The sequence below is a fragment of the Lathyrus oleraceus genome, chromosome 7 (genome assembly GCF_024323335.1).
Source record: "Lathyrus oleraceus cultivar Zhongwan6 chromosome 7, CAAS_Psat_ZW6_1.0, whole genome shotgun sequence".
Taxonomy (NCBI): domain Eukaryota; kingdom Viridiplantae; phylum Streptophyta; class Magnoliopsida; order Fabales; family Fabaceae; genus Lathyrus; species Lathyrus oleraceus.
This window is the reverse complement of record NC_066585.1, coordinates 314,722,448-314,794,536: the sequence shown is the minus strand read 5'-3', so window position 1 is coordinate 314,794,536 and position 72,089 is coordinate 314,722,448. Positions and strand designations below refer to the sequence as shown.

The 72,089-nt window shown below is 39.2% G+C and overlaps 2 long non-coding RNA genes across 3 annotated transcripts; one reads left to right on the top strand and one right to left on the bottom strand.

The window, feature by feature from the left end:
* Nucleotides 1–37,533: 37,533 nt before the first annotated feature.
* LOC127106641 (uncharacterized) lies at nt 37,534–39,270 on the bottom strand. 2 transcript variants are annotated; one of them, XR_007795435.1, is made up of 3 exons: nt 38,744–39,212; nt 38,312–38,601; nt 37,534–37,896 (listed from the first exon to the last, which is right to left on the bottom strand). It is a non-coding gene; the product is annotated as an uncharacterized LOC127106641 (long non-coding RNA). The 2 variants fall into 2 exon arrangements; XR_007795434.1 differs by having other exon boundaries at nt 38,312–39,270.
* A 421-nt stretch (nt 39,271–39,691) lies between these two features.
* Nucleotides 39,692–41,413, top strand: LOC127105603 (uncharacterized). The gene is made up of 3 exons (XR_007795053.1): nt 39,692–39,843; nt 39,930–40,592; nt 40,689–41,413. It is a non-coding gene; the product is annotated as an uncharacterized LOC127105603 (long non-coding RNA).
* The last annotated feature ends 30,676 nt before the right edge of the window (nt 41,414–72,089 follow it).

Sequence of the window (72,089 nt, the reverse complement as noted above, 5' to 3'; positions counted from 1 at the left end):
GTTGTTGAGGTTGAAAAAAAGTATGTATCACCAATCCCTTTCCCACAAGGAGTACTGAAAAATAAGAAGATTGACGAGGAAGAGAATTCTGTTTTTCAAATAGAGTTGGTTTCTGAAGTTGTTGATGAAGCTTATTCTGATTTGTTTTCAGCTGATTTTCCAACTTTATCTGATTTTGATAATATTTACTCATGTGATGATTGTACTAACACTAACCTTTGTGCTGTTTGTGCTGAGATTGATGTTGCCTTACAGGGTGACAGTGTAAATGAAGTTGTTTATGTAGCTGAAGCTCTTGACATTCTGGCTGCCCCAAACATACCATCCATTGAACAACCACATTCTGTAGAGCCTAAACCACTTCCTGGGGATTCATATTATTCATCAAAGCTTCAACTTTAGCAGAAACATAAGAAGGGAATTGGATGGACCTTGACTGACACTCGTGATATTAGCCATTCCATATGTATTCATAGGATCTCACTTAAAGATAAAATAAAAATAGTGAGGCAGCCCCGTAATCCTTTGATTCTTGATATTATGAAAAAGGAGATCACTTTCACGCGCCCATTCAACACTTTTACTTATCATAGATTCTTCTTTGATCCTGGAATACAAGGCGAATTCACTAATCAAAATTCCAAGGTCAATGGACACTACCCAAAGCTACTACATGAGAACCCAACTTTGGAAGAAGAGACTGTAGAAGAACTCTCTTTGGGAAAGGCTGCTTATGCAATCACTTATCCGCCTTGACTCCTCGGGTGTGTTCTTTCCTTTCTCCCACTCTTATTTTATATTTATGGTATTTCATTGAGGACAATGTATGTTTTAAGTGTGGGGGAGGGAACTATTTATTTGTTTTGTTTTGTTTATTTTGTTTTTTCAGTTTTTCTCTGTTTTTGGTTTTTAGTTGCTAAATTAAAAAAAATGCATGTTTTTTCCTTTGGTTTTTGAGTTACAATTATGAGTATTTTTCTTAGTTCTCTTGACTAAAGTCTTGTGGTGTGATGTGAAAAATTTGTTGTGCATTTTTAGTATGATAGGAATGACTAAACTCTAAATTGTACATCATTTGTGGTAGATCAATTAACCTCGTGAGATTTTGAGCCTTATATGGATAACATACAAAAATCCATCTCTTTCTTTCTTGTGTGGTTCACTCATGTCTGTTAGTCTCTAGAACTTGAATTGACTCTTGTTGATGTTGTTGTTTACTTGTGCACACTGATATGATAAAGGCAGTTTTGTTTTTTGTTTTTTAGCCAGTTAGCCAAAAAGTCAACCCTGAAATAATATCATCCCTTGTTTTTTAAATTCTGGTATCAAATATGAGATGTCGAAGGTAATGTCACGACACTAATATCTGAGTAAAACAAAACAGGATAAAGATAAAGAATAGTAATGCAAGAGACACAAGCAATTGTTAACCCAGTTCGGTGCAACTCACCTACGTCTGGGGGCTACCAAGCCAGGAAGGAAATCCACTAAATAGAATCAGTTCAAAGACTCTCGGCACACTTCACAAGTTACAGTCTTTTTCACCTAATCTCTACCCGTATGATTTCTACCTAAGCACTCTTAGATATGAGAACCCACTCACTCCCCCTCAATCACACCTGTGATTTTAAACAACAATTACTTATGAAAAGAAGACACTCTTCAATAACACACACTTGATCTTACTTAGCAGTTTCAATCAAGTAGACACACACTTGATCTTGCTTAACAACTTCAATCAAGTAGACACACACTTGATCTTACTTAACAACTTCGATCAAGTAGACACACACTCTTGCTTACAAGCTTAGAGTGACAAAGTACAACTCACAAATCAGACCAATTCAATCATCTATGGATGAATTGAATGGCTTACAAGTCACACGACTACACAAGACACAAACCCTTATTCTCTCTCAATATTTCGCTCAATATTGGTTGTGTATCAAATCAGGTTTTCCATGTCCTATTATAGAAGCATTCAGCTGGGCTTGGACATCTTGAAAACCCTAAAACTATTTTCCAATTAAATCTTCTCATGACAGTTGGTTAGATCTCTTTGGAAAATAAGTAAATCAGATTGTAATTAATGATTGAATACGCCTGCAAATCAGATCTTCAATCATACATAGATTGTCATTAAATGTGCAATCACACAACACATAACATTCACCTTGAATGTTTTGTGTACAGGATGTCATGACATCGGGTCTGACATCCTGGAAGAATCCTGCATAATTCCATTTAAAATTTCCAGCAGGTACATAATATCAGATGTCATGACATCGGGTATGACATTCTGAAACAATCCTGCATAATTATGTTTTTAAACTCCAGCAGGTACAAGATATCTTATGTTAAGACATCACATGCAACATCTTGTGAACACTCTTTGTTTTACCAAAATTGCTGCCAACACTTAGAACCAACAAAATCCCCCTTTGGCAAATGTGGGCTAAAACATATATCTGTCCATTTTGTTCACAAGAAAAACTATCAGCAGTTAAACAGCATAACAACAGTTTAAGCAGCAGCAGAAGCAAACACAGAATTACTAGCTATAATAGCAACTAGTAAAACACACAAATGCACAAGGGTACTTCTTCTCCCCCTAAGTCTGTTTAATATAGACAACAGCACCAGTAACATTCAGAATCACACTCTGACATCTCCTTCAACATCTGTAACATTCAGAATCACATTCTGACATCTCTTTCAACATGTTAACATTTAGAATTTCCTTCTGAAATCTCCTTCAACATGTTAACATTCAGAACCTCCTTCTGACATCTCCTTCAACATCACATGTACAACACAGAGCATGCACAGAACATCAGACATCTCCTCCAATATCTCAGAACAGAACACCATTTTGTCTTACATCAGACATCTCCTCCAACATCTGTAAACAGAACATCATTCTGTCTTACATCAGACATCTCCTCTAACATCTCAGAACAGAACATCATAGAACATCATTCTATTCAACATCATCAGCTGTCATCTGTTTAGCCTAGCTAGCTACATTAGCACTACAGATCTCCACAACCACACATTTAACTGCAGCTCTCCACATAATCACTTCTCCCCCTTTTTAGTCAAAATAGACCAAAGGTGACCAATTAGACAAAATAAATGTCAATCAGCCTAGCAGAGAATGTCACAAGAGATGTTATAACATACAAAATGTTAAAACATAAATGCTAGGAGATAGAAACCATAATTATACACAGCTGCAATAGCTGAGATAATCAGAAATCCAGTGAACTCATAAAGAGCCCAAATATTACATCATGGCATCAGACAGGACTGCCAAACATCAAATCATCCAAGCATCTCTCACTTGAGGTATGGGCATCTGTCTCCTTGGCTTCCAATTCAACAGCTCCTTCTGTTCCTCTTCCTAGGAACTTATTGATTACAGTTGGGGAGAACCAAACACACCTTCCTCTCACAAACACCTTGCAAAAATTCTTTATTGTTCTTGTCAAAAATATCCTCAGGGATATTCACCAGAAACTCCTTCAAAACACCGGGGTAATGCACTAATAGTTTTCAATAAACTTGCAGACTTGATCAACTCCATAACCTCCTTCACTTCCATAGCATCTTTCCCTGGTTCCTTCTCCACAGCAACTCTCTTCTGTATAACAAATTTCCACTTGGCTGCACCATCTTCCAGATGAAAGGAAATGTTGTCCAAATGCACAGCTGCAACCTTAACAGAAGATTTTCTAACAGATTGCCTTTTAGCAGTAGAGATGTCTAGGACATCGTCTTCGACATCATCTTTGGAGTCAGAACTTTCTCTGACCTTTCTTTTCTTGACTTCCACTTTACTCCATGATTTAGAAGGACCTACAGCAGCAGCCTTCTTACCTGTTCTGGCTGTCATTAAATCAGCCACAGACTTGCCTTTCCTAGTCTTCATTTTCTTTGCAACACTTGGTTTCAAATGATGAACCAAGGTGTCATCTTCCTCGTCTGAGCTTTCTTCTTCCAAATCAATTACCTTCTCAGTAGTGTCATCTTCCTTATCTGAGCTTTTTCCACTCCACATTAATTGCTATAAATTCTCATGGATACAAATCCCTAATTTCCCTCTAAAACATTCAAATTGATTAGCATCCAAAGCCTTTGTAAATATGTCAGCTAATTGCATTTCAGTTGTAACATGCTCCAGTGCTATGATTTTCTCTTCCACAAGTTCTCTAATAAAGTGATGACGAATATCAATGTGCTTTGTCCTGTTGTGCTGAAGAGGAGTTTTAGAAATATTTATACCACTCAGGTTGTCACAGTACACTATCATGACATCTTGTGTGACATTGTATTCTGTCAACATTTGTTTCATCAAAACCAGTTGAGAACAACTTCCAGTTGCTATGTATTCAGCTTGATATCTAGCACAAACACCATTTTCATCTTTCAAATGTGTAGGAGCAGGTGTCCTTTTATGATCTGCATTCTCCATGCCAACCTTCTTAACCTTGTTCTTGGCATATTTGCTTTGAGATAGAAAAATAGACTCTTCTATCTGCTTGACTTATAGCCCAAGTCCAACAAGGTTCATCTCAACCTTAGACTGCATTTGTCTAACAAAATGTTCTACCATTTGATCTGACCTCCCACCAAACCCAATATTATCCACATCTATTTGAGCCACCATGAGCTTTTCTCTTTCATTATTCACAGATAAGATCTTGTCAATACCTCCCCTCTTGTAACCATTGTTAGTGAGGAATATTATGAGTCTCTCATACCAAGCCTTAGGAGCTTGCTTCAAACCATAGAGGGTTTTCTTCAATTTGTACACATGCCTTTTAGGTTGTTCAACATATACTTCCTCTTTCAAGTAGCCATTTGAGATTACTTCCCTTGATCTAGTTGTGACCCTTTTACTTGGATCTCTTCGAATGAGATCTTTGGGATGATCCTTCTGAACTCTGATGGATGGTCCCTTGTTGACTTTGTCAGGTTCAGCTTAAGGAGGTTCATTCACCTTGTCTGAGAAATCAGCTGGGGGATCATTCAGAGATGTCTTAACATTGTCTGAGACATCAGTCTGTTGGTCATCAACCACACCATTAATAGATTTGATTATGGAATTAAGGACTCTATATGCTCTGTTGTAGCCCAGAAATAATCTTTTGGGATCCATCTTCCTTATTTGTTCACTTCTAATTTTGATAACTTGACTTTCCTTTTCTCCTTGAAGTTTTAGACAAAGATCTTTGAAGACTTCAAACACATCAGATTTGTTTCTTATAAAGTTTATCCAGGTGTATCTGGAGAAGTCATCCACCACTACATATGCAAACTTCTTCGCACCAGGGTTTTCCACCTGCACGGGTCCCATCAACTCCATATGGAGGAGTTCCAAACCTTTGGAAGTGGTGTCATGTCTTAGTTTCTGGTGTGACATCCTTGTCTAACATTTCCCACGGACTTTTCTTTCATCAATCTTCAAGTTGGGAATTCCTCTAACAGCTTCAACAGATATAATCATCTTCATACCTTTAAGATGCAGATGGCTCAATCTTTGATGCCATGTCTTCATTCCTTCTTCTTTGACTAAGGTACCCTTTGAAGAATAACCAATTTGAGAACTCCATATGTAACAGTTGCCTTTGGTCCTGACTCCTTTCAAGATCACTTCACTTTCTTTGTTAGTAATCAGACATTCAGTTTTAGTGAAGTTAACATTTAGACCTTGGTCACACAGTTGACTGATGCTTATTAGATTTGCAGTCAAGCCCTTAACAAGTAGGACCTTGTCAAGATCAGGAACTCCAGGGCAATCAAGCTTACCAATCCCCTTGATTTCACCCTTTGCTCCATCACCAAAGGTTACATAGCTCGTGGCATGAGGATGAAGGCCAGTTAGCAGGTCTTTGTTTCCGGTCATGTGTCTGGAGCACCCACTATCAAAATACCAATCTTCTTTGGCTGAAACTCTGAAGGAAGTGTGTGCTATTAGACTTGTAACATTAGTTTTAGGAACCCATTGCTTCTTGTTAACATGCCTGTGATGTTTGGGTCTTGATTGATAGTGAGTCTGATGATGAACAGGGCTAGGATAACCATACAGCTTATAGCAGAAGGGCTTTAGGTGGCCAAACTTTCCACTGTAATGACATCTCCATCTTTGGTATTTCCCTTTCTGTTGTCTTCCCTTTTGATGTTGTGACATATGATGTGACATCTCAGGTTCGCTTTTAATATGGCTGCACTTAGGTTTGGATTTAGGTTTGCCACCAGTGTAACTGCACTCAAGCTTAGATTCATTATACCCAATGCCAGATTTGTCTCCTGTTATTTGTCTAGTTTGGAGAATCTTGTCTAAGGAATCAGATCCATTGTTTAACATTCTTACATACTTGGTCATCTCTACTAGTTTAGAATTCAAGAACATAGCTTCAGTTTTTAACTTGGAGATGGTTTCCACATGTTCTGCCTTCTCATTCTCCAGCTGTACTATCACTTTCTTCTGGCTTTCAACTTGTTGACTTTCATCTAGCTTGGCATTCAGAAACACGGCTTCTGTTTTTAATTTGGAGATGATTTCCAAGTGTTCTACCTTCTCATTCTCAAGTTGAGTTATTACCTTCTTCTGGCTTTCAACCTGTTTACACACCTCAGCACTTTTTGTTGGTGTAAGCCCTAGAGGCCAATACTTTTGGTACTTGTATCAAATTATTTATTAATAATAAAAGGCATTTTCTTTATTATGTTTGTTTAATAAAGTCCCTGGAATAGATAGTTTGTTTAATGTATCAAGTATGACTTAATCATGAGATCGCATTAAACATAAGGACACTATTCTTAAAGTATCTGTAGTCAAGCTTTATTGTGAAATGGGATAACATTAAAGCATGAAGACTATTATGTATATAGACTGATGGTCACATCTCATGGATCATGGATAAGGAGTTATCAAGTCTTAAACATAGGTATGAATATTAAGAGTAATATTTATACCGGATTGACCCGCTATGAGAATACTATATAGAAAGTTATGCAAAGTGTCATAAGGTATTCTCATGGTGATAATGGTGTATACCACTCTTCGACCTGAAACCACTATGGACCCTAGATGTAGAGTCAAGTGCTTTATTGCTGATCCAACATTGTCCGTAACTGGATAACCATAAAGACAGTTGATGGGTACTCCACGAAGCATGCTAAGGGACATGAGTAACCTAGATGGAATTTGCCCATCCTGCGTAACAGGATAAATGTCTATGGGCCCAATATTGAACTGGACAAGGATGACACGGTCTATGCCTTGTGTTCAATATAGACATAAGGGCAAAAGGGTAATTATACACATAATTATTATCACAGAAGGATTTGTCAGATCACATGACATTTTCGTGTCTTGGGTAGCAGTGATGTGTTGCTAGATACCGCTCACTGTTTATTATGTTAAATGCGTGATTTAATATAATTGCCAACATCGCGAAAACCTACAGGGTCACACACAAAGGACGGATTGATGAGAGATAGAGTAACTAAGGAACACCGTAAGGTACGGTGCACTTAAGTGGAATACGAAATATGGTAAGGTACCACACGCTTAAGTGATTTTGGGCATATTATAAGATATGGGCCAAAATACACTTAAGTGGGCTTTTTAGCTTGAAGCCCACACAAGTGGTTCTATAAATAGAACCCTTGTGCAGAAGCATTCAACAGACTTGCAATTTCGTTTCTCTCTCTCTCTCTCTCACTCAAAGCCTTCATTCGTAGCCGCTAGCACTGAGATTGAAGGAATCCGTTCGTGTGGACTGAGTAGAGGCGTTGTCATCGTTCAATGTTCGTGATCGCCACAAGAGGTAACGATGCTATCACTGATCATGCCCATTCGTAAGGATCATTAAAGGAGAAAATTTTAAATTCCGCTGCGTTTTGGATCGCCATTCTCCTTCAGTGGTATCAGAGCCACTTACGAAACCTTGAATCTGATAACTGTTTTTTTTTCTATATTAATACGATTAAAGACAGAATGAATCAAAGATTAAATTGAGATCGATCAAGTTATATATATGATATAAGTAATCCTGATGCAAAATACATTATATATGATATAGTGTTCCTGTTTCATTCATTCAAACACTTAATGGTTGTTTTCCTTTGAGCGATCAATGGTCGTTTGCGTCTTGATCCGACATTAGTATGGTGAAGCAATGACGTATTGATCAATCATAATGAATCAACAATCGAGATGTGTTTGACGGTCTGAAATTGGTACATCAGGGTTAGTGATGGCACAAGGGTTGTGTTGTCAGAGAGTTATGCGATTGGGGTTGTGACTGCACAAGAGTTGTGCTTACTAAACACTTTTTTGAACAGTGTTAACCGGTTAACGCATATGGTTAACCGGTTAACGCGAAACGGAATACAGCTTTCTAACAGTTTTTCAACAGTGTTAACCAATTAACGTATTTGGTTAACCGGTTAACGCAAAACAGAATACAAATGAAGAACAGATTTTCAAACAGTGTTAACCGATTAACGCATATGGTTAACCGGTTAACGCAAGGCAAAATTCACCTGTTTGGCTAACTCTGCGTAATGTGATCGGTCGTCGAGATTTAATTTTGTTTTAATTAAAGGAATTAAAATTAACAATAATGATAATGTGTTTATTATTGTCTTGTGGTGATCGGTCATGGCCTTAGTTTTCCTTTATTTTGTTTTGGGTTTTTTAAATACGACCTGCGTGTCGTGCCTCTCTTTTAATCTCTTAATGTAACTTCTTTTCTCATCTCACTCCCTCGTAAGTAAAACGAGTTTCTTTATGTAATGTAATGTTATGAAGAAAGCAAAGAAGTCAGTGCCAAAGGAGGACAACCTTGAAGATCTTGCTTGGAGAAGCTTAGATCGTTATTAGGTTAGCTTAGGTTCTCTCATTGGCTTGGGAGAACAGTTGCGCTAGGGGCCATAACTGTTTCATTATATATGTATGTTGATGCATGTGAATGTATGTTGATGCATGTGAATGTATGTTGATGCATGTGAGAGACGATTTATATGATAAATAAGCCGGTGAGATCAGAACAATTGCAATTCCCTCAAAATTAAAATATTAAGTTTATGCTTTCCTAGTTTTAGCACTCATCAAGACTAGTATCGGATAATGTAGGTTTCGCCTACGCGAGGTGCATGTTCTATATTAGTAAGGTGCGATGGGATAATTGTAATATCCAACTGCTAAAACAATGGGTCAAACTTGACTAAACAAATTATAATAAGATTATATATGTTTAGAAGCAAGAGTTGGATATTATCCATGTGATGGATTGGAATAAGGAGTTATTCACCCAACTAAAATATTCGAGAGTTGTATTAGATACAATTGGAAGGAGTTCCTACCTAAATAACCTAGTTTTGTGTAATCCGCCTACGCGGACTTAGAACGAAGTGAAATATGGATCTCTACCCACTAGAAAATCTTCCAACGGGATTTTCCGAATCAAATGATGAGGGTCATTTGTTTTGAGTAAAATAGTGGGAGCATATTTAATTAAAGGCCTAATTAAATATGTCAATGATACTTATATTTTCATTAATTCTTATGTAGATTACCATGACAATAAACACCTCTAACAACATCTTGCAATCAATCCTTGACAAAGAAAAATTGTCTGGGACAAATTTTTTGGATTGGCACCGAAACCTGAGGATTGTCCTCAAAAATGATAAAAAGTTGTATGTCTTGGAGAAACCTGTTCCTGAAGAGGAACCTCCTAGTTCTGCACCTAAGGCAGAAAGAGATGCTTATAAGAAGTATGTCGATGATGCCAATGAAACTGCTTGTCTCATTCTAGCTACCATGAACTCAGAATTGCAAAAGCAACATGAGAACATGGCAGCGTTCGATATGATCGAACACCTGAAGTTGCTCTATCAAGAGCAAGCAAGGCATGAGAGGTTTGAAGTTTCAAAATCCCTTTTTCAAGGCAAGTTAGCTGAGGGAGCCCCTGTAGATCCCCATGTGCTCAAGATGATTGGGTATGTGGAAAACCTTGAGAGATTGGGTTTTCCCCTCGGAAAGGAACTTGCGACTGATTTGATCTTGCAATCGTTGCCAGATAGATTCAGTAAATTTGTCCTGAATTTCAATATGAATGATATGGACAAATCTCTTCCTGAACTGCTAGCCATGTTAAGAACTGCTGAGCAGAATCTGAAGTCAAAAGGGAGGTCCATTCTGATGATCGGAAATGGAAAGAGACAGAACAAAAGGCCCACCAAGCAGGGTGATAAAGGGAAAGGCAAGGAAGTTGCCAAACCCAAACCCACCATTGCTGCTTTAAAGCCTAGTGGAGGCATACCAAAAGAAGGCACCTGCTTCCATTGCGGTAAGACCGGACACTGGAAAAGAAACTGCCCAAAGTACCTGGAAGATAAGAAGAATGGAGTACAGACTTCAACTTCGGGTATTTTTGTTATTGAAATTAATTTATCTACTTCTGCATCATGGGTATTAGATACTGGATACGGTTCTCACATTTGTACTAATGTGCAGGGACTAAAAAGGAGTAGAGATTTGGCAAAAGGTGAAGTCGACCTACGAGTTGGCAATGGAGCAAAGGTTGCTGCTTTAGCCGTAGGAACTTATGTATTGACTTTACCTAGTGGTTTAATAATTCAGTTAGAGAACTGCTATTATGTACCTGCAATTAGCAGGAATATTATTTTCGTTTCTTGTTTGGACAAGTTTGGTTTTTCATTTATAATAAAGAACAATTGTTGCTCAATTTATTTGAATGATATATTCTATGCTACTGCATAAATGAACAATGGACTATATGTCCTTGATCTTGAAATGCCTATTTATAACATTAATACTAAAAGGATGAAAACTAATGAGTTAAATCCAACATACCTTTGGCATTGTCGATTAGGCCACATAAATGAGAAACGCATTTCCAAACTCCATAAAGATGGACTCTTGGACTCTTTTGATTATGAATCATATGAGACATGCGGATCTTGTTTAATTGGAAAGATGACAAAGTCTCCATTCACAGGAAAAGGTGAAAGAGCTAATGATCTTTTGGCCCTCATACATACTGATGTATGTGGACCATTGAACATACCAGCCAGAGGAGGTTTTCAGTACTTCATCACATTCACTGATGATTTCAGTAGATATGGTTATGTGTATTTAATGAAACACAAATCAGAGTCCTTTGAAAAGTTCAAGGAATTCAAGAATGAAGTACAAAACCAACTAGGTAAGAATATTAAAACTCTTTTATCAGATCGAGGTGGTGAGTATTTAAGCCTAGAGTTTAATGACCATCTGAAAGAGTGTGGGATCCTATCCCAACTTACTCCTCCTGGAACACCCTAATGGAATGGTGTACCTGAGAGAAGAAATCGAACCCTGTTAGACATGGTCCAATCCATGATGAGTCACGCCGATCTTCCACACTCCTTTTGGGGACATGCACTATTGACAGCAGCTTACACACTTAACCGTGTTCCATCCAAAAAGTTTGAGAAGACACCATATGAGATATGGAGTGGTAAGAAACCACATATGTCTTACATGAAGGTTTGGGGTTGCGAAGTTTATGTGAAACGACAAATTTCAACTATGCTTGAACCCAAATCTGACAAATGCTTATTTGTGGGGTATCCTAAAGAAACAATAGGGTATTACTTCTACAATCCTTCAGAGGGCAACGTGTTTGTCGCTCGAACTGGAGTTTTCCTAGAAAAGGATTTTATTTCCAAAGGAATCAGTGGGAGGAAAGTAGAGCTTGAAGAAATTCAAGAATCACAAAGCATCGATACACCTATGGAGGAATTAGAGCAGGAAACACAAGTAGTTGTGGAAGAGCAACCTGCTCAAGTAGAACAAGACCAGCGTAGGTCAAGCAGGATACGTCACCTACCTGAGAGATATGGATATCTCATAACAGATCAAGGTGATGTATTACTCATGGATCAAGATGAGCCTGTGACCTACCAAGAGGCCATAACTGGTCCCGAGTCTGAGAAGTGGCTAGAAGCCATGAAATCTGAAATGGATTCCATGTACACAAACCAAGTTTGGACCTTGGTAGAGCCTCCTGTAGGAGTTAACCCTATAGGATGCAAGTGGGTCTTCAAAAAGAAAACTGACATGGATGGTAAGGTACATACCTATAAGGCAAGACTGGTTGCAAAAGGATATAAACAAATTCATGGGGTTGACTATGATGAAACCTTTTCACCAGTTGCAATGCTTAAATCTGTTCGGATTTTACTTGTTATTGCTGCATATCATGATTATGAAATATGGCAAATGGATGTCAAAACTGCTTTCCTTAATGGGAATCTTCTTGAGGATGTGTACATGACACAACCTGAAGGATTTGACATACCAAAAGAAGCCCAAAAGATATGTAAGTTACAAAGGTCAATCTATGGATTGAAGCAAGCTTCCAGAAGCTGGAATCTTCGTTTTGATGAAACAGTAAAACAATATGGATTCATCAAGAACGAAGATGAGCCTTGTGTCTACAAGAAGGTTAGTGGGAGCATGATCATGTTCCTGGTATTATATGTAGATGACATATTACTCATTGGAAACGATGTCCCTACCCTGCAACAAGTAAAGTCTTGGTTGGGAAAATGCTTTTCTATGAAGGACCTAGGTGAAGCAGCCTATATATTAGGAATCAGAATCTATAGAGATAGATCACAAAAACTGCTTCGCCTGAGTCAGAGTACGTACATAGACAAAGTGTTGAGACGCTTTAACATGCATGATTCCAAGAAAGGATTCATACCTATGCAACATGGCCTGTGTCTATCAAAAACACAATCCCCTTCAACTAAGGAAGAAAGGGATCGCATGAATAAGATTCCATATGCATATGCAATAGGATCAATCATGTATGCCATGTTATGTACTCGACCAGATGTCTCGTATGCTTTAAGTGCAACGAGTAGGTACCAATCTGATCCTGGTGATGCCCACTGGGTAGCTGTCAAGAATATCCTTAAGTACTTGAGAAGGACTAAGGACTCATTCTTGATATATGGAGGTCAGGAAGAGTTGGTTGTAATTGGATACACCGACGCTAGCTTCCAGACAGATAAGGATGACTTTAGATCGCAATCTGGTTACGTGTTTTGCTTAAACGGTGGCGCTGTGAGCTGGAAAAGTTCAAAGCAAGATACAGTTGCTGATTCTACAACCGAGGCCGAGTATTGTTGCCTCAAGTGCAGCAAAGGAAGTTGTTTGGATCAAAAAGTTCATTAGTGAACTTGAAATAGTTCCTAGCATTGTGGATCCCATTGGTCTCTATTGTGATAACAATGGTGCTATCGCACAAGCTAAGGAGCCTAGATCTTACCAACGATCCAAACACATACTTAGGCGTTATCACCTCATTCGAGAGATAATAGATAGAGGAGATGTGAAAATATGTAAAGTACCTACACTTGACAATATTGTTGACCCTCTGACAAAGCCTCTTGCGCAGCAGAAGCATGATGGCCATACTAGGTCTATGGGCATTAGGGGTATGCCTGATTGGCTCTAGTGCTAGTGGGAGATTGTTGGTGTAAGCCCTAAAGGCCAATACTTTTGGTACTTGTATCGAATTATTTATTAATAATAAAAGGCATTTTCTTTATTATGTTTGTTTAATAAAGTCCCTGGAATAGATAGTCCGTTTAATGTATCAAGTATGACTTAATCATGAGATCGCATTAAATGTAAGGACACTATTCTTAAAGTATCCGTAGTCAAGCTTTATTGTGAAATGGGATAACATTAAAGCATGAAGACTATTATGTATATATACTGATGGTCACATCTCATGGATCATGGATAAGGAGTTATCAAGTCTTAAACATAGGTATGACTATTAAGAGTAATATTTATACCGGATTGACCCGCTATGAGAATACTATATAGAAAGTTATGCAAAGTGTCATAAGTTATTCTCATGGTGATAATGGTGTATACCACTCTTCAACCTGAAACCACTATGGACCCTAGATGTAGAGTCGAGTGCTTTATTGCTGATCCAATGTTGTCCGTAACTGGATAACCATAAAGACAGTTGATGGGTACTCCACGAAGCATGCTAAGGGACATGAGTGACCTAGATGGAATTTGCCCATCCTGCGTAACAGGATAAATGTCTATGGGCCCAATATTGAACTGGACAAGGATGACACGGTTTATGCCTTGTGTTCAATATAGACATAAGGGCAAAAGGGTAATTATACACATAATTATTATCATAGAAGGATTTGTCAGATCACATGACATTTTCGTGTCTTGGGTAGCAGTGATGTGTTGCTAGATACCGCTCACTATTTATTATGTTAAATGCGTGATTTAATATAATTGCCAACGTCGCGAAAACCTACAGGGTCACACACAAAGGATGGATTGATGAGAGATAGAGTAACTAAGGAACACCGTAAGGTATGGTGCACTTAAGTGGAATACGAAATATGGTAAGGTACCACACGCTTAAGTGATTTTGGGCATATTATAAGATATGGGCCAAAATACACTTAAGTGGGCTTTTTAGCTTGAAGCCCACACAAGTGGTTCTATAAATAGAACCCTTGTGCAGAAGCATTCAACAGACTTGCAATTTCGTTTCTCTCTCTCTCTCTCGCTCAAAGCCTTCATTCGTAGCAGCTAGCACTGAGATTGAAGGAATCCGTTCGTGTGGACTGAGTAGAGGCGTTGTCACCGTTCAACGTTCGTGATCGCCACAAGAGGTAACGATTCTATCACTGATCATGCCCATTCGTAAGGATCATTAAAGGAAAAAAATTTAAATTCTGTTGCGTTTTGGATCGCCATTCTCCTTCACTTTTGTGACACAGCTTTTTGTAGGTAGTGGCCAACTCTTCAAAGGTTACTTCATCATCACTTGAGTCTTCATCAGAACCCCATCTTCTAGTCAAGGCAATCACCAGATTTGCAGACTCTTCTGTTTCACTCTCATCAGACCAAGTGGCAGCAAGACTCATCTTCTGTTTCTTGAGGTAGGTTCCACATTCTGTTCTAATGTGTCCGTACCCATCACATTCATGGCACTGTACTCCTTTTCCTTCTTTGGGCTTATCATCTGACCTTGTTCTTCTTCCAGCATTGTTGGATTTACTGATGTCAGATGAGATGTTCTTGACAGTAGCCTTAGATCTTACAACCATCTTTTTCAACAGTCTGTTGAACTGTCTTCCCAACATTGCTACATCATTTGCAAGATCTTCATCATCATCTTGACCATTTTCCTCCTTTGTGTTTGACATGAAGGTTATACTTTTGGTTTTCTTTTCAGATCCATCACACATTCCCATCTCAAATGTCTGGAGAGAACCAATTAGCTCATCAACTCTCATATTGGAGATGTCTTGAGATTCTTCTATGGCTGTCACCTTCATAGAAAATCTCTTAGGGAGTGAACTGAGTATTTTTCTTACTAATTTTTCATCTGACATCTTCTCTTCCAGAGCTCCTGAGGCATTAGCAATTTCAAGGATACTCAAATGAAATTCATGAATATTTTCATCTTCTTTCATCCTTAAATTTTCAAACTTGGAGGTGAGCAACTGTAGTCTTGACATCTTCACTCTAGAGGTTCCTTCATGAGTGGTTTTGAGAATGTCCCAAGCATCTTTAGCCACCTCACAGTTGTTTACCAATGCTTTAGAATTTCCAAGGGCTAGTCCTCCTCCTCCTTGGACCATTGTTCTTCAGGCTTCTTATCAGTAATGGCTTCTCCTTCCTTAGTGATTACTGGATGTTCCCAGCCTGTTAACACAGCCTTCCAAGCCTTATTATCAAGAGATTTTAGGAAGGCTACCATTCGAGGTTTCCAATAGTCATAGTTAGATCCATCCAAAATTGGTGGCCTATGAACAGATCCTCCATCTCTCTCCATGGTACCAGAAAGTATTGTCCCAAGATCTCACCCAGAACTAGAGCAGGATGCCTGCTCTGATACCAATTGAAATTCTGGTATCAGATATGAGATGTCGTAGGTAATGTCACGACACTAATATCTGATTAAAACAAAATAGGATAAAGATAAAGAATAGTAATGCAAGAGACACAAGCAATTGTTAACCTAGTTCGGTGCAACTCACCTACGTTTGAGGGCTACCAAGCCAGGAAGGAAATCCACTAAATAGAATCAGTTCAAAGACTCTCAGTACACTTCACAAGTTACAATCTTTTTCACCTAATCTCTACCCGTATGATTTCTACCTAAGCACTCTTAGATATGATAACCCACTCACTCCCCCTCAATCACACCTGTGATTTTAAACAACAATTACTTATGAAAAGAAGACAATCTTCAATAACACATACTTGATCTTACTTAGCAGTTTCAATCAAGTAGACACACACTTGATCTTGCTTAACAACTTCAATCAAGTGACACACACTTGATCTTGCTTAACATCTTCGATCAAGTAGACACACACTCTTGCTTACAAGCTTAGAGTGACAAATTACAACTCACAAATCAGACCAATTCAATCATCTATGGATGAATTGAATGGCTTACAAGTCACACGACTACACAAGACACAAACCCTTATTCTCTCTCAATATTTCGCTCAGTATTGGTTGTGTATCAAATCAGGTTTTCCATGTCCTATTTATAGAAGCATTCAGCTGAGCTTGGACATCTTGAAAACCCAAAAACTATTTTCCAATTAAATTTTCTCATGACAGTTTGTTAGATCTCTTTGGAAAATAAGTAAATCAGGTTGTAATTAATGATCGAATACGCCTCCAAATCAGATCTTCAATCATACATATATTGCCATTAAATGCGCAATCACACAACATATAACACTCACCCTGAATGTTCTGTGTACAGGATGTCATGACATCGGGTCTGACATCCTGGAACAATCCTGCATAATTCCATTTATAATTTCCAGCAGGTACATAATATCAGATGTCATGACATCAGGTATGACATTCTGAAACAATCCTGCATAATTATGTTTTTAAACTCCAGCAGGTACAAGATATCTTATGTTAAGACATCACATGCAACATCTTGTGAACACTCTTTGTTTTACCAAACTTGCTGCCAACACTTAGAGCCAACAGTTTGAAACCCCCTTGAGCCTATTATCCTTTTTTTGTTTAAAACTCATTACAAACCAAGAAGTGAAAAGACAATGTTATATCACCTTATTCAAAGGGTTGAAAGAGTCTTATTTGGAGTTGTGTGGGGTTGAATAATTATGTTTGTAATATTTCAGAAGTTGGTAGAAAAAGAAAAGAAAAATAAAAAATAAAAAAAATGAATGAAAAAAAATAGAAGGATGTATACATATCAATACACACTCCTTATGAAAAGGAAAAAAAATGAGAAAGGAGAAAAAATATGAATGAGAACAGTTAATATAGAGTTGTTGAAGTGAATGAAATATTTTGTAAGTTCAACTCCCGCGGTTTCTTTCAAGTCTCTTTTGTCTCTTTGAATTTTATCCTAGTACCCCTTAGGATTTATCTCACCCTTACCTTGGCCACGTTACAATCAAATAAAAGTCCTTTTGATCTTTGTGTGCATGTATTTCAATTATGGATGTTAGAGTCTTTTCAAGCTTATGGTAGTACTAACTTTCATGATGTGCTTTGAGTGTAAACAGTTAACCTAAACACTTAAGAGTTGAGTGAAATTTATCCTGTGAGGATCTTATGACTTTTGGATGTACTATTTGGTAATCTGTTTTTCTATCTTCTTTGAATGTCACAAGAAGTTGCTCACTAACACCATATTCTTGAAGCTTAGACTTAGAATTCTGCTGGTACCTTGTATCTTGATAAACTTTGGAATTGCATGTTTTGTTTGTTCTGGTTTTTTTCTTTCTGTTTTAAGTTTTGAATTTATAATTTTGCTCGGAGTGCAAAAGTTCATGTGTGGGGGAATTTGACCAGTGGATTTTGATGCACTTTCTTCTACTATTGTACTTAGGCAAATCTATAGTTTATTATATTATTTTTAATATTTTAGTGTGTTTTAATATTTAAGTTTATTTTTGCCTTTATTTTATTTTCGTACTTTATTTTTAGCATAAATAGTTATTTGATACCTTATCACTATGCAGATCATAACTTGGGCTATAGGAGTCGGATTGACACGTTCTAATATGCATTGGAAAGATAAGAGAAATAACTACAAGTTTCATGTTGAAGTAAAAAGCAGATTCAAAATGAAGAAGGGTCGAATAATTCATTGAAGTTTCAGACTTAATTAAAATAGTTAGTTTGGGCCAGTTTTTGTAATTTTCGGGCCGGATCCTATAAGGGCCCGAATTTGCCTTTTATTATATTAGGCCTTTCACTACTATAGTAATCCTAATTATGAATTTTGATGATACAATATTGCTTAGAAGATTCCATGGAGAGCTAATTCCCAAAGAGCTGATTTGTTGTATTCGAATTCCACTTTGAGGTTTTTATTAATTTCAGTTTAATTTCAATCTCTTTTCAATTCTTCCTATAAACTCGTTTGCTTAATTCGATTGTTTCTTATAGGATAGAGTTGATTAAATTTGATTGTTTGTATGATCCTTAGCTATAATCACGTTAGCGTAGCTTTTTTGTTATCGTGTTTGATTAAGTCGTGTTTGCTTAATTCGCGTCTGCTTAAATCCGTTTGCTTAATTCGGAAATTAGGAACATACATCATCTAATACCAATTTGTGCTTGTCAGTGGGTATTGTAATCGAATGGGATTGAATCCGTTAGGGAATTGAAGTTATAAGAATCAATGATAAGTCAGAAATCGATACAATAAATTAGCTTATTTATCAATTTTGTCTTTACCTTTAATCATCTTCGATTTAAGTTTTGAACCTTAAAAACCCCTTCTTTCTATTCATTTGGTTAAAACATTCAAGAGTCCTTGTGATACGATATGCGAGTGTCGCTTCCGTTTTACTATAATTTTAAACTCGTTTTTGACCCGTGTGCGACAACGGATCAATTATCTTGAGCCGAATTCTGTCACGACTTGGAATGATTTGAAGAGAGTCTTCCTAGAGAGATACTTTCCTGCCTCCAGGGATGCATCAATCCGAAAAGATATATGTGGTATTAGATAGGGAAATGAGTCATTGGCTGAGTATTGGGAGAGATTCAAACAATTAGTATCCAGTTGCCCTCAACATCAAATTACTGAACAACTGCTTATTCAGTATTTCTATGAGGGATTGTCACCAATGCATATAAACATTATTGATGCTGCTAGTGGTGGAGCACTTGTCGATAAAACTCCAGTTGCTGCCAAAGCCCTGATTGAGAACATGTCACTCAATTCCCAACAGTTGCTGCCAAAGCCCTGATTGAGAACATGTCACTCAATTTCCAGACATGCATTTAATGTCTGCAATTCTTTATAAACATTTTTATTTATTTCTATTTTTATAATTTATTTAATTTATCAATTTAATATGTAATAATTTTTTTTGTTTTTTTTGTTTTAGTGATCTAAAACTAGGTTGCGAAGGGAGTGCATGCAAATGAAATATTAACAGTGAAAAAGAAAATATTTTTATTATTGCGCTCGCTTAGTGATCAGTACAATTTAATGCACATTCTTCTATAATTGTAATTTGGAATTTATCTAGTTTATTTTGCTTATTTTACTATGTAATTATGTTTTTAGATTTAAGTTCATGTTTGCCTTTAATCTATTTTCGTTTGCTATTTTCAGTTTTAGCGGTTATTTAATACCTATCCACTGTTCGGATCATAACTTGAGCTACGGGATGCCGTTTTGCAAGTTCTGACATGCGTTGGAAAGCTAAGAGAAAGAGATATAACTTTTATGTTGAAGCCAAAAGCTGATGCGGAGTGAAGACGTCTCAAATAATTCGTTGAAATTTCGTACTTTAGGAAATATTTTCTTTTGGGCCATTTATTGGACCGAATTTAGGTTTTCCGGCCCAGTTTGAATTATTAGTGAAACCCTTAGTCTGTTTAAAAGGACAATCGCGGTACTGTAGCAATTACACATTATTCACGATAACTTTTTGCTTTTGTGTGATCATGAAGAGGAACTAATTTCCTAGAGTCAATTTGTTGTAACCGAATTTCCAAGGCTTTGAGGTTTTTATTCTATCAATTTAATTTCGTTCTCTTTACATTCTATTCTATGAAATTTCATTTGCTTAATCTGTATTTTATGGAATGGTTTTGATTAAATTCGTATGATTGCATTCCTAGCTATTAATCGTTATTTTCGTCACTGTGTCGTTAAATTGCGTTTGTAAATCGTGTTTGCTTAATTCACGATTGTATTTATCCGTTTGCTTAATTCTGAATGTAGGAATATAAATATGTCTTATATCTATTGCGCTTGTCAATCGAATTTGAATCGAATAGAGATCGAAGCCGCTTAGGGAATTGGTAGGTAAAAACCAATGATTAGCCGGAAACCGAAAACAGTAGATTGACTTATTTTATAATCGCTTATTTTAATCACTTTTTTTGCTTTGTTTTATAAATCGACCACTAAAACATAAACCCCCCTTAAATCTATTTTATTAGGTTAACAATAATACAAGAATCCTTGTGATACGATACTCGAGTTGTCGCTTCCGCTAAACTACAGTTTTCTAATTACTCGTTTTGACCCGTGTGCGAAAGCGGATCAAATTGGCGTCGTTACCGGGGACTCTTTTTGTTTTTAATCGTTAGTTGAGTCATAGGTGTCGATTGTAGTGTTTTGGCCCTCCAATTTGTTGTTTTGGCCAATTCGCGTTCGTCCGTCCGACCTGGTCTGTCCTGGTCCGAAAACCCGGGTTTCTGAAAAATTGTGTCCGATTCAAATTATGTTTTGTCTACTAGGAGCAGAAAAATCGTGCGATCATTAGTCCCTTACTCTTGGTAAGAGTTATGGGAAACCACCCTCAAATTCCCAAATTCATCTTTTTTTTCTATTTTTTATGAATTGTTTACTGTTTTCATTGTCTCGAAAAAATTCCAAAAAAATTCCAAAATTCTTATTTCGTCTAATTAGATTAAATTTTGTGTTTTTGATTTTTTCTAAATTTATTTTGATCATATTTCTTCTTTTTTTTTGTTTCTGCCTAATAGGGACATTATTCGCATTTTCGCATTCGTTATTGCATTAGTTCTGGCTCCTAGGTTTGGTTGTTCTAGTCTTTTTGATTTTGATCCTGAGATAGAGAGAGCCTTGCACGCACGTTGTAGAGCAAATCAAGCTAGCACTAGTTCACTACCCGTTAGCGATTCTGATTCTAACTTGTAAGACCCCAATTTTGACCCTAAGATCCCTCATGGCATCATAACATTGCATTTGCATAGCCTCAAGGATCATGAGTATCTTGGTTCTCTTTGCCTTTGGGTGGGACTCCTTGTGATTGATTCGAGATCACCAAGCATGCTTGAATTATACATCATTGTTTCTCTTACTTTTGTTTACTAAAAAAAACGAAAAAAAACGAAAAAAAAAACGAAAAATAATAAAAATAAAAAATAAAAAACGAAAAAAAAAAGAGAAAAAAAAAAATAAATAAATAAAATATAACAAAAAATAAATTTGGACTTGGGCCTCTCTCATTTGAGCCCACAGGTCCACAAAAACCAGGTTATAAATTCAGAGTTTCAGTGAAACAAAAGGATTCCATTCCTATTACCCTGGCAGGAAAAAGAAAGTGAGAGAAGTGCTAACAGAGTTCAGAGCAACCTCCAGAGACTGAAGGGAACTCATCGACAAAGAACCAATTCTCTCTCATATAAACCCTCAGATTGCTCTGCAAACCCAACGGTGCAATTCAATTTCATTCGATCTCTCCGATCAGGTTTGCCCTATATCCATCATCTTTATGCCTTCAATTTGAATTTTCTGAATATATGAGGTATTATGGGTGAATTTGATACCCTTTTGATGCATGTGTTTGACAAGAGGTTTAGGCCTCCTACCCTTGGTTGCTTTTTGTGAGTTTTTTGTGAATTTTAATGGCATGATTCATGTGGTTACATTTTGATTTGGGGGCAACTCTTGATTACCCTATCTTGTTTCTCTAACCTGTTTGTTGAGTTTTTTTTGTGAGGACTCACATGACTCTTGCAGAGATGGCCTGGTGTTCCACTTTATTTGTGGGATACCACCTGAAGGTTTATTCCGATTACCTGTGCTTAATGACTTGAGATATTTGTTTGTGACTGCTTATTCCAAAGGATGGGAGCTACTTGGATCATCAATATGATCTCAAGAGGGGAACTCCTAATGTGGTTTTATTTTCTTTTCCCTTATCTCTTGTATGTTTAGGAATTTAACCCTTCTTTTTTTTTCTCCCCATTCTAACCCAAGCCAAAACTTTTTGTGCAAACAATAACTTTTGTTTTCAACATTAGAAACCTAAGCCTTATGCTTTTGATTTTCAAACTTATTTTTCATAACACTTATTTTGAATTGAACCTTTTAATCCACTTTAACCATATTTTTGTAAATACTTTTAATTGGTAAATATAACCCATTCAAATACTTTTTGTGGTTTCAATGGCCACCTTCTTAATCAAACCTTTTTTTATAACCATTAGCTATTAGGTTTGAGTTATCCTTGAGGTAGATATAATACTCACCTTTATCCTTAGTGATAGACAATGAGTCTTCCATGCTTATTATAGGGTTAACCCCTCACTAGCATGTTGAAGCTATCCTCACATGGTGGATTTGTGGTTTTAGGTTGAGTTTTCTCCCTTTGATAACAAAAGACCTTAAGGTTTTTGGACCAATCAAGTCACCAACTTTTTTTTGAATTTTTTTACCCCGAACTACGAGGTTTTGATCCTAATCTTTTTTTAAGATGGTACGTAGGCAACGGGTTCATCCATTCAAACACAAAATGTAAATAAATTTGTATATTCTTTTCTCATCCCTTCAATCATGTTTGCACAAATAAATTTTCACAAAAAAGAAAAAAACAACAACCTTACAACAAATGTGAAAAGGGCTCCCTAGGAGTACCTAGGATGCTTTGGGTGCCTAACACCTTCACATTGCATAACCAACCCCCTTACCCAGATCTCTGACATTTTTACTAGTTTTTGATTCGATAAAACTTTTAGGTTTTTGTTCGCTTTCTAACCATTCCTTTGGATAAATAGAAGTGCGGTGGCGACTCGACTTGTATGATTTACCTTGGATTTAGTCAATATCTCTAATGGTAACGAATACCCCGCTACAGAAAAGTGGCGACTCTGCTGGGGATGAAACATCCTAGTGGGTTTTGCCTACTTTTCATATTTGTTGTATTGTATTGTATATTTTTTTTTGTGACATATTTTTGTGCAATTCGGGATTACTGTATTGTATGTAATGATTGAATTGTTTGAATATTAATTCCTTGTATGCTTGGTGATCTTTGTGAGATGAGTTCTATACCCGAACTCGAGTGCACTTAGGATAGGAGAATGGCATAGTCTTGTCGACTTGTGTGGAGTTATTCCTTAGCAAGTTGACTTGCAAGTCCATTCACTTGGTGGAGGTCATGTTGGGATCAATAATGTCACACAAGTAAGTTGTGGTTAGACATTACTCTTTCCAATATAGACCTTAGAAGCCAAGGACCTTAGTTTACCAAACCCATCTTGGCCTATTTGTAGGATGTAGTGCGAAAGTCGTTCAAGTGTAAGATTTGATACGATTGTTACGCGATACTACACTCATAAGAGTCTCTCTTGAGAATATTTTTGGAATACGAGTAGTCATTCCTCCGATAATATCCAAAAGATGGGATGATGACTATGGGAACCCTTTTGTAGAACATGTTTGGCAGGTTTAAACCTTAGTACACTCCCTTTGGGTGGTTCTTAACCTAACTCCATGCTCGTGACTTACAACAAACCCTTGATTCATGGTTGATCCGTTCAGGTATCCTTAATATCAATGGATCTTGGGTGTTGATAAGGTGTAAACCTTGAATTCTTCCTTTGGTAGTTATATGAGCATCTATATATGGGAAGGCCATGAGTGAGGATGCCTTTGAAGCCATATTTGTACTTCTCATCTATGGGCTAGTGTTATTCCCCAACATCGAAAAGTTTGTGGATGTGAACGCTATTAGGATTTTCTCTACTCTTAATCCCGTTCCGACTCTGTTGGGCGATACCTACTTCTCTTTGCATATGAGGAACGCAAAGGGTGGTGGCGCCATTGTGTGTTGTTTGCCTATGTTGTATAAGTGGTTTATTTCTCACTTACCTCAGACGGTCGCTTTCAAGGAGAACAAGGAATGTCTACGGTGGTCCACGAGACTTATGTCTCTCACTAATGATGATATCTCTTAGTATAACCGTGTGTATGATGGTGTGCAGATTATTGACTCTTGTGGCGAATTCTCCAATGTACCTCTTCTTGGTACATGTGGTGGGATTAACTACAATCCTGTTTTGGCACGTCGGAAGCTTGGGTTCCCCTTAAAGGATAAACCCAATAACATTCTGTTAGAGAGTGTATTCTTTCAGGATGGTAAATATCCCCAAGGCTTGAAAGCTAGGATGGTCCGCGCATGGCGCAAGATTCATAGGAAAGGAAGGAAGGAGTTGGGTCCTAAGAATTGTGTTGCTTTGGAACCTTACACTGTTTGGGTTAGGAAGAGGGCGTCTGAGTATCTCATTCCTTACGAGTATCCGAGACTTACACCTATGATTATGGCTGGGCCTTCAACCCTCCCTAATCAAGGAGCAGAGGAGTTGAGAGACGAAGACCGTTCACGTGCCTGGATCCGTGAACGTGAAGAGTTGCTTCAGCAGATTAAGGAGAAGGATGCGTTGATTGAGTTTTTTGAGCATCAGGTTATTGATGACCCTGATGATGTATGGACTTCTCTACTTCCTCAGTCTTCTAAGTTCTGGAAGAGGAGGTATGATCGACTCGCCAAAGAGAAGGCCGATATGGAGGCAGCCTATGAGAGGGAGGTAAAAAGGCTTCGCGCATCTTATCTTCCTGTGTCCCGAGCTTTAGATGATTGTTTCTAGGGATCCATAGGATGATTATTTTCCTTTTCTCTTGTATATGATTGACGATGCTGCACTTCTTTTCCCTGATATTATTTGATGAGATATTTCCATATGTGATAAAATGCTTAATATTTCCAAAATTTGCAAATAAAACTCTAAAGTTCCTTTGAAATAAAAAACAAATCATATGCACAAGCATTGCATGCATCATATGCATAAACAGGTTTTGTTTCCGGTCCCTTGCCCTGTGGTCTAACTCTGTGTCCTTCATTTATTTTGAAGACAAACTGACTCACCGGTACTACACTAGAGCCAACATTTCAAGACTGATGGATCACTTGGAGCACGAGTCCCGGGCTGGCATAGGTTTTTTCTTCTGGTACTTTCAACAAGCAAGGGTTATTCAAGAGTGGAGGTTTCATCCACACTGGTCTAGATGAGGAGGTTGCTTCCGTTTTAGAAGAAGATACAAAGGATTCTGGCAATTTCATCATCCCTGGAGGGGTCTGCAACAATTGGGTCGCTGTGGATATTCCAACAGTTGTCCATAAGTCAACGTAATAATCACTTTGTTTGAAAACCCTTCTCCCATGCCAAAAGGAGGAGTGATGACATTGTTGGCGCATAAGTGCAATGATATTTTCATTCAATAAATTCAGGTTAAATGTTTGTTTTTCCATTTATTTTCCCTTTTTGCTTTTGCATGAAATTGGTGATCACATAAAACCCTAAATAAGAATAAAATCGATTTTTTCATATGCATAATAATTTGCCTTGTTTGAATTCTAGAGCTTTTCATATCCAAAATCATTAGGCAGGTTGATTTCTAAACCCATTGAACATAATGACCCAACACCATCTCCCAATTTTGAATTCCCTGTATTTGGGGCAGAGGAAGATGATGTTGAAGAGATTCCTGACGAGATTACCCGTCTACTTGATCATGAAGAGAAGATCATTCAGTCGCATCTCGAGAATCTGGAAATAGTCAACTTGGGGTCTGAAGATTGTGTGCGAGAGGTAAAGATTGGGGCACTTTTGGAAGAATCTGTTAAGAAGGGGTTGATTAAGTTGCTACGAGAATATGTTGACGTCTTTTCCTGGTCATATGAAGACATGCCTGGTCTAGATACTGATATTGTGCAACATTTCCTACCTCTAAAGCCTGAGTGCATGCCTGTAAAGTAGAAGCTCAGAAGAACTCATCCTGATATGGCAGTGAAGATCAAAGAGGAAGTTCAGAAGCAAATTGATGCGGGGTTCCTGGTGACTTCTATATATCATCAATGGGTGGCCAATATTGTGCCCGTGCCTAAGAAAGATGGAAAAGTCCGGATGTGTGTGGACTATAGAGACTTGAATAAAGCTAGTCCGAAAGATGATTTCCCTCTACCACATATTGATATGTTGGTAGATAATACAACTAAATTCAAAGTCTTCTCATTTATGGATGGATTTTCCGGATATAATCAGATTAAAATGGCACCCGAGGATATGGAGAAGACAACATTCATCACACCTTGGGGAACATTCTGTTATCGAGTGATGGCCTTCGGTTTGAAGAACGCCGGATCCACGTATCAACGAGTTATGACTACCTTGTCCCATGACATGATGCATAAGGAGATTGAGGTGTACGTTGACGATATGATTGCTAAGTCAAGATCGGAGGCGGTACTCCCAGTAGAGGTGGAGATCCCATCAATGAGAGTCTTGATGGAGGCCAAGTTGACTGATGCTGAATGGGTTCAGAGTCGTTATGACCAGCTGAACTTGATAGAAGAAAAGAGATTGACTGCCATGTGCCACGGTCAGTTATATCAGCAGAGGATGAAGAAAGCTTTTGATAAGAAGGTCAAGCCTCGTGTGTTCCGAGAAGGTGACCTTGTGCTCAAGAAAGCTTTGTCTTTCGCGCCCGATTCCAGGGGCAAGTGGACTCCAAACTATGAAGGTCCATATGTTGTTAAGAGAGCCTTTTCAGGCGGTGCTTTGATACGTACAACTATGGATGGGGAGGATTTCACTCGTCCTGTGAATTCAGATGCAGTCAAGAAATACTTCGCCTAAAAAATAAAAAATCTGAATAGCTCGCTAAGTTGAAAACCCGAAAGGGCGACTTAGGCAAAAATGAGTGTCTCGGTGGATTGAAAACTCGAAAGGGCGATCCAGGCAAAAGTTAGAGACACAAAAAATATATAATAATGATATATGTATCCCGCTAGATTGAGTACCTCATCCTGGGGCAATCTAGGCAAAAATTAGGGATTTGGCAAGTAACTGCATCCTGACAAGACCTTGTTCTACAACTGTCGTCCGTCAGAGATTCTTGCTCATTATCAACCAAAGCTTCAAATACATCGGATTCAGAACTGGTGGAGAAATGGTCATTATGTTCAATGTAGCCCTTTTCCAATATATATCACCAATTTCAAATTTGTAAAGATCTATGGAGTCTTGCCATTCGCAGACTACCATTCTATCAAATAAATCTGAGCCTTTTATCCAATTATTGGCACTCTTATCTGTTTCTATTCAACAAATGTTTTGCATGTTTTGATTAAGAAAATATCATTGTTTTAAACGATCAAATTTTTTTATAATTTGTTTTTAAACAAAGTGAACATTCACAATGACGAAAGGATACTTAGAAGATCCTCAGTGCTCTCCCAAGGGTGGTATGATCCCCAACAGGGTAAGATTTTTGTCCATATTCCTGGCATGACTGTATCTCCTCCCTCCGGAACCTCTTGTGGTTTATCCTACCAAGTGGATTGCTTGTTGAGAGTCACCTCTCTTCCCTTCAGCAGAGTAGCAATCTTTCTTCCTCAGCATCTTGGATCTCTTTGGGCAAGAGCGGTATTTGGTGGTTGATCCCGATAAATCCTTTATCTCCTCGGATAGATTCCCCAGCAGAGTTGTTAGTGTGGTGGACCTTGTCTGTGATAACTCTCGTCCCCAGCTGGAATGATTGATGATTCATCCCCTGCAGAGTTATTTGCTTCCTGGTACCTCTGATCCCCAGCAGATTGGATACTCCCCGATGAACTTGGCTTTCTCTTTTGAGATGTAGTACCGGGTGGTTGATTCCTGGACCTGGTTGTGTTAGATATGTCTGTCTGTCAGCATACATCATACATAAACCACGCATATTCATGCATAATTATAACATTCAGATATTCATGTTGCATTCTTTGCCATATATCGTTGTTTGCTGTCTCCTGCTATTTGGTGATATACTTCCCCAAGCAGAAGTGTGTGTCTGATCTCTCCATATAGAGTCAGCCCTATAGGCAGAAAGCGTCTATCCTTTCTTCCATATTCCCCACCGGGTCATATCCTCGTGGATGTTGATTGTTTTTGTTCCTTCCCAACACATATACTGGGATGGTTTTCCCCATTAAGTTATATCCTCACCGGGACAAGTCTTGATTTGGTGTGCCTATCTAGTTTGATCCTAGATCGGTCTCTTGAGACTCTTTTCCTGTTTCCCCGTGGTAAATGAATAATCGCTCAATAATTAGTAATTATTATCCCGGCGGAGTCTGTGGTTCTCTACCCTCATACTGGTAGTTGTAAGTCATATTTCTGTGGTCTACTACCCAGTAACCGGTAGTTGTAAACCCCATTTTATCCCCGTGCAGAGTTAAACCTTGACGGGTACTCTCTTTTGTGGTTCTCTACCCTCATACCGGTAGATGTAATTCCCTCCTTGTTGGTTATCTTTATACAAAATTCGATATTGACATTCCTTAATTTTTTAGTATACCACCCAGTAACTGGTGATATATCTCTTGGATAATTGCTCTAATTACGCAATTTATCCCCAGCGGGTCATCTCTCGTCTATCTTGTTGTTGTTAGTAACGATTGTTCCTCCCCTGAATTGGTCATTATTATATACCTAGTTTCGGTATCCCGATGCCTTTTCTTTTCGGTCGATTTATCCTTTATTAACCCAGTAACCGGTTGTGGATAATCGTCCATGCGAGTATATTATCTACGTTCTGACGGTAATAGATAGTATATCTCATGCACTCTTTGGTCGAAGCCTTTTGTTCTTCCCCAGTTGAGTAAGATTCGTACCCCCTTTTCGGAGTCGAATGTCCATCCCATAATCGAGTTTGCTTTTTGCCCTCTTTTTGGATGATGAGTGTTTTGGGAATATTCCCCAATTCACGCCTTGATTGGTCATCATTATATACCTAGTTTCGGTATCCCGATGCCTTTTCTTTTCGGTCGATTTATCCTTTATTAACCCAGTAACTGGTTGTGGATAATCGTCCATGCGAGTATATTATCTACGTTCTGACGGTAATAAATAGTATATCTCATGCACTCTTTGGTTGAAGCTTTTGTTCTTCCCCAGTCGAGTAAGATTCGTACCCCCTTTACGGAGTCGAATATCCATCCTATCATCGAGTTTGCTTTTAACCCTCTTTTGGATGATGAGTGTTTTGGGAATATTCCCCAATTCACGCCTTGGTTGGTCACCTATTATATGCCCAGTAACCGGTATCCCTGGTGTTCCCTCCTCTCTGCTCCCTATTATGACTTTTTGTCCTCTGTGGAGTCAGATTTTCCTGAGTTGAGATATACCTTTTTAGGTCTTCCTCAGATGATTTGGTTGATTGATATCTCTCACCCTTATATCGGTCTTAGATATTCATTCTTCCCGAGCATGTTGTATCTCACCCTCATACCGGCGATCAGATCACATGTCTCCTTGAGCTTATTACCCAGTAACCGGTAATACCTCGTCCCGCTGCTTCCCCATGAGTGTCCTTTTAGGCATCCCCAGCGAAGTCCCTTAGTGGATTGTTTTCATCCGGATTTTTATCCGAAGTATCCGTTGTGGATAGTTTTTGCTGTATTGGCATATTCCCCAATACATGCACCTTTGAGTCAGCTCGGGTCTTTCCATTGGATATTTTCCCTTTGGAATTCTGTTCCCCAAGCGTTGAGTCGTGACCTGCTCACGCATTTTATTCCCTCTCCTATCCCCATAAGAGTCCCCAGAGTCTCTGTCCCATTGAGTGTATTTCTCATATGGATTGTCAGTTTCTCCGGATGTCTTTTCTTCTTTGTGGACACATATCCCCACAGAGTTCGTACTATTTGCAGACATACATCTGCATCATGAGGTCTCTTAGGGATTCTGATTCTAACTATTTGCATAACTTATTTGATTATGATTCTAAACTTGATTTTAATAACATGACTGAACAAAGAACACTAAGGCAGCTTGCTGCTCCTGATATGAATTACAATGGTTTATGTATTGAATATGCTGATGTTATTGTTCCTTTTGAGTTGAAATCTGGTTTAATGCACTTCTTGCCAAGGTTTAATGGTCTTGCAGGTGATGATCCGCATAAGCATCTTAAGGAATTTCAGGTTACTTGCTCTACACCACTGAGACCTGAAGGAATCACTAAAGATCACATCAAGCTGAGAGCCTTCTTGTTTTCACTACAGGGTGTTGCCAAGGATTGGTTATATTATCTTGAGCCGAATTCTGTCACGACTTAGAATGATTTGAAAAGAGTCTTCCTAGAGAGATACTTTCCTGCCTCCAGGGATGCATCAATCCGAAAAGATATATGTGGTATTCGACGAGGAAATGAGTCATTGGCTGAGTATTGGGAGAGATTCAAACAATTAGTATCCAACTTCCCTCAACATCAAATTACTGAACAAATGCTTATTCTGTATTTCCATGAGGGATTGTCACCAATGGATATAAACATTCTTGATGCTGCTAGTGGTGGAGCACTTGTCGATAAAACTCCAGTTGCTGCCAAAGCCCTGATTGAGAACATGTTACTCAATTCCCAACAGTTGCTGCCAAAGCCCTGATTGAGAACATGTCACTCAATTTCCAGACATGCATTTAATGTCTGCAATTCTTTATAAACGTTTTTATTGATTTCTATTTTTATAATTTATTTAACTTATCAATTTAATATGTAATAACTTTTTTGTTTTTTTTTTGTTTTAGTGATCTAAAACTAGGTTGCGAAGGGAGTGCATGCAAATGAAATATTAACAGTGAAAAAGAAAATATTTTTATTATTACGCTCGCTTAGTGATCAGTGCATTTTAATGCACATTATTTTATAATTGTACTTGGGCATTTATCTAGTTTATTTTGCTTATTTTACTATATAATTATGTTTTTAGATTTAAGTTCATGTTTGCCTTTAATCTATTTTTGTTTGCTATTTTCAGTTTTAGCGGTTATTTGATACCTATCCACTGTTCGGATCATAACTTGAGCTACGGGATGTCATTTTGCAAGTTCTGACATGCGTTGGAAAGCTAAGAGAAAGAGATACAACTTTTATGTTGAAGCCAAAAGCTGATTCAGAGTGAAGACGTCTCAAATAATTCGTTGAAATTTCGTACTTTAGGAAATATTTTCTTTTGGGCCATTTGTTGGACTGAATTTAGATTTTCCGGCCCAGTTTGAATTATTAGTGAAACCCTTAGTCTGTTTAAAAGGAAAATCGCGGTACTGTAGCAATTACACATTATTCACGATAACTTTTTGCTTTTGTGCGATCATGAAGAGAAACTAATCTCCTAGAGTCAATTTGTTGTAACCAAATTTCCAAGGCTTTGAGGTTTTTATTCTATCAATTTAATTTCGTTCTCTTTACATTCTATTCTATGAAATTTCATTTGCTTAATCTGTATTTTATGGAATGATTTTGATTAAATTCGTATGATTGCATTCCTAACTATTAATCGCTGTTTTCGTCGCTTTGTCGTTAAATTGCGTTTGTAAACCGTGTTTGCTTAATTCACGATTGTATTTATCCGTTTGCTTAATTCGGAATATAGGAATATAAATCTGTCTTATATCTATTGCGTTTTTCAATCTAATTTGAATCGGATAGAGATCGAAGCCGCTTAGGGAATTGGTAGGTAAAAACCAGTGATTAGCCGGAAACCGAAAACAGTAGATTGACTTATTTTATAATCGCTTATTTTAATCACTTTTTTTGCTTTATTTTCTAAATCGGCCACTAAAACATAAACCCCCCTGAAATCGATTTTATTAGGTTAACAATAATACAAGAATCCTTGTGATACGATACTCGAGTTGTCGCTTCCGCTAAACTACAGTTTTCTAATTACTCGTTTTGACCCGTGTGCGACAGCGGATCACTTAGGTTTTGCATCCCAAGACCTACGTATCAAAAAGAATCAGAGCACCGTAGTTATTCTCAAAAACATTGGTGTGTTGGTGTTTTTTTATGGGTAACAACCCTTATTGAAAATTTTCATAAGAAAATCCAAATGGCAAAAGGAGTTTTAATTTGTTGAGTGTTTTTGTTGAAAGGATACATCAGATGGTCCCTCAGAAGGTGGGGGTATCTGTGTATTTATCTCTTATTTGTGAAAGAGTTTCAATAGTATTATAGTGTTTTGAATTCGATTAAGAAAAATATTTAGTTTTAGAATGGATAAAAAAGAGAAAAAGGCTAACAAAAGGGGAATCTCAATCCTACTTGTTGTCATGCAATATGGACTTAAAGTTAGGATCAAGGAAACTTCTACCTAATGTTGTCATACATGGATATCAATCCTAAGGTCTATTTAGTTCAATATTGACCAATAAATAACTAAAGAATCATATGGGGAGCATGCAATCAAACACTTAAACAAGGCAATGAAAGCAATCAAGCATCACATGAACATGTAATTAGGTAAACATCTAGGTAAGTAACAAACAAGACCATAGATAACATAAAGAGAACTTAAACAAGTAACATTCATGTCATCAAAGAAAAATAAGAGAAGTGGTGGCAATTAAACAATCATACATCACATGATAAGTGAACACTTACTCACACATAGGCACTTAAACAAGATACCTAAAGCAATACCTACTTAAACAAGCAAGCATCAAAGATGAAAGAACATGCAATTAGGTGAACACCCAAGAAAGCAACAAGGTAGAAGGAAATATGTCAATTGAAAAATCACATATCAAACCAAAGAAAAAGAGTGAAGGTATACAAGATATGAACATCTCCTAACCTAAGAACTCTCTTACTCTAATAAGTAAGGAAGCAAAGCACACAAGTAAAAGTTAACCAACCAAATGAACATGTTATGAAAAACATCATGGGGTAGCAAGATATCATCATAGTAAGCATTTAGACATGCCAATCAAATCCCTAAAGGTCATGCATAAGAGGTTTTGGCATTAGAAAAATAAGCAAGCACTTAAACAAGCTAGCATGTAAGGCTACAAGTGTGGAGTGCTTAACTTAGCATGGTATAAGAAGGTGAATTAAAGTGAAGGAGATGAGAAGAAATATAAGTTAGTAACCAAGGCACAATAAACTTATTATCATCAATCAATCATGCTAAGTAAAGAAGTGTCATAAGCTTTCACAAAGGTGAGGTCACAAACAATCTTAATTGGAAACTAATCCTATAATAGATGCTAACAAGCAAAGGCAAAATATAATGGACATGTGTAAGACCCCAATTTTGACCCTAAGACCCCTCATGATATCTCATAATTTGCATTGGCTTTGGTATCACACCTTGGTATCCTCCTCACCCCTTATTCATTGGGTTTGCATTGGGAGAGATCACCAAGCACATTTTTTTGTATCATACTTTATTTTCCATTGTTTACTAACCAAAATACCAAAAATATGTCTAGTGTAGTTTCATTTCTTTTGTAGGTAGTGTGTGCATCCATATTTGCCCTATCAAGCTCATATCTAGGGTTTGAGACCCTCAATGCAAGAGACCAATCAAGGAAGGGGTCACCATGGTTCTAAACATCATATGTGGATCCCTATTGCTCTTTAATTGTCATTTTTATCAAGAATTCATCAAGATTTTGAAGCTTGTTTGCCTTGGAAACCCTAATTCATCTGGGTATCTTGTGTGAATTCCTCAACAAATTTCTTTATCAATTGGTCAAAGATTTTATGGGGTACTTCATTATACATCATCTCAAGCATATATGATCCTCCATTATCCCCAAATATCAAAATAACTTCAAGTTTGCAAGTTGGTTCAAAGAGGTTAACCATATAAAGTCAATTGGTCAAATCTAGGGTTCCTTAGGCCATATCTCTTACAATGTTTGTCATATGAAAATGATTCAAAGATGAAAGTTACTCTTTATTACACTCCAAACAACTTTCATGTTAGCATCAAGATCTAATTTTTCTTGTAAAGTCATTTTTTATGGTGAAAGATTATAGGTCATTTGTATTGCCCTAGTTAGGAGGTCAACTTACAATGACCATAACTTTCTCAATTTTTATAATATGAAGGTCATCCAAGTTTCATGATTAATTTCAATATGTCTTATCCAACTTTTATTCTTTGATAAATGACAAATTCTACGTGCAAGGGCATGTAGCAAGAGGAAACATTATAGGTCATTTGGGTCATCATCATTGAACAAGCAATTTTTGCTCAACTTAAATCCATAACTCCCTCATGCAAAATTCAAATGGTGTCAATTTTGTGACCAAATTGAATAGTATTGAAAGAGCTACAAATTTAAAGAAGGAACAAAAGTCATTTGAAGCTTACAACAAAAGTTATTCAAGGTGGAAAAAGTGATCATTCGACTTTTAACTTAGAAATTTTTCAACCATGTTTGATTTCTCCAACTTCTACCTCAAAATTCATCATGATACAAGCTCCAAATAGAAACGTTTTCAATAACAAAGTTTCCCCCCTTCCTTTTAGCTTTCCAAAGAGTCTAAGATCACGACATTTGGATCATTTTCAAGTGACTTGCACATAGGTGTAATGCATGGCTACATTTGGTAAGTTCCATGATCAATTTCCATTTCACTAATGCATGACTTCATGCTATTGTTTTAGGTTGGTTTGCATATGAGTTTGGATCTTTTGACATCATTTGATGGGCTTTGTACATGCCCATGCAAGTATGCATTGCTATTTTTGGATTTTTGATGGAAGTGTGTGAAAAGAAATCCTCATGCTATAAATACAAGTGCCTTGAGCTCAAAAATGGATCCCTCTTGCCCAAGCTTTTCATTTCTTCTTCCCTAAACCTCCATTAAAGGATAAACTTGAAGATTTCAATTGAAATCGAGTTTCAATTTCATTTCTGTTTTGAGATTGAAACTCCAAGAATCCAAGCCCTTTGATCATTCATTTCATATCCTGCAAGTGTATAGAAGCAAGCCCAAGCAAATTGAGATCAAGATCGAGCTTCCTCACTGCAAACAGTAGGAATATTTTCATCTGATACATTTGAAGACACTGAAGACTGCTTGCTATTGGAATGCTTTCTTGGATATTATGGTTATCTTTATTTGATGCCTTGGCCTTCATATAATTGCTTGGATATTGCTTATGCTTATGGTCTGCTCAAAAGTCCAAAGGAAATGGGTTTTTATCTGACATTCTTGTCTTGTGGATTGTATCCCATTGGTCAGATCTATTCAACTCTTAATGTTTAACTTTTGTCTAGGGTAGTCTCTTCATCTCCTCCCACTTCTTTAATTTCAAAATCTCTCCCTCTTTTAAAAATCTTCTTTGCTTGTGATTTCAATATTTGACATGTTTTAATGAGTAGAAACTTTGGCCTTATGCCAATGAATTTTCAATTTTTTTCTTAAATCAAACTTGTGAATAAACTTAATCATATTGACCTTAATTTCAAAAGACAAAAAGAATTAACTACTTCATTCAAATCTTTTAGCCATTTTTGTGCCTTTTTCTTCTAAACCTTTGTTAAAATTAATCCACCAATTTTCTTAGAATTTTTTACCATGAACTACGGGGTTTTGATCCCTCATTTTTATGTTGGTACGTAGGAATAAGACCGAAGGTATTGTAAAACACAAAATATAATAAATGAATTCCTTTCCCATCCCCCCATTCCATTTTTATCAAACATTTTTTCAACCAAAACACTTGTACACAAAAAAAGGCTCCCTAGGAGTACCTAGGACACTTTGGGTGCTAACACCTTCCCTCTGTGTAACCAACCCCCTTACCTGTAATCTCTAGCATTTTATTAGTTTTGATTTGAAAACTTCTTATCTTTGGGTTTTGTTCTTACTTTTACCTTTTCCTTTAGAAACAAATAAGGTGTGGTGGTGAATCTGATTTTTCAATTGACGTTGGGTTTATCCATAGCTCGATGGTCACGAATGCACCGCTGCAGAAATAAAGTGGCAACTTTACTGGGGAGTAGTCCTCAGTGGGTTAGCCTGCTTTTTTGTGTGTATTATATTTGTTTATTATTGATGTTTGTATGTTTGTATATATTATTTGTGTGATATAATATGTTTGTTATGCTTGGTGATCTCTGAGTGGTGAGATAAGTTCTAACCCGAACTTGAGTGCAATTAAGATAAGAGGATGATATAGGCATGTTCGACTCGTGTGGAGTAGTCCTTAAGAGTTGGCTTGAGACCCATCTACTTAATGGAGACCCCTTTGGAATTATTGATGTTACATGAGTAAGTTGTGGATAGACATTACTCTTTCAGACCTGGGAGTCCGAGAAGCTGAGGACCGTAGAACATTTAACCCAACTTGGCCTATTTAGGACTTAGTGTGAGACTGTTCAGGTGTAGACATGATAACAGTTGTTACGCGATACTACACTCAGACGAGTTTTGCCATACCCCAAAATTTACCCTCCTTTTCGCTTTTTTATCAGACTATAACTTGATATCCATCTGACCTCATTCATACTCATTCACGCGCATTCATTCATTTATGACCATCATTTGCTAGCAGATATCATGGATTCAAAGTTTGTGGTTGATAAAATCGGAGTTGGATTGAAGTTTATGGCATTGCACATCATGTGGTTTGAAATCCCGATTCATGACCTTGCCGGTCAAGGATTATGTGCATGACCTTTTGCTTGACTGGTTCCATCTGGTTTGATTCATAACATGGCCAAAGTCGTTTGGTTCAGGATATTGTGATCCATATTCGTTTGGCCATGAGAAAATACGCATTTTTACCTGGGTCGACTTTCGGTCAACTTTTGACTTTTTGGTCAACCAGTTAACCAAAGTCAACCATCAAACTCTAAATCTTTAATCATGTGATCATAATCATTCCATCTATTTCGAATTGATTCATGAAGTTTTGAATGGATTTTAGAGGTTCAAATTGGGTTTTAATTCAAAACTTGATCCTTCAGATTCAAATCGAGTTGGGAGAATTAGTTCGATTTCATGGCCATTTCATCATTTTTCTTTAGCCGATTAATTTTAGAAAATATTGTTTTTGTTACAAATTAACTTTGACTTTTTTTTCTTCATTGTTAGATTTTCCTTTTTGACATGATGGGCCATGTTTAAGTTAAGCCCATGTTAACCATTTTAACCAATTTTTAACCATTTAAAACATATTTCCATATCCAATTTTTCAAAACCAATTATCCAAGCCCAATCCATATCCAATACATTTTTTTTATCCATTTACCTTTTTGATATCCATTTCTAACAACCAAGTTCCAATTAAAAGACCAATTAACCAACTAAACCATTTGTAACATCCGTAACCAATTAATCCATTCAAATCCAAATCTAAATCATTATCCCAATACTGTACATATACGTAACCTTTAATAATTTGCATTAAGACCAGGAAAAGAAAGCTAGCCAACGCAGTATCCAAGCGTCAAAGCCAACAGTAACACAACAACAATCAAAACTCAGCTACCGCTGCTGCAAGCCAAAGCTGTAATTGAAAAAACCAACTGCAACATGCCGAAACGGCAACGCAGCTGCAGCATAAGCCAAATACAACACCAAAACTTCAGCAGGAACGACATCGCAGCTAACAACAACATCAAACCAACTCCAACGGCAAGTACAATCCAAACAGATCGAGGACATCAGAATGAACTGTCATAACCTGCAAACCATCAGCCAAAGAACGAAATTAACAAAATGACTCTAATTGAATCCTACACACCAACTAACCAAATTCAAATTAACGCATATGGCAAACTGAATTTCATTTTTCACTGTGGACAACTCAAAATGAAAACCAAATTAAAACCAAATTCATCTTTGCCTCGTTTGAATTTCACCAACTAAATTTGAATCACTATAACTAATCCTAACAGAATTTCACATGTCCAACTAACTTTGCATTTCGATTGAATTTCGTGTAAATTTGAAAACAGAATTTTGAGTGCTATAAATACAGCTTCATCATGTATCATTGGAGGAGATCCATTTTTTCATTCACTTTCCAAAACAGAAAAAAACAAATTCATAACAGAAAGAGTAGAGAAGAAGAATTGGGAAGCGTTACAAATACTAACCTTCATCGATCTTCAGCGGGGAGGATCTTTTTCTCACTTCCTTCCATTGCCATCTTCTTCGTCCTCCAACCCCTGCAACTTCACTTCTCCACTTCACAACCACGCTCCTTCAACCTGCTGTAACAAAACCACCCTCATCTCCAGACCCCTGCAACTTCACTTCTCCACTTCATAACCATAACTTTCGTCGAACCTCAACCTTTGCTAAAGTAACGAAGCTCCTAATAACCAGAACCTCTCTAACCTTCAACCAATGGCTACAAACTGAACAAAAAGAACCATCGTTCACCCTTCACAACAGAAAAAAGACATTGGCCAAGAGAGTTCAGAGTCGAGGATTCATTCACAATGCAAAGAGAAGAAAGAACGCGAGTAGCAGAGAAGAAGAAATCGAGAACGGAAAGAGCGAAAAGGAGGAAAGCACGTTCTCACATGTTCATGATTTACCAGAGGGAACCCATCGACGTCGCAGATCGAAGAGCGAACAACGACAGAGCGCGACGGTTGAAGAACAACGGACGCATCATCTCGAACCTCCGTCGAATCCGGTATGTCCTTCTCCCTCAAATCTGTATTTATCTGCGTGAGCTGAGACGAGTCATTTTGATCTCATACCGGTGGTAGCGGATTTGTACGGATTTGTTAATCCGTTCCTGTTTTCGTCGAACTGAGGATTCACTCTCGCTAGTTCGGATTGATCAATTGATCATTGGCGCGAAGCGGCGATGCGTGAGGTTTGTGTTTGATGACGGATTCGGAGACCGTCGCCGTCGTCGTTGCCGTCGCCATTTTAGAGTGTGGTCGAGTTCGGCGTTTGTTGGCTGAGGTGAGTGAAGAGTAATTGGCAATGGATTTAAGAAAATTTTACTTTACCATATAACCCACATCCCTGCAAGTGATTTTTTTACCAAAATACCCTTTGTATAAATAGGGGATATTTTTCAAAAATGGAAGGTTTTTTCCATTTGCTAGTCAAGACTTCCGGAACAAATATTTTTGGGATCTTTTATCATTGTAAGCTGGAACACTAAGAATAAGTGTTCCGGTTTAGATATTGTATATCGGAACACTTATCCAAAGTCTTCCGGTTCGTTGCATTTTTGGGGCATTGAACTGTAAGTCTTTTAGAAAGCCTTCCGGTTTGGTTGGCTGTGTACCATAACTCTTTTTTAAAGACTTCCGATTTAGATGAACTAAACCGGAACTCTTTTAAGAAGTTTTCCGGTAGTCAACCATGTTTTTCTCCACACCGGAACTCTTCTTTGAAGTGTACCGGCGCATTTTTTTTTTAATTTTTAACTTTTTTAATTTTTTTAATTTTTTTAATTTTTTTAATTTTTAATTATTTTGTTATAATATTTTTTTTAGTGGTTCGAAGACGAGGTGTAGATGGTAGGATTCCAGACTGTAGTTTAAACTGGGACGTATCTTCATCTGTAGTAGAGTCGGCTGGATATCCAAGAGGGTCGTATGATACGTCTCTTTTGGTGAAGTACAAACATCATGTTGCTCTCCATTTATGGTTTGGTGAGGTAAATAAACAGGATATATTTGAAAATGAATAATAGTTAGAATATTTTATATTGTGTTTTCTAATATGTGTTTTAATTGTTTTTAGGAAAGAGGTCCAAAGAAAGAGTTAAAAGTTGCTGGACATGGACTGAAGTTGACATATATGGTTCCACTAGCTCTTCCACAACAGGTGGAGAGTTGGGTATCTAGATCTGATTTATCTTCACTTCAGAGAACTAGTCTGAACAAGATAGACACAAATCTTGTCTCTGCATTTGTGGAAAGATGGCATCTAGAGACATTTTAATTTCACATGTCGTTTGGTGAAATGAGCATTACTTTGGATGACGTCTTATGTCTGCTTCACTTGCCCATCAGGGGTGTCTTCTAGAGTCCTTAGGATGTCACAGAAGAGGTAGATGTTGACTACTTAGGAGTGCCACAGGGTGAGGCACAATCACATGTTCGTAGCTGAAGGGTTTCGTATTATAAGTTGGAGTGGTTATACGATTTCTTCATACAGCATAGAGTTGCTTCCAGTTGGGCATATGCGACTAGAGCATATCTGTTGATGTTGGTGGATTCCACCATTTTTGCCGACAAGACCTTTACACTTGTCGAGGCACAATACCTCATACTATTTACGGACTTAGATAAATGTTCGGGATATAGTTGGAGAGCAACTGCACTAGTTACCCTATACATATGTCTTGGAGATGCGTCCATGTTCAATTGCAAACAGCTCGGTAGATATCCTACTCTCTTACAGGTATATAATTTAATTTTGTTTATTAAGTGTTGGATTCATTTTATAAAGTATGTTAACTTAATTTATTTTATTTATTATGTTTTTATTTTGTAACAGTGTTGGATTCATGAGTACTTTCCAACTGTTGGAAAAAGAGGGGAGAATTGGAAACCAGCTGATAATTGTGGTCTTCCTCGAGCGATGAGATGGTCCTATAGGCAAGGAGTCCTGAAGGTTGATGATTTACGACCTATTTTGGACGAGCTGACACCTGCCGACGTCATATGGCGTCTATTTGAGGATCATAGAGCATGACGTCAGTTTGATGAGTTATGTCTCTACAGGGGGTGTTTGAAGTGGGGTGACACAATTGTTCCATACTTGCCTGACAGATGTTTACGTCAATTCGGGTACAAGCAGTATGTTCCATCCCCACCTCTTGATTGTATGATGGCGACTGATATTGATGTTGATTGGATTGGTTACCATCAGAGCGTTATCGCTGTGATCCGTCCAACTACCCTGGCCACCACTCCATCTAATGTAGAAAATGGTTATTTGGAGTGGTATTATTGTGTTTCGCATCCACGGTTGGTCTCTCCCCATCGTGACGATCCAAGAGAGGTACCAGTTCCTGTTTATGACGTCGGACCATCTGATCCTGATTGGGCTCGTGTATCTACATTGATTCATCGTTATCTGAGACAGGTTAATGCCGAAGAGGAATATCCACAGTTTGCTGATTTATTTGAAGCTTTGCATATTTCTCGCTCACATTGATTTATGTATTAAGTTTTAGAATTGAATATAATAGACATAATATAAAATTCATGTTTTGATTACATATTCATGTTTTGAGTACATATTCGTGCTAATATAGGCGTAAGTAATTGTCAATGTTGTAGACGTCCTGCAAATCCTAACATCTATCCTAACATCCAAGACGTTGTTGTATGAGAACGAAACTTCTTCCAATCTAATGTGATCGGTGACAACGGAAATCCCTCTTTCATGTTAACCTGATAAAGTGAAATAATTAAAATATTAAGTCATATAAAATATTAAGTGAAATAATTAAAATATTAAGTCATATAAAATAACTTGTCATATAAAATACGTACCTGAACCCAATGATTTTGATTAACAAAACCAATGCAATAAATAGAGACATTTGGTGAATGTGAACTTGTCATAGGAAAGAAAGTCATGCACGGATTGCCTAAACAGACAAGTACAACATTATAGCGATTCGCTATCAAGTAACCCATATCTGGTAGAGTCAACCATTTTTCAGGTGGTTGTGAACCAAAGGATTCTATCATCAAAGATTCTCACACTTCTGACAACCGATTAGAAAATAACTTGTCATACAAAATTGACTTATCCTTGTCTATTATTTCCAACCCCAACTCTCTGCGAACCATTGACCAACCATCCTCACCATATCCATGCAATAATGCAATGACTCTAAATCCACAATTACCATCTGATTCAACATTAACTACATCTTCAATGTATGACCTAATATGATTAGGAAATTGAAGAGTGAATTTGTTTACCAGTAATTTCTGACAAACAACCGCTAGTCCTCAAATATTATGAATCTTGGTAACTTACAGGATCGACTAGATTGATCCTAGGACATGTGTCTCAAGAACTAGTATTATGGTGATTTGACTCATGATTAAGTTTGTCTCTGATTTATGAATGGTAAAAGGTGTTTCGACAATAACTCTAAACGAAATTTATGACTTTAAAGACAAAGGATAAATGGTAGTAATTCTGTAAAAAGGTTCTTTTAAGATCACAAAGGTAATTGGCAAAAAGTAAAGATAAATAACTTCAAGTAAAAGTTTTAAGTTTGAGAAAGTGCTGGAAATGAAGGTTTGGCGAAATGTAAATGCAAAGGTAAAAGTAATGATGAAATACTGAAAATAAGGGCAATTCGACAGAAGAAAAGACAGTAAATGGTTTTAGTTTAAATAACTTGTATAAAAAAGATAACATGAAATGTAATCATGGTGTTCTTCATACATACATTTTCAGCAAAGACTCGTTTCTCTCGCTCCGGTACTTTGAGTATTTTTAGTGAATTTTGTATATCAGTTTGAACACACTAAATTTGAAAACTAAGCCTCCTATTTATAACAATTCGACCCTAACGGTCTCTACACAGATGATTGCCACGTTCGACATTTTCAAACATTGCATGTCCCAGATGCTTCCACGCGTTTGCCTGACGAAACTACTTTGTTTGAATTTCAAATCCTTCCCGCTCGAAGCTTCGAAACTGCCAACGCCGCTGTCGAAGAGAACTTGTGGAGATCAAAAAATCTTCTAAGTATTAAGCTTCGACAGAAAGGTCCTTTCTCCAAAAAAAGGATTTAATAAATAGCTTCGACAAAGCCATTTTTATATTATTCTCCAAAACATTATATTTTCAAAAGACTTCAACCTAATGGTCGAAATCTCCAACTAACAAATTTCCACCAATAAATGTCTATTTCGAATTAATGCAGAAATGGGCATTTCTTGTCATCACCAGATTTCGACCAGAGACCTTTCATAGACCTAAAAGTCCATATCTGTCAGTTAATCATGATTTACTTTTTTAAAACGTCTCATCAAGACGTGCGCGCAGTTATTATCATCATGAATTTCAACTTCCAAGAATAATGAACAATAATCCATGTACCCTTTTCACAGAAAAAGCTACCACTTGGCCCACTACCTTTGCAATGTGCAACCAATCAGCTCCGTACGTTAATACTATAAAAGCTCATTGTCACTTCTTTCTTCCCTTTTTATGAAAATCTTCATCTTCAACCTGAGTTCATCTCTAAACTTCTCTGAAACGTTTCTTCTTCCTTAAAACCCTAATCTTTCAAAACCTCAAAAACCCATAACAATGTCTTCTGATAAACAGCAAAAGAAATCAAAGAACACCAAAGACACTGGATCTTCAAAGAGTTCTGCTTCTCAAAACATTCCAACAAGCAAAATCATAACTGTTGGGGATCGGGAGTACATTACTTCTCCATGTTAGACGATGTGGCTAGTGATCGAGAGGGGGGGGGGGTTGAATAGATCACCTCTTGAAAATTAAAGGATTTTAAAAATCTTATCAGAGTTATTAAAAGTGGGCGGAAAATTACAGTCCCGAATCGACTTCCGTCTATTCTGAACCGCTACTAGAAAACCGGACACGCGAATTTATTGCTGGATTTGAATTAGAACGACGGAGATTACTAACACCAGAATCTTATCTAATTGAATGCACTTATCACTAAATCCTAATTCCAATGAATAAAACTCAGCTGAACGTTTTGTCAAACAATTGGTGTGTATGTGATCAATGATGAACAATGGTGGACTTTAGTTAAAGAAGTTTTCTTGCCACTATTGTATCACGAAAAATACAGCCACAACACACTAACTGAAATTACAAAACTGTTGAAAACGTAAAGAGAGATAAGGAAAGAATACGATACGCAGAGATTTGGTAAGGAAGTTCCCCACGTCGTCCTCGCGTGTGGGTACGTCTCCCTCTCAATTTCAAATGAAATTGAGAACTGTAATTATCAATAATGCCGAATTCGTTGATACAAGGTTTCAATACACAGACAGAATTCTAAATCCCAAGATCTTCTTCTTGTATAAAACCTTCACTTGATCTGAGCTCGATCAAGAATTTCCTGCAAGAAATTGCAAACAATTCACCGGTTCCACGACCTGTTTGCGAAATTAACCAATTTCCAAACCCTACGCTGCGGCTGAATATGTTCTACAAACGTGACTAACAAACCCGCAAGAACACTCCAGTTCTTGAAGGACAAACCAACTGGTTTTTCCTCGAAATCCCCTTCAGCCTTCAACTCAGCTAGATCCTCGATCGTTCCACTGAACACCTCAACTAGATCCTTGATCGTTCCACTGAACGTTATCTCGTTGATCCTTTAATCCAAAGAACAAGAATGATTATGTGTTGATGTTCTTGAAGAAAAGTGATTGAGAAGATGAAGAAGATGAAGTATCTTTCAGGTTTCTAACTGCTCAAAACAATTGCTACTACACACTCCTTTGATTGGTGTTCAACTGTTTTTCACTTGTGAATTCGTCACTGTCTAAACTGTCAAAAATGCTTCTTATATGAAAGACATAAGCTGTTAGTAAACAAAACATAATTATGTATTGATACACAAGGTTATGCATCGATACATGTTGTAGCTTTGATTAATTTTTGAGAATTAATACAAGCATTGTATCGATACAAAGCTCGTAGGTATCGATCCATAGAACATTTTAACTAACATGTATCGATACAAGGATCGTATGGATCGATACATACTGAAGCCAAAATGTTTTGTGATTTAAAACAAGTTTATGTATCGATGCAAGGCTCGTATGGATCGATACATACTGAAGCAAAAACGTTTTGTGATTTAAAATAAGTTTATGTATCGATGCAGGGCTCGTATGGATCGATACATACTGAAGCAAAAACGTTTTGTGATTTAAAACAGGTGTATGTATCGATGCAAAAGAACATGTATTGATACATGCTAACACAAAACAGTTTTTATGAGTTCATTAAAGAAATGTATCAATATGGATCTTTATGTATAGACACGAAACAATAGTATAGGCTAAAAACACAATTGAAACATGCGAAATAATGCACAACCAACAATTAGACAATGATCACACAATTTGCTATCATTCAAAACTTATTCAAAGTAAAGAATTTGCTCACAAACTCCCCCTTTTTGATGATGGCAATTTTTTTGCAAGATGTGTGATACTCCCCCTGAGTTTGTGCATGTCTGTCAACATCTGCATTTTCTCCCCCTTTGTCAACATCAAAAAGAAGAAAAAAACAGTTTTATCAAGGCAACATGTAGCAGGACACAACAAAAATGATAAATAAGCTAACAATCACACAGAATGAAGCTTACAAAGTAAAGAATCACTCACAAAGAATGACAAATAAGGGCAATAACACCGGAAGTAAGTATAAGGAAATAAGCATTTAACCATTAGAACGTGTTTAACATTTACATAAGCTAAGACATATAAGGTGCACCTAATCTGAAAAAAAAAACTCAAGCAATTATGCAATGAAATGCAGTGAAATGAAATGATGATGGTTTAATGTGGATTGTGGCCACCACAGGACTCCTCATCATCTCTATCAGGATCTCTGAAGCTTGGCGGAGGCGGAGGAGGAGGCATTGTATCTGGATTTTGGCCCATGAATGTGTAGTGCCTGAACCGGTCCTGAACTTCAACACTTCTGAATCTGTCCATAATACCAGGATTGGCACGGCAGTCGTCCATAAAACCAGACATTTCATTGTAGAAGATTTGGTGCCACTTAACCAAGTCTGTGTGCCAAGAGTGCTGGTTATGGTACATCCGTGTATGATCGTCATGCCACTCACGATGCTCCTTATGCCACTCACTTTATTGTACATGCCAAGACCGTGCCTCTTCATGACGTTCTTGGTTGGCAAGCTCCATTTGTTGAAGCATTTGAGTGATGTGCGCAGTAGTGTCGCAACCTGAAAAATACAGTGCGCGAAAAAAACAACCGGCGAAAGAAAAAGACAAAAGAGTCGCCACCGTGCGTTATTCATCCCAAAGGAGGGAAAGGAAACGCTCGAAGTAAACCTGAAAAAGGAAAGGACAAGACGGGGTCTCGCAACCAAATCTTGGGTTCAGGAGTCGGTTATGTGAAGGGAAGGTATTAGCACCCCTACGCATCCATAGTACTCTACGGGATCCACTTTTGTGGTTTTTGTCTAAAGGGTGTGAGTTTATCTTGTGCTGTTTACAACAAAAAAAAAAGGTTAAATGAAAATGACTCGCGCGGATGTCGCATCCACTGCATACGTATCTCATCTGAATATGAGAATCAGAGTCTTCGTAGCTCGGCTGACCTATGGGTTGGGGGATGTGTGCTCGCTAAGACATCGCGTCTTATGCTTACGTATCTCATCTGGAATGAGAATCAGAGCAAGCTGTAGTTCGGCTAACTACGGGGTTGTGGATTGGGTTTTGGACGAACGATGTCACTACGCAATCTACCGGATACTCGACCTTTGGAGACTTACTCGCCTGTAGTAGAAGGAGTAAACGTGTTGCTTTGGGTTTTAGGGTTTGTTTGCGTTGTAGGAACGCGCATGCAAAAGGGTAATGAGGATAAGACCTCATAACTCTTAACCCTGGACAAAGGAACCTGCATAAAGTAAACACAAAAACATTGCCTCCTATCGAGGTCTTCCAGCTAGGAAAGCAGTAAAATGCGGGAAAAATGTAAAAGTACCACACGGATAAAGATCTGAAGTAACAGCAATTAAAGGAACGATAAACCCTGAGATCCTTCCAAGCTAACATCATCAAAGAAAGTGGATCAGTACAGATAATCGGAATGAACCTCCAGGGGGTATCCCCCAAATAAAGTGGGAAACCACGCAAGTTATCCCTGCAAAAGTCATGTGCCTTCACAAAAACTCAACAAAAGGGTTAGTGAAACACGATAAGCATTTTTTTCATGGATAACAGTATGGTTTCAGGAACCTCAAACCTTGTGGCATACACTTCAGAAATTAAACGATTAAGCATTCAAGGTATTATTCACATATTCATACACAAATATAAACCCGTGGGCAAAACCTGATGTTACCTCATACATTCATAGCATTCAAATTCAAGGCATAAAGTAATAGGAACAAAGGCATACCTGATGAGAGAGATTGATTAAGATTGAATGGTACGGCCGGATCTGCAAAGTAATACTAGGGTTTGTGTGAGGCGGAGTGAACTTCTCAGTTGAGTTCCCTTCAGGGTTTGGAGGCTGCTCTGAGTTTTCTGTCAGGTTTCTCTCCAGGTTTTGTCCAGGGTTTTGTTTCAAGGAAACCCCAGAGTATTTTGCTTCTCTTCCTTTTTCTCTCCAGTGAATCTCCCAGTGTAACTCCAAGTGTGTTTTCCTCTACTGAAACTTCAGTATTTATAGACTGATTTTCGTGGGTAGTGGGCTCAAATGAGGGAGACCCAAGTCCAAAAAAATTTGTTATATTTTATTTATTTATTTAATTAATTTTATTTATTTATTTTTTTTTAACTTTTTTTTTCCAGGAAAAATGAAGGGTAAATTTTGGGGTATTACAGCTGCCCCTATTCAATCAACTGGAGACCTGGAAAGAAGATGGCAGCTGCTTTCGTACTTTCGAGGTATCAAGGGATTGAATACAATAAAAGCCCAAAAATTTGCACTGAAGTGAAGTGAAGTAACAATGTCTGTCAGAATCGGCAAAGAGGTGGTCTTGAAAGAAGAATCCGTCTGGTACGGTGAGAGTCAGTCTGAATACCGAAAAAGAATGTTAACTTGGATACCAAAATAAATGGTAACACAGAAATAACCATGGCCTGAATGCCACAAGTTGCATCGACCTGAACGTCGGAAACTTCTTCGATCTGAACATCGGAAAGACTTGGCCTGAATGCCACTTCGATCTGAATATCGGGAAAACTGGCCTGAATGCCACTTCGATCTGAATATCGGAAACTGGCCTGAACGCCACTTCGATCTGAATATCGGAAATTGGCCTGAACGCCACTTCGATCTGAATATCGGAAATTGGCCTGAACGCCACTTCGATCTGAATATCGGAAATTGGCCTGAACGCCACTTCGATCTGAATATCAAAAAACTGGCCTGAACGCCACTTCGATCTAAATATCGAAAAACTGGCCTGAACGCCACTTCGATCTGAATATCGGAAATTGGCCTGAACGCCACTTCGGTCTGAATACCGGAAAATTGGCCTGAATTCCACTTCGGTCTGAATACCGGAAAAACTTCATGCCTGTCAGCATCGGCAGAAATATGGAAAGAAAATAGAGGCGACGCATGGGCCAATGACACTTGCTGGGGATAACCAAGGTGGGTCATGAACAATCTTCAGTCTGAGTACTGGAAACAACTTCTAGCTTATCACTTGGGATACCAAACAATATGAGAACACTGCAGCGGTACCTGTTATGCAAGATATGACAATGAATATGTAAATGCAATGCCATGTTTATCAAATCCAAAAGGTATTCTACCCCCTTGATTCCAGTCTCACATCAGGCGAATAGTGCAAGAAGACTGAGTCATGGATAAACTTCTGAGATCAAGATGCAACAAAGGGAAACCAACACACAAATGAGTTTCAGGAAAGGGGCCTTAGCCAAAAGTACATCAAAAGAGGATCCCCACAACAAGCCTGTGGATTATCACTACACAGCAACAAAACAAAAAGTAAAGGGAGGAACATAAACCAGGGATCAGCCTCCTGTATACAACCCATAAGGACTGCTCCTCACTTCATCTAGTAATGCCACCGTGTCGGGATGATCTGGAGATTCTGTCAAATGCCGGATAAGCAGATTCCTCTTGTGAATGATCCCATCCAGTTCGTTGATGTGCTCTCTGTAGTAATTCCCATCATCTTCTCCGAATACCTCTTCAAGTCTGGATTTCTTCAAACCTGCCAACACCTTGAGTTCTTCAATTTGTCCTCGAGCCTCATGGAGTTGATCTGTGATGTAGCCATTAGTAGAACGGGCGCACAGAAGCTCATTGTTTTTCCCCTTCAGCAAAGTCGTCAATTTCTCTATCTGACCAGTCAGTTCGGCTACTGTCTCCTCCTCCTCTGCCTTCCGAGAAGTTGAAAATGCATCCCATTGCTCCTACCACCCAGCTAATTTACCATGAGCATCTACTAACTGCTGCTTGACTCGCCTCAACTCAGAACTGGATGATCTCAAGGCTTCGTCTGTCTTCCTGAAGAAGTCCGCCTCCACAGCAAATCTCCTCTCTGCTTCCTTTTGCACTCTGACGGCTTCCCCCTTCTGATATTCTGCCTCCTGGAATTGATGCATACAGTCTTGCAACTTCTCACTTAACTCTGAGTTCTTGGTTTGAAGTCCCTCCATGGCACTCTTCAACTTGTCGTACTCCTCTCGGCTCACCATTGTTGACTGCTCAGGAGTAGGTGGATACAAAGGTTCTTCAATAGGGAACGGCAGACCAAACTCTTCGACTCTTCCTTGAAGCCATTCTTCATACCGAGGGTAAGTTCTACAATCTCCTTTTCCAAGGACGGCTCTTCCTCTCTTGATCACCTTGAGCCAGGCCTCAGCTTCCTTACGGGATACCGTCAAATCAGGCGAAGAATGGAAAAACAGAGATTCTTCCACATCCTTTTCCAAAGGCGGAGTTCTTAAAGCATATCCAAACTGTCTAACTGCTAGAGAAGGATTATAGTTGATTCCTCCTCTTCTTCCTACCAACGGAACATTTGGGAAGTTCCCACAACTATGAATAATATCTGCCCGAAGCAAGCTCCGGTCGAACCACCAAGGAATATCTTCAGCTCTCAACCCCATCAATCTCTTCGACCAACTCAACGAGTCCTTGACATTAACGAACACTCCTGATTTGGGTAGGTGAGAACTGAACCACCTATAAAACAAAGGCACACAACAATTCAACAATCCCCCTTTTCTATTCTTATTTCTGTGGTGCACTGAATGAAAGAAATCTCTTAGCAAGGTCGGTACTGGATTTCTCAACACGAAGAGGCGTATTGCGTCCATGTCCACAAATTTGGCGACATTAGGGAACAAGACAATCCCATACACGCAAAGAGCCAACACAGCATTGAAACCCCTCTGGTTACCGTCTTCCAGCTTCTTCTTTGCTTCTCCCAGTAAGAAACTCAGATGAAAACCACTAACTTCTCCCTTCTGACACATATTAGCCTTCCAGATTGATTCCTCCAAATATGTGGCTGAAGCAACCATGTTGAGATCGGGCAGAAACTCAGAACTGTAGAACAATAACTGTGACCTGATAGGAACTCTGAGAAAACTGGCAATCTCCTCCAGAGTAGGGACCAAGATATAATCCGGGAATGTGAAACACCTCAATGGAGGGTCATAGAACTGTAGCAGTGTGAATAGGGCGTCATGTTGATCTTTGGAAAGAACCGTGACGAAACTTAGAATCAGACCGTAATCCTCTCGGAATCCTTCTAGAGAACCAGGATCCATTAACTGCATCAACTGTTGGATGGGCTCCAGACAGACCACCGGAAACTTGTAGGCGACAAGTCTCTTTCTGCCAATATCCATCTTAAGAGAACCAGAAAAACTCCGACTGGAATCAAGAAGAAGATGTAAACCCCCTTGAAATGGATAAACATGTGTTAAATGATATGAATGCAAATGATGTGATGATGTGAATGCAGTGCAGTGGTATGTCAATCAGGATTGCTGTATCTGCTTGAACATCTGTCGGGTTACACTGTCTGAAGAGAAAACCACTGAGGAATATAATACAAGATCAAAGCTCTGCTCCAGAAAACCGGGTTGGTTGGAGGTTAAGGTTTCCTAAATTTAGCCCGCCCCTCACTGGTAGGTTCTAAGAACAGAAGTTCGTCAACTTCAGCCCTTCAGTCGCGAATAATACGTTTACCACTGAAGGTTTGGCATTATTACGGGATAAAAGACCTCCTCTGACTCCCCTCAACAGGACATCCTAAAGCAAGTTCCCAGTCTCGGGGTCCTCGGATTGATCAGCAAGAATGTGCCCACCAGAGCTAACATAATCACGTCTCGGAGGAGAGGCCTCGACTGAGTTCTCGGGAAATGGTCACCAGAGTCGACGATTTCTAAAGGAACATCATGTCGTTACGGAACATCCGTAGGACATAATATATCCAAAAGAAACCTCGTCTGGGTGTGGTTCTTCACGAACGACTTAACGTAGTAACATGCCACACAAGCCTCATGATCATCCACTCTAAAACCTGTGTGTACACTCAAGCCTGGGTAATGGGCTTATCTCTCGTAGAACATCCCATCCCAACAAACAAACAACAGCTCCAACAGATACAGCAGATGAATGCAAGCAAGTAAGTAAATAAATGTACAAAAGCATGAACACCCAATAAACAAGAAAATATCACAAGCTAGGAGGGACTCGCTTAGGGAAGATGGACCAGCAAGAGGTCAACTTCTTAAGTCCCTAGCAGAGTCGCCAGCTGTCGCAACCTGAAAAATATAGTGCGCGAAAAAAACAACCGGCGAAAGAAAAAGACAGAAGAGTCGCCACCGTGCGTTATTCATCCCAAAGGAGGGAAAGGAAACGCTCGAAGTAAACCTGAAAAAGGAAAAGACAAGACGGGGTCTCGCAACCAAATCTTGGGTTCGGGAGTCGGTTATGCGAAGGGAAGGTATTAGCACCCCTACGCATCCATAGTACTCTACGGGATCCACTTTTGTGGTTTTTGTCTAAAGGGTGTGAGTTTATCTTGTGCTGTTTACAAAAAAAAAAGGTTAAATGAAAATGACTCGCGCAGATGTCGCATCCACTGCATACGTATCTCATCTGAATATGAGAATCAGAGTCTTCGTAGCTCGGCTGACCTATGGGTTGGGGGATGTGTGCTCGCTAAGACATCGCGTCTTATGCCTACGTATCTCATCTGGAATGAGAATCAGAGCAAGCCGTAGTTCGGCTAACTACGGGGTTGTGGATTGGGTTTTGGACGAACGACGTCACTACGCAATCTACCGGATGCTCGACCTTTGGAGACTTACTCGCCTGTAGTAGAAGGAGTAAACGTGTTGCTTTGGGTTTTAGGGTTTGTTTGCGTTGTAGGAACACGCATGCAAAAGGGTAATGAGGATAAGACCTCATAGCTCTTAACCCTGGACAAAGGAACCTGCATAAAGTAAACACAAAAACATTGCCTCCTATCGAGGTCTTCCAGCTAGGAAAGCAGTAAAATGCGGGAAAAATGTAAAAGTACCACACGGATAAAGATCCGAAGTAACAACAATTAAAGGAACGATAAACCCTGAGATCCTTCCAAGCTAACATCATCAAAGAAAGTGGGTCAGTACAGATAATCGGAATGAACCTCCAGGGGGTATCCCCCAAATAAAGTGGGAAACCACACAAGTTATCCCTGCAAAAGTCATGTGCCTTCACAAAAACTCAACAAAAGGGTTAGTGAAACACGATAAGCATTTTTTTCATGGATAACAGTATGGTTTCAGGAACCTCAAACCCTGTGGCATACACTTCAGAAATTAAACGATTAAGCATTCAAGGCATTATTCACATATTCATACACAAATGTAAACCCGTGGGCAAAACCTGATGTTACCTCATACATTTGTAGCATTCAAATTCAAGGCATAAAGTAATAGGAACAAAGGCATACCTGATGAGAGAGATTGATTAAGATTGAATGGTACGGCCGGATCTGCAAAGTAATTATAGGGTTTGTGTGAGGCGGAGTGAACTTCTCAGTTGAGTTCCCTTCAGGGTTTGGAGGCTGCTCTGAGTTCTCTGTCAGGTTTCTCTCCAAGTTTTGTCCAGGGTTTTGTTTCAAGGAAACCCCAGAGTATTTTGCTTCTCTTCCTTTTTCTCTCCAGTGAATCTCCCAGTGTAACTCCAAGTGTGTTTTCCTCTACTGAAACTTCAGTATTTATAGACTGATTTTCGTGGGTAGTGGGCTCAAATGAGGGAGACCCAAGTCCAAAAAAAATTGTTATATTTTATTTATTTATTTAATTAATTTTATTTATTTATTTATTTTTAACTTTTTTTTTTCAGGAAAAATGAAGGGTAAATTTTGGGGTATTACAGCTGCCCCTATTCAATCAACTGGAGACCTGGAAAGAAGATGGCAGCTGCTTTCGTACTTTCGAGGTATCAAGGGATTGAATACAATAAAAGCCCAAAAATTTGCACTAAAGTGAAGTGAAGTAACAATGTCTGTCAGAATCGGCAAAGAGGTGGTCTTGAAAGAAGAATCCGTCTGGTACGGTGAGAGTCAGTCTGAATACCGAAAAAGAATGTTAACTTGGATACCAAAATAAATGGTAACACAGAAATAACCATGGCCTGAATGCCACAAGTTGCATCGACCTGAACGTCGGAAACTTCTTCGATCTGAACATCGGAAAACTGGCCTGAATGCCACAAGTTGCATCGACCTGAACATCGGAAACTTCTTCGATCTGAACATCGGAAACTTCTTCGATCTGAACATCGGAAAGACTTGGCCTGAATGCCACTTCGATCTGAATATCGGGAAAACTGGCCTGAATGCCACTTCAATCTGAATATCGGAAACTGGCCTGAACGCCACTTCGATCTGAATATCGGAAATTGGCCTGAACGCCACTTCGATCTGAATATCGGAAATTGGCCTGAACGCTACTTCGATCTGAATATCGGAAATTGGCCTGAACGCCACTTCAATCTGAATATCGAAAAACTGGCCTGAACGCCACTTCGATCTGAATATCGAAAAACTGGCCTGAACGCCACTTCGATCTGAATATCGGAAATTGGCCTGAACGCCACTTCGGTCTGAATACCGGAAAATTGGCCTGAATGCCACTTCGGTCTGAATACCGGAAAAACTTCATGCCTGTCAGCATCGGCAGAAATATGGAAAGAAAATAGAGGCGACGCATGGGCCAATGACACTTGCTGGGGATAACCAAGGTGGGTCATGAACAATCTTCAGTCTGAGTACTCGAAACAACTTCTAGCTTATCACTTGGGATACCGAGAATGTTTTATGCTTACATGCGTATGTTTGAATTTTTCAATGGCGTAATGCTCCATGAAAATGGAAATGCTACGCGATTTGGGAGAATGCAATGCAATATGATTCTACATGCAGGGATGCGAAATGCTGGGTAGAATGCCAAGCTGAGGCAAGGGGATCTACTGGGGAAATGATCACCATCTTCTGGACCCTGGCAAGGCTGTTGGAGATGCAAAGCGCAAAGAATTCTGTGGGGAAATGACCCGCCACACGGTGTTCTAGCAATGACGAAATACCGAGATTCTGACTGGGGAGAGAACGACACTGAAAACCTGCTGTTGGGGAAAGCGATAGTGGTTCTGGCAACCACGATCTGCGAGAGATGACTCAGCAAGGGAAGCAAACACTGATACGGTACCGAGGTTCTGCTTCAAGGAAAGAAACCATGGATCTGGCATTGGGATTATCGATCTGGCCTCGAACTCTAAGAAGCAGCCACTTCTGCTGGGAAGATACAGTCTGGCACTGTCAACTCCGCTGGGGATATATAGTCTGGCACTGTCAACTCTACTGGGGAGTGTATGTCCTGAAACAAACGCTTGGGGAAGTACAATGGTGAGAACCTGCTATGGATTGAAGAATCCAATACTCTGATCAGCTCTGCAGGGATAAGACACCAGATTCGTCTGTTGGTGACTTCACTGGGGAAGATATTCACGGTCATCTGCAGGGGATTTTAAGGAAATGCCCCGAGGGTATCTGTTCTGAATAGACGATCCAAAGCACTTAAAATTTACAGCAATTTTAAATGTTTATTGAGCATGTACCTGTAAAGCACTTATGTGTCATGATGCAATGTTTATCAAAAATTCGGACGTCATTTTTGCAAACAAAACAGTAAAATGAAAATGAAAACAGAGATATACTAAATAACATGATTTTATTGATTGAATGGCCTCTGAATAGGCATTTACATCAGGAAGTAATCCCTGGAAAGAGGTAATCGCACAAAAGATAAAAACAGAAATTAATCTAATGGCAATGTGAAATGGATTTCTATTGGGTTCCAATTCTACTATGACTTGTTCGTCTTCAAGATCCTCCAGATGATCAGCCTTCTGAAAAAGTGATTGGACTGTTTCCTACCTTTCGAAAATTTCCAGTCGTCGACAAGAGATGAGATTCAGAACTAACTCAGAACGCAGTCATTCACTTAATCCCTAACTTTTGCCTGGATCGCCCTTTTCGGGTTTTCAATCCACCGGGATACCCATTTTTGCCTAAGTTGCCTTTTCAGGTTTTCAACTTACCGGGTGTACGATCTTTTCATTTTTAATCCCTAATTTTTTCCCGAACCTTTTCATTTTCTTGGTTCGTCGGGATGCCCATTTTTTGCCTGGACTATTCTTTTTACTGTCCAGCGGGTCTATTTTATGCGAAGTATTTTTTAATTGCGTCTGAGTTCACAGGGGAAGTGAAGTTTTCACCATCCATAGTTGCAAGCATTAAGGCCCCACCATCAAAAACCTTGGTGACAATATACGGTCCATCATAGTTAGGAGTCCACTTGCCCCTGTGATCTGTCTGAGGAGGAAGGATCCTTTTCAACACTAAATCTCCGACTTGGAAACAACGAGGACGCACTTTCTGATCAAAGGCTCTCTTCATCTGACTCTGATACAACTGCCCATGACAAATGGCTGTCATTCGCTTCTCTTTGATAAGACTCAACTCATTGAACCTTGTCCGAATCCATTCGGCTTCGTCTAACTTGACATCCAACAAGACTCTTAGAGAAGGAATCTCTACTTCAACAGGTAGGACTGCTTCCATACCATACACCAGGGTGTAAGGGGTTGCCCCAATCGACGTACGTACTGAAGTACGGTACCCATGCAAGGCGAAGGGTAGCATCTCATGCCAATCTCTGTACATCACGACCATCTTCTGCACAATCTTCTTTATGTTCTTATTTGCCGCCTCAACAGCGCCGTTCATCTTAGGGCGGTAAGGGGAAGAATTGTGATGCTGAATGTTGAAGTTCTGACACAACTCCTTCATCATTTTGTTGTTGAGATTAGAACCATTATCAATAATGATTCTTTCGGGAATCCCATAGCGACAAATGATTTCTTTCTTGATGAAATGGGCAACCACATGTCTGGTGACATTCGCGAACGACGCTGCTTCGACCCACTTGGTGAAATAGTCGATGGCAACAAGGATGAAGCGATGCCCATTGGAAGCTGTCGGCTCAATCTTTCCAATCATATCAATGCCCCACATAGCAAACGGCCACGGCGAAGACATCACATTCAGAGGATTCGGCGGTACATGCACCTTATCAGCATAAATCTGGCATTTATGACACTTCCGAGCATACTTGAAACAATCTGATTCCATGGTCATCCAATAATAACCCGCTCTCAACAATTTCTTAGCCATTGCATGTCCGCCGGCATGAGTACCGAAGGAACCTTCATGAACTTCCTGCATTAACATGTCCGCCTCGTGTCTGTCCACGCATCTGAGCAAAACCATGTCGAAGTTCCTCTTATACAGCACATCATCTTTGTTCAAGAAGAAACTGCCTGCCAATCTTCTCAAAGTCTTTCTGTCATTGCTGGATGCCCCTGCAGGGTACTCTTGATTCTTCAGAAAGCACTTGATATCGTGATACCAAGGCTTGTCATCGACTACCAGTTCAGCAGCAAACACATATGCGGCCCTGTCAAGGCGCATCACATCGATCCTGGGAGCATGGTTCCAGCGAATTAACTTGATCATGGAGGATAGAGTAGCAAGTGCGTCTGCCATCTGGTTCTCATCACGAGGTATATGATACAATTTTACTGTTGTGAAGAAAGTCAACAGTTTTCTCGTGTAATCTCTGTAGGGGACCAGAGTGGGCTGGAGAGTATTCCAATCACCATTCACTTGATTGATCACCAGAGCTGAATCTCCGAAGATGTCCAAAGTCTTGATTCTCAAATTAATGGCTTGCTCAATACCCAAGATACAGGCCTCGTACTCAGCTTCATTATTTGTGTACTCAAAAGTCAAACGAGCGGTGAAAGGTATGTGGGCACCTTTCGGAGTTGTAATGACAACACCAATTCCACTTCCTCTAGCATTGACAGCCCCATCAAACAACAAAGTCCACTTTTCGTTTGGATCAGGTCCCTCCTCAACAACTGGCTCTTCACAGTCTTTCGTCTTGAGGAACATGATGTCTTCATCTGGAAAATCAAACTTCATCGGCTCATAATCATCAATCGGCTGCTCGGCAAGGTAGTCTGACAGAATACTACCTTTGATGGCCTTCTGTGACGTGTACTGAATATCATACTCTGTTAAAATCATTTGCCAACGAGCGACCCTTCTGGTGAGAGCTGGCTTCTCGAATATGTATTTCACTGGATCCATCTTAGAAATCAACAAGGTAGTATGGTTCAACATATACTGCCTCAGTCGGCGAGCAGCCCAGGCCAAAGCACAGCAAGTTTTCTCAAGCTGCGAATATTTGACTTCACAGTCGGTAAACTTTTTGCTAAGATAGTATATGGCATGCTCTTTTCGACCAGACTCGTCATGCTGTCCCAATACACACCCCATCGAGTTCTCAGTCACTGATAGGTACATTATCAGAGGTCTCCCAGGAACTGGAGGTATAAGGATCGGAGGTTTCTGTAGATACTCTTTTATCTTCTCGAAAGCCCTTTGACAATCTTCATTCCACCTGATAGCCTGATCTTTCTTCAGCAATTTGAAAATTGGCTCACACGTGGTTGTTAGGTGAGAGATGAACCTTGCAATGTAGTTCAACCTCCCTAGAAACTACGGACTTGCTTCTTTGTTCTTGGCTCTGGCATTTCCTGTATCGCTTTTACTTTGTCGAGATCCACCTCAATCCCTTTTCCGCTAACGATAAAACCCAGCAATTTTCCCGATCTCACCCCGAAAGTGCACTTGTTCGGGTTAAGTCTCAGTTTGAATTTTCTCAAACGCTCAAACAGTTTTTGCAAATTCACCAAATGTTCTTCTTCTGTCTGAGATTTGGCAATCATATCATCCACATAAACCTCGATTTCATGATGAATCATATCATGGAACAGAGTTACCATCGCTCGCTGATATGTTGCTCCGACATTTTTCAGACCAAACGGCATCACCTTGTAGCAGAAGGTGCCCCATGGGGTTATGAAAGTTGTCTTTTCCATGTCTTCTGGTGCCATCTTGATTTGGTTATAGCCAGAAAAGCCATCCATGAAGGAGAATACCGAGAACTGAGCTGTATTATCCACCAAAACGTCGATGTGAGGTAATGGGAAATCATCTTTAGGGCTAGCTCTGTTCAGATCCCGGTAGTCGACACACATCCGTACCTTTCCATCCTTCTTAGGTACTGGGACGATGTTTGCAACCCATGGCGGATAATTGGTGACTGCTAGAAACCCTGCATCCAACTGCTTTTGCACTTCTTTCTTTATCTTGACAACCATCTCTGGTCTTGTTCTTCTGAGCTTCTGCTTGACCGGAGGGCAACCTTCTTTGAGAGGCAAGCGGTGTACCACGATGTCTGTGTCCAGCCCAGGCATGTCCTGATAAGACCAGGCGAAGATGTCAACGTATTCTTGCAGCAATTCAATCAGCCCTTTCTTCACATTGTCTTCTAAAGCAGCCCCTATCTTGATTTCTCTCTTGGCGTCCTCGGTGCCGAGATTAATCACTTCAACAGACTCTTGATGCGGTTGAATAACCCTTTCCTCTTGTTTTAATAACCTGGTAAGCTCTTCAGGGAGTTCACAGTATTCATCACCCTCTTCTTCAGCTTGAAAGATTGGATTTTCAAAGTCGAAACGAGTCGTAGCAGAAACGTTATCAATAGGATCCGGTGATGTGCATCTACATGAGTGATGGTATGTACTTATGAGTGTGAACAAGGAGTGAAAACTAAACAAAACATTGCCATTTTTTTATTTTGAAAAACTGCAAAAATAGAAAGACAGGGAACGAAATCTTTGAATGCAAAAATACGTCCTTTATTTATGATAAAAATGCAAGTGTCACATAGACGGGCCCTACAATGAGTCATTACGCCCTGGGCGGAACGTAAGACTTGGACATGCATGAATAAACAAAGAAAATTACTCCTTCAGAATAGTGACTTGGACAATCTCCTCAGAAGACCAATTGTTGATGACTTCACCCGAGATCCTCGGACGCACCCAGTTGTCAATGTCACAATCATTATCCCCATCTTCTTCGTTGACTGCAGAGACTTCACTGGGAATCACAAAATTAACAGGAACAACATCTGCGAATTCATCAGTAGCATCTTCAAACACTTCTTCCTCAACCCCCTCCACAAACTCTTGGACAGACAAATCTTCAACCTGGAGGATACCTTTGTCGAGCAAGGCCTGGATACCCTGCTGTAGCTTCAAACAACCTCCACTCTGAGTGGCACAATCCAAACAACCCTTCCCACAACCGGGGAAAACATCGGCCTTCAGCAAGCATCCTTTGATATCCAACAATGGAGTCTTCAACTTCAGCACATCTTTGACGGATCTGGCTTCCCCTTCCATCATATTAACGTTCGCACCACCATGCTGGGGCATGGGATTGTTAACGACATTCGGAGCCGGTGCAAGGTCGATGGCCTTTGAATCTATGAGGTCCTGGACTACGTGCTTAAAAGCTTTGCAGTTCTCAATATTTTGGCCAGGTGCCCCAGAGTGGAAGCTACACCTAGCATTGGCGTCGTAACCCACCGGAAGTCTACCAATAGGAGGAGCCAGAGTGCGCAGTTGCACAAGTTGTAGTTGTTGAAGACTAGAAAGCAACTGAGCGTACGACATTGGAAGGGTGTCGAAACGCCGGTCCATCATCCTTTGCCTCTATTGATAAGCGGGTCTGTTACCCGGTTGCTGCTGCTGTTGATACTGAGTTGGTTGACATTGTGGTTGTTGTTATTGTAGTGGTGCTGCAGCTGGAATGGTCACAGCCGCAACATACGGTTGCTGATGATAATTCTGAAAATTATTCCTCCGGTTATCCTTGTTCTGATAAGAAGATATGGCATTTGTATCCCCTTCTCTCCTCTTCTGTCCCTGAATGAACGGCTTCTTCACCCCTGATGAGGATCCACCTCCACTCTGGCTCTTATAGGTCTTTAGGTAATTCTCCACCCTTTCTCCAGTAGAGACCACATCAGAAAAGTTGGAAGCATTGCACCCCACCAGACGCTCCAGATAAGGTCCAGGCAGCGTATTCATGAACATGTTGGCCATTTCCTTTTCCAACATAGGAGGCTGAACACGGGAAGCTGTATCCCTCCAGCGTTGAGCGTATTCCCTGAAGCACTCATTGCTTTTAAGAGACAGATTCTGAAGTTGAGTTCTGTCCGGAGCCATGTCTGCATTATACTGATACTGCTTCAAGAAAGCCTCTGCCAAATCCCTCCAGCAACGGATGTGGGCTCTGTCCAGCCTCATATACCATTCCAAGGATGCCCCAGCTAGGCTATCCTGGAAGAAGTACATAAGTAGCTTCTCGTCATCAGAGTATGCAACCATTTTACGTAAATAGGCTTGCACGTGAGTTTTGGGGCAAGAGCTGCCATGGTATTTGTCAAATATCGGGACCTTGAATTTCGGTGGCACTCTCACACCTGGGACCAGCCCCAAGTCAGCAACATCTACTCCCAGAAGATTCTGTCCTTCCACTGCTTTCAACCTCTCTTCCAATCTTCTAAACATGGGGTCCATGCCAAAGTCTTCCTGAAGCAAGGGGAACTGATCATCCTGACCATCCTGAATGGGTTGTTGATCTAGGTTGACATGCGGGATCGGGATAGGCCCCGATCCATTGGGACCATTAGCCTCTCCAGCTGGAGGATCAGCCAACGTCTCCGGTTGAGTAATAGGGGGATCCCTCTGCACCAATAATCTAAGCTCCTGCTGTCCTTGAGCCACCCCTTGGACCAAATCCATGAATTGATTCATGCGAATCTTCATCTCGGCGAGCTCTGCTTGTAGGCTCTCCATCGCTCTCTGTTGATTCCTTCGGGTACCGTATCGGTGAATGCCTGAGTCAGCTATCCTGCTAGTGGGACACCAAACAATATGAGAACACTGCAGCGGTACCTGTTATGCAAGATATGACAATGAATATGTAAATGCAATGCCATGTTTATCAAATCCAAAAGGTATTCTACCCCCTTGATTCCAGTCTCACATCAGGCGAATAGTGCAAGAAGACTGAGTCATGGATAAACTTCTGAGATCAAGATGCAACAAAGGGAAACCAACACACAAATGAGTTTCAGGAAAGGGGCCTTAGCCAAAAGTACATCAAAAGAGGATCCCCACAACAAGCCTGTGGATTATCACTACACAGCAACAAAACAAAAAGTAAAGGGAGGAACATAAACCAGGGATCAGCCTCCTGTATACAACCCATAAGGACTGCTCCTCACTTCATCCAGTAATGCCACCGTGTCGGGATGATCTGGAGATTCTGTCAAATGCCGGATAAGCAGATTCCTCTTGTGAATGATCCCATCCAGTTCGTTGATGTGCTCTCTGTAGTAATTCCCATCATCTTCTCCGAATACCTCTTCAAGTCTGGATTTCTTCAAACCTGCCAACACCTTGAGTTCTTCAATTTGTCCTCGAGCCTCATGGAGTTGATCTGTGATGTAGCCATTAGTAGAACGGGCGCACAGAAGCTCATTGTTTTTCCCCTTCAGCAAAGTCGTCAATTTCTCTATCTGACCAGTCAGTTCGGCTACTGTCTCCTCCTCCTCTGCCTTCCGAGAAGTTGAAAATGCATCCCATTGCTCCTACCACCCAGCTAATTTACCATGAGCATCTACTAACTGCTGCTTGACTCGCCTCAACTCAGAACTGGATGATCTCAAGGCTTCGTCTGTCTTCCTGAAGAAGTCCGCCTCCACAGCAAATCTCCTCTCTGCTTCCTTTTGCACTCTGACGGCTTCCCCCTTCTGATATTCTGCCTCCTGGAATTGATGCATACAGTCTTGCAACTTCTCACTTAACTCTGAGTTCTTGGTTTGAAGTCCCTCCATGGCACTCTTCAACTTGTCGTACTCCTCTCGGCTCACCATTGTTGACTGCTCAGGAGTAGGTGGATACAAAGGTTCTTCAATAGGGAACGGCAGACCAAACTCTTCGACTCTTCCTTGAAGCCATTCTTCATACCGAGGGTAAGTTCTACAATCTCCTTTTCCAAGGATGGCTCTTCCTCTCTTGATCACCTTGAGCCAGGCCTCAGCTTCCTTACGGGATACCGTCAAATCAGGCGAAGAATGGAAAAACAGAGATTCTTCCACATCCTTTTCCAAAGGCGGAGTTCTTAAAGCATATCCAAACTGTCTAACTGCTAGAGAAGGATTATAGTTGATTCCTCCTCTTCTTCCTACCAACGGAACATTTGGGAAGTTCCCACAACTATGAATAATATCTGCCCGAAGCAAGCTCCGGTCGAACCACCAAGGAATATCTTCAGCTCTCAACCCCATCAATCTCTTCGACCAACTCAACGAGTCCTTGACATTAACGAACACTCCTGATTTGGGTAGGTGAGAACTGAACCACCTATAAAACAAAGGCACACAACAATTCAACAATCCCCCTTTTCTATTCTTATTTCTGTGGTGCACTGAATGAAAGAAATCTCTTAGCAAGGTCGGTACTGGATTTCTCAACACGAAGAGGCGTATTGCGTCCATGTCCACAAATTTGGCGACATTAGGGAACAAGACAATCCCATACACGCAAAGAGCCAACACAGCATTGAAACCCCTCTGGTTACCGTCTTCCAGCTTCTTCTTTGCTTCTCCCAGTAAGAAACTCAGATGAAAACCACTAACTTCTCCCTTCTGACACATATTAGCCTTCCAGATTGATTCCTCCAAATATGTGGCTGAAGCAACCATGTTGAGATCGGGCAGAAACTCAGAACTGTAGAACAATAACTGTGACCTGATAGGAACTCTGAGAAAACTGGCAATCTCCTCCAGAGTAGGGACCAAGATATAATCCGGGAATGTGAAACACCTCAATGGAGGGTCATAGAACTGTAGCAGTGTGAATAGGGCGTCATGTTGATCTTTGGAAAGAACCGTGACGAAACTTAGAATCAGACCGTAATCCTCTCGGAATCCTTCTAGAGAACCAGGATCCATTAACTGCATCAACTGTTGGATGGGCTCCAGACAGACCACCGGAAACTTGTAGGCGACAAGTCTCTTTCTGCCAATATCCATCTTAAGAGAACCAGAAAAACTCCGACTGGAATCAAGAAGAAGATGTAAACCCCCTTGAAATGGATAAACATGTGTTAAATGATATGAATGCAAATGATGTGATGATGTGAATGCAGTGCAGTGGTATGTCAATCAGGATTGCTGTATCTGCTTGAACATCTGTCGGGTTACACTGTCTGAAGAGAAAACCACTGAGGAATATAATACAAGATCAAAGCTCTGCTCCAGAAAACCGGGTTGGTTGGAGGTTAAGGTTTCCTAAATTTAGCCCGCCCCTCACTGGTAGGTTCTAAGAACAGAAGTTCATCAACTTCAGCCCTTCAGTCGCGAATAATACGTTTACCACTGAAGGTTTGGCATTATTACGGGATAAAAGACCTCCTCTGACTCCCCTCAACAGGACATCCTAAAGCAAGTTCCCAGTCTCGGGGTCCTCGGATTGATCAGCAAGAATGTGCCCACCAGAGCTAACATAATCACGTCTCGGAGGAGAGGCCTCGACTGAGTTCTCGGGAAATGGTCACCAGAGTCGACGATTTCTAAAGGAACATCATGTCGTTACGGAACATCCGTAGGACATAATATATCCAAAAGAAACCTCGTCTGGGTGTGGTTCTTCACGAACGACTTAACGTAGTAACATGCCACACAAGCCTCATGATCATCCACTCTAAAACCTGTGTGTACACTCAAGCCTGGGTAATGGGCTTATCTCTCGTAGAATATCCCATCCCAACAAACAAACAACAGCTCCAACAGATACAGCAGATGAATGCAAGCAAGTAAGTAAATAAATGTACAAAAGCATGAACACCCAATAAACAAGAAAATATCACAAGCTAGGAGGGACTCGCTTAGGGAAGATGGACCAGCAAGAGGTCAACTTCTTAAGTCCCCAGCAGAGTCGCCAGCTGTCGCAACCTAAAAAATACAGTGCGCGAAAAAAACAACCGGCGAAAGAAAAAGACAGAAGAGTCGCCACCGTGCGTTATTTATCCCAAAGGAGGGAAAGGAAACGCTCGAAGTAAACCTGAAAAAGGAAAGGACAAGACGGGGTCTCGCAACCAAATCTTGGGTTCGGGAGTCGGTTATGCGAAGGGAAGGTATTAGCACCCCTACGCATCCATAGTACTCTACGGGATCCACTTTTGTGGTTTTTGTCTAAAGGGTGTGAGTTTATCTTGTGCTGTTTACAAAAAAAAAAGGTTAAATGAAAATGACTCGCGCGGATGTCGCATCCACTGCATACGTATCTCATCTGAATATGAGAATCAGAGTCTTCGTAGCTCGGCTGACCTATGGGTTGGGGGATGTGTGCTCGCTAAGACATCGCGTCTTATGCCTACGTATCTCATCTGGAATGAGAATCAGAGCAAGCCGTAGTTCGGCTAACTACGGGGTTGTGGATTGGGTTTTGGACGAACGACGTCACTACGCAATCTACCGGATGCTCGACCTTTGGAGACTTACTCGCCTGTAGTAGAAGGAGTAAACGTGTTGCTTTGGGTTTTAGGGTTTGTTTGCGTTGTAGGAACACGCATGCAAAAGGGTAATGAGGATAAGACCTCATAGCTCTTAACCCTGGACAAAGGAACCTACATAAAGTAAACACAAAAACATTGCCTCCTATCGAGGTCTTCCAGCTAGGAAAGCAGTAAAATGCGGGAAAAATGTAAAAGTACCACACGGATAAAGATCCGAAGTAACAACAATTAAAGGAACGATAAACCCTGAGATCCTTCCAAGCTAACATCATCAAAGAAAGTGGGTTAGTACAGATAATCGGAATGAACCTCCAGGGGGTATCCCCCAAATAAAGTGGGAAACCACGCAAGTTATCCCTGCAAAAGTCATGTGCCTTCACAAAAACTCAACAAAAGGGTTAGTGAAACACGATAAGCATTTTTTTCATGGATAACAGTATGGTTTCAGGAACCTCAAACCCTGTGGCATACACTTCAGAAATTAAACGATTAAGCATTCAAGGCATTATTCACATATTCATACACAAATATAAACCCGTGGGCAAAACCTGATGTTACCTCATACATTTATAGCATTCAAATTCAAGGCATAAAGTAATAGGAACAAAGGCATACCTGATGAGAGAGATTGATTAAGATTGAATGGTACGGCCGGATCTGCAAAGTAATACTAGGGTTTGTGTGAGGCGGAGTGAACTTCTCAGTTGAGTTCCCTTCAGGGTTTGGAGGCTGCTCTGAGTTCTCTGTCAGGTTTCTCTCCAAGTTTTGTCCAGGGTTTTGTTTCAAGGAAACCCTAGAGTATTTTGCTTATCTTCCTTTTTCTCTTCAGTGAATCTCCCAGTGTAACTCTAAGTGTGTTTTCCTCTACTGAAACTTCAGTATTTATAGACTGATTTTCGTAGGTAGTGGGCTCAAATGAGGGAGACCCAAGTCCAAAAAAATTTGTTATATTTTATTTATTTATTTAATTAATTTAATTAATTTATTTATTTTTAACTTTTTTTTAAAGGAAAAATGAAGGGTGAATTTTGGGGTATTACAAGTAGGTGTTGAAGATGAAGCACCGCCGGAGGACGGAGGAACCGTTGGTTCAAATACATAGTTGGTTAGAGACCACCTTTGTGGCACCCAATCACCCCAACCAGCATTGTCCTCAGCTGGAGGCACATCTGCTTCGTTCACATCATGCATTTCTTCATCAGGTTGGTCTTCAGCAACATGGATTCGTTCAGAAGGCACATCAAAATTATAGATCCTTGTTTTGGATTTCCTTTCAAAGAAGTAGAAACATTGACGTTCCCTATCCCACCGATATCCCATATGCGATAAAGTGGAAGAGCCAAACTCTTGAGCAGTAGATGGTGTTATGAGAGGAACTAAAGGGATTGCAACATTCCAGAACTTAAGAATTTTCATGATTTGAGAAGCATAACCAAGAGCAATATTCTTGGCTCTGTTGCGCACGAAAAAGAGACGCTTCACAAAGTAATTTGCCTAATTCAAGGGAACCTTATTTTGCAGAATATACAGGAGATGTATGCTTGCCCTGTCTAACCTAGAATGTCCACTATTTGCTGGACGCAGAATGTGCGAGATAATCCAATGAAGAATACGAGGAATTTTCTTAATCATTCCAGACGTAACCTGTTCATCCTCACCTAGCGGTCTGTCCAATTTCAAGATAGACAGAGTAAACTCCTTTAGGTTAAAGTCAGTATCAAAATGCAGGTCATGCCAGGTCTTGAAATTAAGCGACGGAAGCGGAATTTGGAACACTGTTTCCCAATCAGCAGCTTCAAAAGTATAGGTTCTGACACCGATAGAACACTTAAACATATATCCTCTACCAGATTGTAAGCCAGCATAAAATGCACGGATAAAATCCTCATGGTAATCATCCTTTGTAGTAAAAAATGAGCCAAGTTTTTGTGCATTAAGGAGTTCAACCTCAGCATTGAGATGCAGACGAAAAGCATCATGTTTATCGAAGACATGGGGTTTCATAACTAACCTTGTCTTGAAAGAATCCTCAAACTCAGTAGCAATTGCAGGATGAAGCAAATCTAAGGCATTTGGAGGAATTTCTGGTAACTGCTGAGAAGTGCCAACTGGTTCCTTTCCCTTTCCTTTTCCCTTTGCTCTACCCAACATGGTTTTTGGAGGCATGGTGATGAAAGATTGAGGAAAAGTAAGATAGATTTAGGGTTTTTGGAGAGAATGATGATGAAGGAGATTAGGGTTAGCCGTAGGTTTTGTGAGATAGAGGAGCTGCTGATACTAAGTTTGTGAAAGGAAGTGATAAGAGTTGCTGATGTGTCGATCCATGAATGAAATAAAATGCATTTAATCCAGATAAGAATCAGTATGTGTCGATGCATATGGGCATGGATCGATCCATGTCATGCATTTTTGTTTTTAAAGATTCTATGTATCGATACAAACGACGGATGGATCGATACATATTGAACTAATTTTGACAGATTTGAAATGAGAAAGACATGAATCGATACATACATGTTCGTATCGATACATACTGATGCTACACCAAATTTTTAATTAATTTTATGCAGTATGGATATGCATTATGAAGTATGTCATGATAATTATGCCCGAGTATGATTCACAAATCAGATTTTAATGTTCAACCAATATATGCAAAGAAATTCACATAAACGAGAGTAAGGAATTTTGTTCTAACATACACAATCACATAGTTGTAAAAGAATTATAGAAAGGAGTGATATTACCTCTGTGGACGTAATCTTGTGAGGTATAAATGACATCTAAAACAAATCTCATCAACCAAGGTGAGGCATAATATAAATAAGAACAATCATGCTTAAGACATCAATTGAGAAAGATCTAAGATCCCTAATTCACGACGAATGTTGAAGAACGGTTCCGTTGCCAAAGGTTTAGTGAATATATCAGCAAGCTGATTTTTAGAATCAACATGCTCAAATACAACGTCTTCTTTTTCAACATGGTCGCGAAGAAAGTGATGTCTAATCTCTATGTGTTTAGTGCGTGAGTGTAAAATAGGATTTTTAGTAAGGTTTATGGCACTAGTGTTGTCACATTTTATTGGAATACGTTTGAGTTGAATGTTAAAGTCTTGTAGTTGTTGCTTTAGCCATAAAATTTGAGCGCAACAACTACCGACTGCAACGTACTCAGCCTCTGCAGTTGACAAAGCCACAGATACCTGCTTTTTGCTATGCCAACTTACCAAGGAGTTTGAAAACAGGTGACATGTACCACTCGTGCTTTTCCTATCTGATTTGCAGCCAGCAAAATCAGAATCGGAGTAACCTACTAAGCTACAATCACTTCCTTTGGAATACCAAAGCCCATATTTAGGTGTTCCATGAAGATATCTAAATATGCGCTTAACAACTTTCAGGTGTGATTCCTTAGGATTTGATTGATATCGTGCACACATACAAACACTAAACATGATGTCAGGTCTAGAAGCAGAAAGATACAAAAGAGATCCAATCATACCTCTGAACTTTTTGACATCTACACACTTACCATGCTCATCTTTATCTAGATTTCCGTTGGTAGGCATAGGGGTGTCAATTGATTTTGAGTCATTCATTCCAAAGCGCTTGAGTAGTTCTCTGCAGTATTTTGTTTGACATACTGTTGTACCCTCATCAAGTTGCTTTATCTGCAGTCCTAATAAGTAATTCAGCTCCCCCATGAGACTCATCTCAAATTCACCCTGCATAACCTTAGAAATTCTTCGACCAAGTGTATGTTAGTTGAACCAAAAATTATATCGTCTACATAAACTTGAACTAAAAGGATGTGATTTCCCTTGTGTTTAATAAAGAGAGTATTATCCACTTTACCTCTTGAATATCCATGATTAATTAGAAATTTGCTAAGCCTTTCATACCAAACCCGAGGGGCTTGTTTAAGACCATACAAAGCTCGTTTTAATTTGTAAACATAATCTGGATTTTCAGCATTCTCAAAACCAGGAGGTTGTGAGACATATACCTCTTCATTTATGACACCATTTAGAAAAGCACTCTTTACGTCCATTTGGTAAAGCTTAAATTTTTTAGAACACGCATAGGCAAGCAAGAGACGTATAGCTTCAAGGCGAGCAACTGGAGCATAAGTTTCCTCATAGTCTATGCCCTCCTCTTGGTTATACCCTTGTGCTACTAAACGTGCCTTGTTCCTAGTTATCACTCTGTTTTCATCAAGCTTATTTCTAAAAACCCATTTAGTACCTATGATATGATGATCTCGCGGACGAGGGACAAGTTCCCAAACGTCATTTCTTTTAAATTAATTAAGCTCTTCTTGCATGGCCATTAGCCAAAATTCATCAATCAAGGCCTCTTTGGCATTTTTAGGTTCTACTTGTGAAACAAAAGCGAAGTGAGAACAAAAATTACTTATCTTAGAACGAGTCATTACTCCCTTTGAAATATCTCCCAAGATGTTGTCAATAGGATGGTCTTTTGAAAATTTCCAAGCTGGTGGAAGGTCATTCACTTCAGCTGTCCTTTCTTCCTCAATTTCTTCATGACTAGTATCTTCCTCCTTCTCATGGGCAACTGTTCTGGACTGATCAGTTTCCATAACAACTTCCTTGAGTATGTCTTCTGTAGATACACCTGCGTCATCAAAAGAAATACCTTTTTCGACACTTTTCGGATAAGACTCATCAAACGAAACATGGACAGATTCTTCAACAGTAAGTAAACGCTTATTATATACTCTATATGCTTTACTTGATTGTGAGTATCCAAGAAAGATACCTTCATCCGCTTTTGCATCAAACTTCCCAATATTTTCCTTACCATTATTCAAAACAAAACACTTACAACCGAATACGTGAAGATGTGACAAGTATGGCTTTCTTCCTTTTAAAAGCTCATAAGGATTTTTATTTAAAATAGGACGAATTAAGATCCTATTTAAAACATAACAAGCTGTGCTAACTGCATCAGCCCAAAAGTATTTTGGTAATCCACCCTCATTTAGCATTGTTCTTGCCAACTCCTCTAAAACACGACTTTTACGCTCCACAACGCCATTTTGTTGTGGAGTTCGAGGAGCTGAAAAGTTATGCTTAATACCATACTTGTCACAGTACTTATCAAAGTGATAGTTTTGAAATTCACCACCATGATCGCTACGAATTGTAACTATTTTGGAATTCATTTTGTTTTGGGACAGATTTGCAAAATTCTTAAAAGCAGAAAAAGTTTCATCTTTGCTATGAAGGAATATAGTCCAAGTAAATCTAGAATAGTCGTCGACAATTACAAAACCATAATAATTTCCACCTAAGCTCTTTGTCCTAGAAGGTCCAAAGAGATCCATATGGAGAAGCTCAAGGGGTCGTGAAGTTGAAATTACACTTTTAGATTTGAAAGAGACCCTCGTTTGCTTTCCCATTTGGCAAGCGTCACATAGGTGGTCTTTTGAAAATTTTATTTTTGGAAGACCGACTACTAGATCCTTAGATACAACCTTATTAAGCAAATCGAAATTAACATGCGCTAAACGTCTATGCCAAAGCCAAGAATCATCATTCAAGGTAACTAGACATTTAGTACTTGTTAAAGATACATAAAAAAGGTCAAGCATATAGATATTGTTTACTCTTACACCCTTAAACACAACGTTTTGTTCAGCATGTTCAATTATGCAGCAAGTTTTTGTGAAAGAAACTTTATAACCCTTGTCACACAATTGACTTATGCTTAACAAATTGTGTTTAAGCCCCTCTACTAAATGGACATCAGAAATAGTAGTGGTAGAGGGATTACCTACACTACCTTTGCCGAGTATAGCTCCTTTGTTATTGTCTCCATAAGTAACATATCCTTTCTTCTTTGCTTTGAAGTCTATAAAAAGTGATATGTCACCGGTCATGTGCCTTGAGCAACCGCTGTCAAGAAACCATCTCCTATCTACGGAAGCAAGGCACTCATCCTACAATATCAAAAGAGAGAAGTTGGTACCCAATTTTCATTGGGTCCAAGTGGGTAAGTGCTAACATGGTTGCCTTTTGGCTTCCATTGATAAATACCTTTAGGAACAAGAAATCTCCTAAACTTGCATTTCTCAATGGTATGGCCAGCGTGACAACAATAATGACATAAACCATGATGATGTGTTTGTTTATTTTTGTTCATTAAATCCTTTGGAATAAAAGAGTATTTTGCATATGGTGGATTTAATGACTTCTTAAACAACCTAGAGTCAACGGCATAAGTAACTTTAGGTTGTAAATCTTTTTCCAATTTGACCTTGAGAGTGTTTACCTCTTTTTGCCAAATGTGACAAGCTTCACAATACCTAACTTTACTACATCCATCAATGTCAATAACTTTTGAATTTTCTGCAATACTAGCTTTTAACCTTTCTAAATCTGTTTCAGCTTTGTATACTTTACCTTCCAAAAATGATTTTTTTTTATCGGAAGATAATCTTTTAAAAGCATCTACAGCTTCGTTATGCAGTTTTTCAAAAGCTATTTTCAGTTCAGAAAAAGTCATAGAAGAGAAATTATTATAGTAGACTTGTTTTACCTTTTTATCATTGATTTTCTTCTTGTGGTAGGACAGATTTTTGGTGTGAGCCATAAGGCATAGATTTGCGGTTTCATCACTATCACTTGAACCTTGTGTGCTTGATGAATCACTATCACTTTCCCACGCAATGTAAGCTCTTCTTTGTTTGCTGTACCCTTTTGGTGGAGTTTTTCCTTGATCCTTATACTTCATAGGACAATCTGTTTTATAATGTCCAGATTTACCACAATTAAAACAAGATCCTTTTCCTCTACTTTTCCTATTCTCTTCCTGTTTTGAATCTGTAGATTGTCTTCGAAACTTCATGAGGTTTTTGTCGGAATGCTTGACTCCATTCTTTCAAATGAATCTATTGTATCTCCTTACAAACAGTCCCATTTCCTCATCATCCGAATCTTTGTCACTACTAGAATCATTGTCACTTTGCTCTTTTCGTGAGGACTTAGAGCTAAAGGCCACAAGAGCTATTGGCTTCTTCTCTCCCTCTTTGTATCTTTTCTTCTCCTTTTCCTTCTTACTTTTGTTCTCAAACTTTTCAAGACTTTCTAATG